We start from the raw sequence: 72,089 nt of genomic DNA on the forward strand, positions 1-72,089 counted from the left end.
ATTTTTAGACTTACAATTTTAAATAAGAATCATGTATCGTATTCAGAATTTAATTCCATGTTAAATTGCGTTTAAATAAGTATAATTTTCTTTACCTCATTCCATAAAGTGTTAATTGATAAAGGTGTAATAATAAATCGTTCTGATACCGGGCGGCGCGCCGCGTTGTGGTGTACGACGGGCGTATTAATCATGTCGCCTTCTTATTGTTCCATATTATTTCCACTATAACGTATTAATTTAATGTTGTATTATTCTTTGTAGTTAAAAATAGCAATGACAAAAGAAATATCCAATGCTTTTTACCAAGAACGTTATGTCAAAACAACTTCAAATATTAAACTTATTTCTTTCGTCTCTCGACATTATAAATATGACTAGTCAGTTTCCTTGTAAGTATCCTATGTGTTTTTTCAGACTTTATTCTACATCTCTACAAAATTTCAAGGAGATTCGTTAAGCTGTAAAGAAGTTATGTAGTATGAACCATTTATTATTACCTTCGCATTTATATTAGTCTGATACAAGATGTTATATCAGCGTCAATCGGATTTAAAAACTACTGCTCACTAAATTGCTAAAATGTCAGACCTTTTTATGTGTCGCCATGTTAATGATTTTGTTATCAATGTATAATTAACCATGGCTTATCGTCACAGCATAATAATGGTAACCTATTTGGAGAAAATTTTTATTCCATTCCTTTTACCAAAAACACGTACAATTCCTAGTTTGTTTACATATCTAACATTGGTTACTAGTGTTGCTAGTTAACATTGGGTCCAGCCTAACCACATGTGGTCACAACAAGAAAGCTTTTATGTGTTCACTTAACCGTTAGAAGATTTAGAAGGCTATTAAAGTAACACTTTTATTACAAAATAATAAATTTTTTTAGCATAACATGACTCGTGCCTACTTCATAATATGAGGTCAAAACAAAAGACAATCTAAACTTGATATGAAGATATTTTGACGAATTCATGTGGCCACTTGCTCGTTTGCCAACTTATACAAAACACGTGAATGCTTATCATTAAAATTATTAAAATGATCTAATTTATTAATAAACATTTCACTGAAACGTTAATAATCATAAATTAGTTAAGGAACAGTTCAAACGCGGGAAGCCAGAGGCAACTTTCCTGAGAAGTCAGTGAACGTTTCTATTATGAAAACGTATATAACAATGAATGCAAAAGAAGACGTGAACTGAAAATTGAAAAGTTACTAAAAGTCACTGCAGTCACCCGGTAGAAATATAGTTTAATAATAACGAACATTAGTATTGTAACAGTTAGGAAGGATTTTAGAAAGATCTTTGCAGCTTCATTTCATGAAAGAGTTTGTTAAGGCAATCACCACTCCACCATGATTTAAAGCCAACATAGTTATAATGCGACATATTTAAATTGAACAGATATTCTTCGTCTACTTATTGTCGAATGTAAAACTTAAAAAAAGTGACATATAATTTATAACCAAAATTTAACAAAGAGAAAGAAAGTTAAGGTGAGAATTATATTCAAATTTTTGGGACTTCAAACAAATCTTTGGGATCTTTTTACCAAACTTTCGAAAGTCCCCATTATGACGCTTAAAACGCGAAGTCTCCGAACTAGAAGTTGAAAACTTGTAGTAACTTAAGCGCTTCTTTGCGATCTGCTTTGAGAAATACAACTCCATATTCCTTTGTGAACATTTGCACAGAGATGAGGGTGACAACTTATTCCGTCACACTTGTATTTTTATTTAGAGTAACCGCACAAAAATTTATGTATATTTTTCTTCTTGGATTTTAATAACACATAGCTTTGTTAGCCACATTTTTAATGTTTATGTGATATGGAATGGAAATGTATCTTCCAGAACAAAATGGAGAATGTTTTTGCGTTGCGTTTCAGATTGAATTTATAATTATTGATATTATATAGACGGGTAAAATGCGATGTTTGTAATTTATGGTGCATGGATATAAAGAAACGCGGACGAAGATACAGGCAACAGTTAGTCACCATCTTTCAATCGCAAGTAAATAACAAAAGATTAATGTAGCATAAAAGTGCAGACTATCCTTATTATGATATAATTGGTTTACTGGGTCGTACGATGTCCGTAACGAGTTAACTGAACCGATAATCCATTTTTTGCAATTTGTACCTTGTTGCAATTGTTTTAAAGAACATTTATAAGTAATTGAAGCTAATAGGTTGCGTTAAGTGAATATCCAGCGAGAAAGTCGATGTGGGGTTGGTCTTCGTACTTTATAGCGGTCATTTACATTGTCTATATAATAGTGTATAACATAAATAGTTTATAACACTACTTTGTAATGATTTCATAAACAATTTCAAGTTAATTCTGCTATGAAGGTCATAATAACGTTCTATCAAAGTGTTTATAACATGATGTTTCGTTTTAATGAAAGTAACATTTTTAAAGGATTACGTGTGGTAGCAAAAAGTTTTTATTCAGATTCAACATACTCGTATGTGTCCTTGTAATTATTAACGTTAGAAAGATCACAAAAAGTTTAGGTTTTGTTTATAAATAACAAGACTATATGCATGATAATACTCCAACATCTTTTTTAAAATCTATCAAAAAGAAATAGAAATAGAAATAAATTTTCAATGTATTTATTTTTATCTCACACGAGAGAATGGTGAGGGACATTAGATCTTTATCGCCAACCCACTTGTCAAGCGTCAAGTATTGACCCATTTAAAGCAGTAAGCGATATTGTAACGTTGTCATTAAATCTTTTTGCTCTGGATAATACAAGAACAATCTCAGAAATAGAACTCCGTATTGTTGTGATCTAGGACAACGTGATCAATGAAATTACTGGTACTTCAACAGTGGTAGACTTTAACATCTTCGCACGAATTGGCCCGGCTCGCTCGGTGAAATACCACGACCACACAGAATACAGGCGTGAAGTGGAAGTAATTCCGCGTTTCGTCTGATGAGTGTGCGTCCCGGGGGCCTAATTTAGTCCTCTTTCACTTCCCACCCTTTTTCTTATAAGGAAAGGATGGGAAGTGGAAGTGGACTTTCCGGATGAGGGGATGCATGGAAATGTTTTCTTTCTGTGCATCCTCTCCTCCGTCGATTGCAACTGCGTGTGTCCATGGGCAGCGGTCACTTTGCTATTTCAGCGATTTCAGGTAGCCGCTCGCTCGTTTGCCACCTTATGATAAAAAAAAAATAGCGTAAAATAAATAAATAAGACAGATTTCAAACAGGATCTGTAACTTTTGAGGAAAGTATTTTAAGAATAGTGATTGTATTAGTTGTTAAATTTGTTTAAGTCAATAACCAGTTGCACCGATAGAGATGAGAATTATGATTGATTTTAGTATTATAACTCAACATCAAGGCATTCCTATAATATTTTTAAGGTTGGAGGCAGAGTTAGTTCGCTTATATTATTATTTGTGTCTATGCTAGATAAAAACAAATGCTAAATCACGTTAGACTGGATCTTTATTTTATTGTTTTCACGGATATTTCAATTTAAATTTATTTATTATATAAACAGAGCTTCAAAGTTAAATTGTTTAAAAAGCAGCAGGTATCGAAGTTTCCACCTCGCAGCGGTTCATCGGGAAAATTGAAATCAAATTTGCTTTCTACCCCCGAAGCCATTTAAACTTCTACTTAATTAACTTTGCTATTGACATGATAAAATTGATCCGCAAATAGTCGATCGGAAATTATTTAATGGGTGGAATCGGAATTTTTATAAATGCTAACGGAGTTAACGGCTGATCTTGTTTGGTCGCTGGCGTGATTTTTTTTATCAAAGGATTCAAGAAATTTTATCCGAACTTAATGTGTTTAAAATTGATTAATATCATTTGTATAAATATGGACAAAAAAAGTAAAGAATTTTTTGTCCTTCAAATCGACATATAACGTGCTATGCACCTTTGTGTAAGCCTTTAGAAGTACTACAATCAATAAAATTAGAACCTGTATGTAATTTAAAAAAATATTTGTGCTTGTTATAACGAAACATTTTTACTGCTATCTGTCTGTCTGTCCAAAAGACAGCTTTTGTTCCGAAGGGATTTTGGCGGGACTTTTACTGAAAGTAAGCTTATGTGTACGGATCTATCTTAGACTATTTATTTTTCTTTTTATTTTGCGTCAATGAAGCCGCGGGCAACAGCTACAATAAAATTGATACAATATATATTTAACAATTTTGTTCGTTATCTTAGTAGAAGTGTAGAAGTACGAGTATACATTCAACACTTAATGTTACTTTAGTGTGAGAATATTAATTAATAATTAATAGGGTCGTTGATACGTTAGATGTGTTACAATTCAACAACAGCCTTGACCTATGTTGAGTGGCGCGCCTTAACTACGTGGATAACCTTCTTGAATATTGCATCTCCTACATTATGTATACATAACACCTCTATCGATGCAAACAAGGTTAGATAGTAATCAAATTATTCAGTGGACGAAAGCAATTACTTTAACGAACTTACATATTTTCATAACACTTCATCATACACTGAAAGCCAAGGCTGATATTAAATGAAGTTAATATTTATATACACTTTTGACTTCTAATAATACACACATACAGGATGTTAAAAAAATTATAAGGGTTTTTTTAACATCCTATGTAATAAGTTTTTTTTTGCTATAACAAATAAGTATATTACACAAAGGCATTAAAAATATTAAAAGAAATGAAATTTTTAAATGTTTCCCAAAAAGTAATTCCGGCTTTTGGTGAAAATGAAAACATTCCAACTATTGGCGAGTGATTTACTGTTATTTATTAAGTATAATATGTTATGCATACAAAAATGTAAGAAAATCGTTTTAATTTATTTATTTCCAGAGGCATTTCCGTTGTCGAAAGCTTTTTTTAAAAATTTAGGTTACATTTTACAGGCGCGAGGGTCGCCGTTGTTATTGACAACGCGTTACGTACTGGCGCACTGGAATATAAAATGTCGATTACTTTTTATTGCTACATAGTAGTCCATTCTGTGTTTTTTTCCAAATATCAAATGTTTCAGTACTGTCAAAAATATTTTTTTCAATATAAATGAATCTGTTATAAATAAGCAGAGAGAAAAAGATATTAAGCACGAAATAATGCCTAATCTTCCGTGGCACAACTTTAATGATGATTATTTCGATATAATTAGTTACACTCTAATAAATATCTAAAAACTCGAGTTCGTAACTAAGTTTAAGTTAGGCTTATTATTCCGCTGAAGTAAGCAATATTATTCAAGCGAATTTTAATATTTCACGAGCGTTTCGCCGAAACATCAGCGAGTCGCGAAATATTGGGCGTCGCCCGCGGCCGCCCTCCGAGCTCGATAAAACTTATTTAATAATAAGAAATGCTCTGCCCTTAGCGATGTACGCCTCCTTCTCTTGCCGCGTGATCTGACTTCTCATTAAGAATTAATAGAAAAAGTAATTAATATCGTCATATGGCATATACGAAGAAATTGATTACTTTTAATATCGATTTTATCAAGGTTAACTTATTAAATACAAAGACAGGGTTTTAAATATTTAAACCTGTGCCTTTTGATTAAAAAAAAATATTATATGACAGTAGTGTATTAAGCATAAAAATATTATTGATACCATATTTTTGATCAAATAAATAATACTATTTGGGATAGACGTATTATTTAAAATTGCATAGATTCACTTTCATTACGTATATTCAAAAGTTTTTTCTTTTTCAGATCAACTATAATTTTAAAAGTCAACCAATAAGTTTTTAAGTCAGTTAAGGATGATAAAGACAAAGTTATTCATCTTTTTCTTCCCTCGTTATTCTTCCAAAGGATCCTAAAATAAAATATCGGAGCATAGCTCAACATCGCACATTGTCTGAATTTTAATCGACATACTTTGACAAGAGAACGAATGGAAAACAAAGCTGGGAACATGCGGGCATGAATTCTAAATGACTGGCATAAGATAAATATGTTTTTTACGGATGTTTCGGCAGTGAAAACTCCCGGGTGTGTAATATCAACAAGTGTAGCATTATGATCTAAATACGCTGGGAATAATATAGCTGGATGTTTTCATAGCATATATCTAGATTTATAAAAAGAATAAACTTCTAGTCATTATAAAAATTAATAAAAAAAATAGGACCCACATGCACGCAAAACCTTTCGATCAAAAAAAAAATTTAATCGGAGCACCAGGGGCGGAGTTACGCGTTAACACAAAAATACAGACGAATTGATATCCTCCTTTTTTTCAAGCCGGCTAAAAATAAATTAATATAATTTCAACAAACTTGTTTATTGGACATGACTGGAATAGTCATTTCGCGTTGGCAATTTGCACGAGTTGGCTGTAAAATACTTTAGTTATGTTTTAGTGCTCATCAATATGCGGACCAGCGGGGCGAAGGCGACACTCTGTCTGCCAGGCGCTCATTTCAACTTATATCTATTACTATGAGCCTTAAGTGCATACTTGAGGGTAAAGAAAGAATTATAGTAGCGTAAACTAGATCTCTTTTGTTTTATCGCATATAACTGAAGTCAGCAAAATTAACAATGTGCAATGTCCCAGTCAGGAGGGTTTTAGGGCTCACCACCACCACACCGCGTATACATACAATCGTACCACACAACCGCCTCGATCACACACATGACGTTGGCGCTTGAAATAAACAAGACCATAGCCAATATACTACAGTAAGCATGTTAATTGAATATTCTGTGGTAAGTTCAACCAATTAAGTATAATATTTTCATTATCACGTCTCCATAAAGGGTAAGCTTTGTGGGTAAAGTAGGCACACGAGTACTTTATGTGATAAGGCACGCACGAACGCCAGAATTTCGTCATACCCTCCCTTTGTGACGTGCGGCTTTGTGCGCCTCACAGAAATAAATTCAATGCGATTTAGCAATTTATGTTTTTATCACTCAGATTATACGCACAAATCATTTTTTCCTCTTTGATCCTCTTAACATTTATCATACCTAAATCACACCCCTAAATAGAAAATCATTTGAGTGCACGAATGAATTCTTGTCAATTTTATACAACTACCCAGAACTGTTCGTCAATTTAATGTAGTCGTATTTTTTTTCGCAAAATGTAAGATCAAATTATCTAGTTTTATGTGCGTATATATTGGTACAAATATCAAAGGCCATGACAACATTTAATATAGGGAATCCGCTTAAATGTACCTCCCATGGCTTAAAACAGGATTACAATGGATTACTTTTTAAATGTACCTACAACATATACCCCAATTCTGACAATGTAAGTTGCTACAAAAGTAACTGTTGAGTCTGCTGTGATTGGTTACATGTCGTCAAAATTAATTCACGAGATGTCTGATTTGAGACAAGATAATTAGATATGTATTATACAAAGGTGAAATAAGAATGTTGAAATATTAAAATACGATAACTAAGAAGCGTCCAAATAAAATTGAACATGATAGGCGAACTTTTTTCCACGATTTTTCACAAGAATGGAGAAATATTATGCTCCCCACAACACTATTAGAGTAATGTTTAGAATAAATCGGGCAGGATAAACGAGCTTATGTTTCGATAATGGCAACATTATTCTCGTAGACGGCTATCCCGTAGCTTCTAGTTAAGAGCCCGATCGTAGCTGACATCAAAGAATGTAATCCCGCTGAGCCGGGATTAACATCAATTTCTTTTGACGTCCAGACTTATTAGGAAGCTATTTGACAACGTCGTCCTTTGAGTAACAAATACATCTACCTGCAGGCATATATCAAAGATGAGCTTGGATGTTTATCCAATTTTATATTATGTAACAAGCAACTAGCCCCGATATAATTTTTTTTCATTAATTAATCATTTCATCAATTTCAAATAATATTTTGAATTATGGCTTTTATATTTTTTAACATTGACCTTTATTTTTTTCATTAAGATTAAATAATTATTCAATACCCCATAATAAAATAGAGAGATTAGGACGTTTACGTTTAAAAATTCACAGGTTTGGGTGTTAAAAACGCATAAAAATCTATTCGAATATTTTCCTTGTAGTTTTTTTTTTATTATTTAACTAATAGCAAGTAGGGACAGTGAGTGTAATGGCCTGTATTTATAACCTTGTTTACTGCAACACGAAATAGGCCGGTCACACATTAAAATTTACATACGACGACGCAAAACGCAGGGTAATAACTGGCGGAGCAATAAATTCACTTGTCAGATAGCGCAAATTTACCATACGATATGCATACTTTCTGGTTCATTTTATTTTAAGAAAATAAAAGTAATAAAATAATTTTATTTCATTAAAACTAATGTAGTGATAGGCTAAGGATTTTGTTCATAGAATTCAAGATATTATGGTCGTAGTATAACGAACTTGCCTCGTATAAAAAACTTGGTTAAGATTGACGGAGTTCAACAAATAAAACGACAAGACGTGACTTAGATGGTATTTCAGAAGAAAATCTACTTATAACGTACGTATACATCATTGACTGGAAAGTAAATAACAATTATTATCAAAATATAAAATCTTTAAAGTAATACAGATCCAGCATATCAACGTCAACAGATCAAATTACTGATATATCGGAAGCATACTAAAATGAAAATCACACACACATAGGCACTAAGAACGATATTTCTGGTAAATTGATTTCATTCGACGAGATTCGCTTCCAGCATCGCAAATTGCGAAACGGCCGCAAATGCCGGCCGGCGACCGCACTGCTAGTAAATCAACCGCTCTTACACATTTCATACGACGCATTTCCATGTTATATATTTTATACTTACTTCGACGAAATGAAAAACAAGTCAATAGAACAGATTCCTATTTGCATATTTTCATAATTTTCTGCAAAATTATCAATTTTTAATCTTACTTATTATATTCATGAATATTTCTTACCACTGATGCAGTTAACAGAATGTACAAAATGAACTACATTTTTTTTATATAATAAGGCGGCAAACGAGCGAGCGGCCACCTGAAATCGCTGACGTAGCGAAGTGACCGTTGCCCATAGACATACGTAATTGCATATGCGTTGCCTTACCTTTAATCGACGGAGGAGAGGATGCACAGAAAGAAAATATTTTCCCTTTCCACGCATCTTCTCATCCGGAAATTCCACTTCCACTTCCCATCCTTTCCTTATAAGAAAGAGGAAGGGAAAGAGGACTATATAGGGCCTCCGGGACGCACACTCATCAGACGAAGCGCGGAATTGCTTCCACTTCACGCCTGTGTGGTGGTGGTATTTCACCGGGCGAACCTGGCCAATTCGTGCGAAGATGTACATAAACGAACATAGTCGATTCACGAAACTAGAATTGGTAAATAATAAATACAAATCTGCTGACACACGAGGGGGAAGTAAAAATGTTTACTGTTCACTCATGTTTTTCACGCTCGTTCGAGTATACTCTTACATTTTGATCGTGTTATAGAAATGTCCATCGAATTTATTCAAAGAGTTGTTATCATATGTTTATTTGAATATTGTTATTAATGGATTCTTGGTTTATTTTTAAGAAAGGCTTCTATGGGTTACAAGATTTCAAGTTGTAAAAGTACAATGGGTGCTCATCTAAAACATCTATGAGAGTCACTCATTTCGAGAGCTCCTCGGGTTGAGTCTGGTCGAACCGTTAGTTTAGACGGTTCAACAGATCGAGAGGCGCCTGAAATCTTGAAGGGTTGTTTATTATAGATACACGTTCATAAACACAAAAATATTTATATTATAAAGCCAAAAATTCACATTTTCTATTTCAAAATATCATGTTAAAATAATACTATGTCTCGCTGTATGACGGTTTACAAACCACGTTGTTAAAGACCATTTCGAACAAGGATTTAAGAAGGTGAAATAAACGAAAAGTTTAAGCTTATTATTGTACATAATATAATTACAGGATAGCCTTATTTTTACTTTCATATAGCATTTCTAATTTTAATATTGTCCAAATTTATTGTCTAGACACAAGCACGTTTATTTAAATTGAGCAAGCTTAAATTTCTTGCAAGGTTATATGAAGCTTATCTAAGATTTCGTGACTCCTAAATACCTTTTCGTATCAGTCTATCTATGCGATAAACTAATTCCTAGAAGTGAATTCACTTTAAAGCGCTGAACTCAATTTCCTTTGAAGTGACGACGGCGGATAATTTCATAGAGACCGAAATTTTACCAGGAACTAAAAACAAGTGGTATGTACATCGTTATACCCAATAACATTTTATGGATTAGTCTTTTATAACAGACTAGCTGTTGCCGCAACTCCGTCCGCGCGGATTTAAAAAAAGCTTAACAAGCCTATGTGTTCCTCCAGATTTTGTCCTATATGTGCCGAATTTCATCAAAATCAGTTGAGCGGTTCCGGAGATACCTTCAAACATGGATTCATCTAAATATTGGCATTTATAATATTAGTAAGATTTGACACAACACTCGAATTTCGGTGGACCATATGCAACCTACGGTATATTCTATATTGCCTCCTCATTGCATCTATCATTTTAATTAATCTAGCTCACGATCCTTTTCTTACTTTAGTCTACAGTGCATTAATAATATCTTAAACTTGTCATCTATATTAGTATTTGTTTCATCAAATTTATTTGAAAGAACTAAAATTTTATACGTATCAATCGATTTACAAATCTAGAATCAGCTATTGCACAGAATGCAATCAGGATTGCGTGTAACTCTAGACGATGGTGTCCAGTGTCGACCAAGCTCCGTTCTCATAGGCATTGACACTAGTACAAATAGGCTAAAGTAACCAATCACGTGTAAAGTATATTATATGTAAGAATTTGTAAATTAACTCCGTCTATAGCTTATTTAAATAGAACACTGATGAATCTGAAGATAACAAAGACCTGAAATTCAGTATTTTTATAGCAAATTTCTCTTTGCTTGTTTTGATTAGGTTTTTTTTTTAAATAATGAAATTAAACGTTTATAATTCATACATTGATCATTGTATGAACACCACCTACTAAAAGTAAAATATTTTGGGTACCAGAAAAATCTTATTGTATTATGTTACTAATATTATAAATGCGAATTCATAAATTTATAAAAATTAAAAATAAGACTGATGAATGGGTGGACATTTGTTTGAAGATATCACTAGAACGGCTGCATGGATCCTGCTGAAATTTGGTATAGATATAGAACATAGCCTGGAAGAACACATATGCTACTAATTAAGTTATTTTTTTAACTGTACGCGGCGATACCTAGTCTATGGATATATCTAAACAGCTGTTGCCCGCGACTCCGTTCGCGCGGAATTAAAAAAAAACATAATTAATAGCCTACGTGTACCTTCAAATTATGTTCTATATATGTATGCCAAATTACATCGAAATCCATTAAGCCATGATATGACATGTTTTCTACGGCTGTTTCCGCAGTGGAAACTGACCGTAACATACCATTAACATGTTACAATGTAAACACAATAAATCTTACGTGTTATGATCTACAACGGTTTGAGACGATAACGTATAGGCGCTCGGCAATATGACATCACAGGACCGTTGGCCCAATATAAATGCTAATTCCAGATAACACAGTAACAGTTTTCGCTATGTAACAAATTTCCAGATTACATCCTGCTCCTTCATTTGCATGTTTTGGTAGAAATGTTCAACTACTTTTGAATGTTAATTCTGTTACGTTAGAATTAATAAAATTAATATCTCTTAACCGCCTTAAAGTACGTAGGATAATTTAAACTAATTTATCTGTATTTTGAATGAAATTATATAATTCTTTTTGGCGAGTTCGTGGATAATGATTATTAGCTATCTAAAGAATAACTAACTTCTTTCTGATATACTGTCACTTTTACTAACATTCATAGTATTACGCGCTGTTGCCTACGACTCCGTCTGCGCGGGAGAAAAATAGATAGCCGATTCTCAAACCTACTGAACCTTTATATATATAATTCTTCTGTGAGTGTGTATGTCACTGAACTTCTCTCAAACGACTGGACCGATTTTGATGAAATTTTTTGTGTGTGTTCAAGGGGATCTGGGAATGGTTTAGATTCACAATTTTCATCAAATCTTAACTTCATATTAATTTATTCAAATTAAAGACGTATAGACAGGACAACGTCTGTCGGGTCCGCTAGTATGCATATAAAATTTCATTAAAATCAGTCAAGCAGTTTTGATGGTGTATGGTAACTAACATTGTGGCACGAAAATTTTATATATAAGACAACTATAACGTTATAGACGTTGTTGAATGTATTATTTGCTGATTGAATGTTGAACTAAGCTTTGACGCGCATGCGCCCGAAGCGTACAAAGTGGGGTAGTGCAAATCAAACATTTACTCTTAAATTAAATAAAATAAAAATTAGATCCAGTATAAAATCTTATTCAAGTTCAATAATTAACAAGGGTTTTGAAAAAATTATGAATAAATAAATCTTAATTGGAATAATTTTAAACACAATAATTTTCATCAAAAGCCATCACAGACATTGTCATAAAACTATTTATTTCAGAGTTTAAAACCTTAAATATGTATTATCTTAAATAATAATTTAAACATAATGGAAGTAAAGCTGCTGCTGAGCTTACATGAAATGAAATGACGTCAATGGCAGACTAACCCCTTGTCCTCTTTGCCTACGGTCACGTGGCCTTTACGCGCTTTGAACTTATATCGACCTACAGATATCGCTTTATATAGATTTCGTTATACAACTTCCGTTTCCCGAGAGCAATCTCGGGTTATAGCATTGAGTTTTAATGGACTAATTACAATCTATTGATACACTTCCTTTGAACTTATAACGATATTTTGATTAGTTTTATACTATAAAATTAATATAACAAGATGTAACTTTTATAGCATCAAGGTATTAAAAAAAATTATTTATAGTGGTCACAAATACTCTTTCGCGTTTTACTTTGACAATACAAAACAATTTAACAACTGCAAAATCGTTGAATGACTGTTTATTATTATATTATAGCTTTTTAAACGCTCTATTAATATATAATAGAGGTGGCTTGAACTAAGAATTAATTCTGTTAGTATTTTTGTATATAGCGTAGCTAAAATTGTATAAGATCAATCAATATGATCTGATCATCGCCGGTTTTTAGTCTTTTTACATCATGATGGATTGGATACGTAATAATAAATTATTGGTATTAATAAGAATGTTTCGACTTTTCGTCTTTATGGCTTTTAGATTAAGTACACATATCCGGTAGGTATTTTTCTATAAATATCACAACACATTTTTTTTCCTAAAAATAAACTATTCACAAATAGACGAATCAATCATGCATAATGAATCTAGTAAAATGGATCAATATTTTGCGATGACAATTTTTTTTAATTTCACGAGAGAATAACAAGGGTTAATTATTATTAATATTAAAATAGGGAATGAATATGGTGACAAGTGATTAAGAATAACATACGTAGTACAATTAACAAAGTGAAATATTTATGAATATGTCAATATAGGGGTTAGGTTTAAAAAAACTGTCAACTTACCTGAATTCGATGGCAAAAAAGCATGGCGTCGCATCTCCCGCCAATTGGAAGCGATCACCGGAATCACAGAAGGCATAGGCTCGGAGAGGCGGCCACGATCGATATAACCGCACATGACACAGGCTCGCGGACGCTGCACGCAGCACGGCGCGTACCTACGCTCCAACACCACATATTATTCTCAAGTTATTATTTTACAAGCAAGTCCGCTCATGAGAAAAGCAACCTGAGACGACCGCAACGTTCGAAACCTTAATACTTCCCTTCGCTTCATATATTAGGTGACAACCGATCGAATACCTTCGCGCGATTTATTAGCACAATTTCCAACTGGTGTGCTCGATTTTACTGTTGCAAAGTGCACATACGTTAAGAAACGTAAGGAAATTAGATTGAAACTTTTTCGAGCTCACGAAACTTTGTAACGCGTCAATCGAGGACCGATATAAAAATAATGTGAACAATGTGGGGATAGGAACAGGAGTCGCGTAATAATAAGAGACCTCGCGTGGGGATGGGCACGGAGGGTGCATTGTGCACCGGCGAATTTCGGAAGGGCCCGTCCCGAAAGCCCTTGTCGATTCCCCTAAACTTGCGCAAGATGTGAACCAGTTTTGATTTCTTTGAAATACCGTTGAATTTAGCATTCACAAAAGGGGAACGGCAAACAACGGCAGTAATGTACCGTTTCGAAATGGTGATGATATAAACAGAGAAAACAACCCAGATGAGTAACTTACAAGTTAAATTTTACTGGATTTTTAATTTTTGCTATATTTTAAAACATTGTACATACATACCTTAAACTGTCTATGTTTTATATTTATATTTTTCACGAAAAAGGCACTTTATTTGCGTCTTTATAACAGTATTCTTCAATTCTGTACTGAAATCGATTATCTAAAGGTCGTTGAACCGAAATACAAGAGACACTTCCTTATTCGTGCGTAACGCAGGATTGAAATTTGACAAGATTAGTAGGTAGTTGCAATAAATAAAAAACAATTAGTCGTTTTAAGCTATTATAGTATTGAGAAAAGTTTCCGCAGACTAGGGATTTAAATTTAAATATCTTTGTTTCTAACTTGTTGTGATTCAAGAAGCTATTTCTGATTTACGATGAGCGCATGATGTTGCAGGATTGTTACCTTTGACACTTATAAAGTAATAATATATATGAAATAATAATAAAACATCTTAATATATTTTACTAAACTACCATTCCCGTTAGTACCATTATCAGTATTGCAAAACATTAGTCGGTGTCCAAACAAAATGTTGCAAAAAAATTTATAGCGTTTCGGAGATGACTTAATTTTTCATATTTATAAATTTTAGATAAATGTCTTTCTCGCGACATCTAAGTACACCCAAAATTAGTACGCCGTTCTCTTCACTTTAGTAGTTATTAACGATTTTTCAAGCACTCAAATAGATTATATTAGCTCATGAGAACAAGTTCTCTTAGTTCAAATCCAATATTTGTATATCAAAAACATACATGTTAAAAACTAAATATTTCAATGCATAGTACTGCCCCTTGGAACAATATCAGTGAGATTATTCAAATGAGTACGTAACTCAAACATTACTTTATCTCGCTCCCTCTCACTAGCGTTCGAATTGGTTCTGTCTCTTTCAACCACATCAGTACTGGTACTAATTGAAATTATATTGACTATGAAATTAATGAATTTATACTTCCATTTACAACCATAATTATCTCCTATCTCAGTTATTTGAAATAGAGTAATTGAAGCCAAAACGATGTTTTTTGCTGACTGTCCATAAATTTGTAAGAACAAGTTCCTTGTGTGATTTAAAATGGATATGTCTCATGTGAGAAACTTGTGTCGTAAATGTATTTTTTTAATAAATATAATAAACTATTTAGTAACGTAAAACATAAATAAATTTCTTAACATATTAAACTTAGCTAAAGATTTTTTTGTACAACCAGTCCTATACAACTTGTATTTCCTACTAATATTATTACTCATAATTTTACTATGATATCTTACGAAATTACCACTAATTACCCTTTATTGATTTATACATAGGCTCAAGTAAATTTTAAGCAATAAAACTCTAAAATATGTTCTTAAAAGCTAACGTGAATGCTCAAATAAATGACCGAAAATGAATAAGACATTTGCTTAGATGACAAAATGTTAACTGCAATAGTTGAATTAGTCAGCATAGTGAATACATTAAAAATTCAGTTCAGTTTTCATGAGCTTTCATAAGCATATCAATTTACTTAAATAGTGTAGTTCGCCATTGATATCAACAGATGGCTCCGTGTGCGCACTGCTATGTCAATTTCTCTTTGGTTAGCCGTTGCGCTACTGTATCGATTTTACGTACACACCCCAGTATTTACATAAGCAAAAATTATACAAGTGAAAATAATTCTTAAAATTATCTTTATATACATAAATACAATGATGTGAATGGCTTACGTTATGGAAAAATCAAATAGCAGTTCAATAGTTTTTATTTGCTGAGAAAAATCGTTCGGAACGGCGTGGAAGCAAAATAAAACCGTAGTCGCGCAGCGCTGGCAACTCACAGATGTCTATGAATTTGACCCCGAAGCTCGTGTCCGGAGCAGAAGGAGAGTGTGGTGTAGGGCTAGGCCCTTAGTTTTTGATCTTCGTCTGTTAATATAGTGTAAAATGGGCACATAAGAGGTAATTTCTTTTTATTTAACATAAGTGTTTTAAAATTATTGTATTTTTGTGTTCGTCGCGGTGAATGCTTGAATTAAAAATATCGCGAACAGACTACGAGCGACTTCATCTAAGAATATCGTCAAATGTCGCGCACTGATTATCTTAAACTAACATAATTTAATAGCAGTGTTATTTTTAAATTATTAATGTGACATCTATGATTATGAAATCGGAATTATATTTTTTGGAATGGTAATTATAACGTGAATGGAAGGATTTAGTCGAGGTTTCATAAAATGTGAGACAATGGTGTATCGATTATTTTGCGCTAACGAAATGTCATCCCGGTGCCGTAGTGTTAATATTAGAAGTCTATGTTGGTGATCGCGTTTGCTATTGTCTAGGCATCTACGTGTTATAAATTGAGCTTGCTTACATCGAAATTAGGATCTGTGACCGAAATACAATAAATTAATATTTTCTGTCTCTTAAGGTGTAGTAGCTCTTGATGTAAAATGTAACACAAATGTAGAAAAGTTAAACTATTATTTAATTTAAACTTCTTTTTTCGTACTAAATACTTTTTCAAGTTTTTTTTTTTGTAAAATATGTTCACAGTAATTGTCGGGATATGTTATCGGTACTTTTGGAATTAGTAACAAAAATTACACATTAAGTAACACACTTGGCAAATAATTAAATTAGAGATATTTAGCATTTTCATTTAGCGTATCCGTATCTGAAATCTTAACCTTAAACTAGTCGTATTAAAAAAAATTGTTCTTTTTTCATTTATTTATGTTTAAACCTACATATTTTGAGTACTTTCATATAAGCTTCAAAGCTTTGAAACTAAAATAAGGTAGGCAGAGATTGATATTTTTAAATAAAGAAAACATAATTATTGGATATTTTGCAATGCGTATTTTTAGCACAACATAGGACAATATATTAGTTAATATTACTCTTTAAAAAAATCATGTTAGGCTATCTCAACAATTAATTAACAAATAATTGCTTAATATAAATTTAATATTCGGCTAATAAATAATATTTAGTATGTTTGGTTAAAATTAAATTATTGGAGCTAAATAAAAATCATTTGGCTCTAAATGGAATTACTTTCTCGGCACATTTTATAGATATACGTACCGACTACTGTAATAATAACAATTGACTATCATACATATATTTTCCTTGTATTATCATTAGTTTAAGTACAAAAAGTATGCGGGAAACGATAAGGAAAATGTATTCCACATGCAAGTCAAGTTATATTTATTTCGCATATTTCCACAAAAAATTAATAGAAAAATGGAAAATACGAGAATACCATAATTTCCACTCTCATAGCCGGCTTTTTTCATATAGTATTTCCACTCTCATCGCTAGTTTTTTTGAATGATTTTTTTTAAATGATACCGTAAGATACTAACCCGTATATTAAGCAACTACACACAGTTAAATCGTACACATTCTTAAATCGTACTATCATGCGATGTCGTCCGCACGGATTAAAAAAAGCATACTAAAAGTATCCTAATAAGTGTTCTTCTAGACAATGTTTCACAAGTGTACCAAATGACATTAAGATCCACTAAGCCCTAGGCAGATATCTTGTAACAATCATCCATCCACCTATCCAAATTTATAATAGCGCTAGATTTCGTTCGCGCAGGATTAAAAAAACTCAATTAGTAGCCTATATTCCAAATTTCAGCGAGACTCATGATGCCGTTCTGAATATATCTTCTAACAAACATTCATACATCCAAACATCCGCATTAATAATATATGTAAGGATTGTATCGAGTAGAACCAAAAACGAAAGCATAAGTTTTTTGTCATTCCTAACTTTTTTTGTTCATACGTAACACATATAAAGAAGGCGTATCTATTAGTAATAATCGTTTTCAAATGTTTATAACTATTATATTATTGTTTCAGAGTGTTACAAACATACGTTCGAGTTCAAAGTCAAAGCGCCGTAAGTTAAAATTGTTGAAAAGTGAAATATTAGCATAGAGAAAAATGGCTAATCCGAATCGCGAAAGTGTTAGCACCCGTTTCTCGGACAATTACGACCTTAAAGAGGAACTAGGGAAAGGAGCCTTTTCAATAGTGAGACGTGCTGTTCAAAAATCTACTGGCTATGAATTTGCAGCGAAGATTATCAATACTAAAAAACTCTCAGCTAGAGATTTTCAGAAACTGGAACGAGAGGCTAGAATTTGTCGAAAATTGCAGCATCCTAATATTGTTAGACTTCATGACTCCATCCAAGAGGAGCATTTTCACTATCTCGTCTTTGATTTAGTAACTGGTGGAGAATTATTTGAAGATATTGTAGCGCGAGAGTTTTACTCTGAAGCTGATGCTTCTCATTGCATTCAGCAGATTTTGGAGTCAGTGCATCACTGCCACCACAACGGCGTGGTCCACAGGGATTTGAAACCCGAAAATTTATTGCTTGCAAGCAAGGCTAAAGGAGCAGCTGTAAAACTTGCTGATTTCGGTTTAGCAATTGAAGTACAAGGTGACCAACAAGCATGGTTTGGTTTTGCCGGAACTCCTGGTTATTTATCTCCAGAAGTGCTAAAGAAGGAACCTTACGGGAAACCTGTAGATATCTGGGCTTGTGGTGTTATTCTGTATATTTTGCTTGTTGGCTATCCCCCATTTTGGGATGAGGATCAACACCGATTATATGGGCAGATTAAAGCGGGAGCTTATGATTACCCCTCCCCCGAATGGGACACCGTAACACCTGAGGCGAAAAGCCTTATAAATCAGATGTTAACTGTAAACCCAAGTAAGAGAATCACAGCTTCCGAAGCTCTTAAGCATCCGTGGATCTGCCACCGCGAACGCGTTGCTTCAGTTATGCACAGGCAAGAAACTGTGGACTGCTTGAAGAAGTTCAATGCTCGCCGCAAACTGAAAGGAGCGATTTTAACCACCATGCTTGCGACACGCAACTTCTCTGGAAAATCAATGGTAAACAAGAAGGGAGATGGATCTCAAGTCAAAGAATCGACTGACAGCAGTACTACTTTGGAGGATGAGGATTTAGACAAAGATAAGAAGGGAGTAGACAGAGCGTGTACAGTCATTTCAAAAGACCACGAAGAAGAAGCGCTTACAAAAGCTGATTCATTTGGAAAAGCCCGTGGCGACAGTAATGCTTCTCTTCGCCGTGCCGAAGTGATTAAGGTCACTGAAGTCCTTATAGATGCTGTAAACAACGGAGACTACGATACATATTCAAAACTTTGTGATCCTAATGTGACTGCATTTGATCCTGATGCACTGGGCAATTTGGTGGAGGGTGTAGAATTCCATAAATTCTTTATCGATAATACTCCAGCACACGTTAAGACCAATACTACAATCCTAAACCCCAGGGTGCACTTGCTCGGTGATGACGTAGCGGTGATTGCGTACGTGTGTTTAACGCAGAGCGTCGATGCAGAAGGGCGACGTGAAACTCACCAATCGCAGGAAACTCGCATATGGCACAAACGCCACAACAAGTGGATAGCTGTCCACTTCCATCGCTCCTAACTAGTCCCCTCCCATGTCAAGTTGCCACAAATTCAAAGTTCTAAAAAGCAAGCCCTGTGTAATGGTGTGGCTATCAAAACGATTGTCACCTTTCATGGTGATGAATGAGTGCGCACATCACACTCCTATGGCAACAGTACAAGATTATATTTGAAACTTAATATTCAATTCCGCTATGAAAATTACACGAATTTTATTAGAATTCTTTTGTAATCTCAAGGAATTAAGTTAATATTTAGATAAATATTTATGTCAATGTAAACAATTCAAAAGCTATATCTAATAATGTAATAGTTATCGAACTAAAAAGGCAGTAATGTGGCTAAAATGTGATACCGTTGAATTGTTCAGTGCTTGATGCTAGTTGATAGCTCGTAGAATGTAAAATAACTCTGATCTCCGCCACAATCGAATAATACCATCGAAAATCTCATTATAATTGACATCAAAGAAATCTCAGGAAATAAACAGATCTGATAAAAGTGAATCTATGTCATAGGTGAATATGTGAAATGCAGAAATTTTAAACATTTCGAGTTTTTAGCACATTTCTCAATAAGTCTCTCTACATTTTTAACTATGAATGTTTTGTCGTGCTTAAAAAGGTGTTCTATTTGTTATTGAATACCTAGATAATAAGACTTAAGAATTATTGCTGCAGTTATTGGCACTACATGTTGCAATACTAAGACAAATTTAGTAGTGTATTAAAATATTTTAAAACTATAGAATATATTAGTTCTCAATAACTATCTAGTTTTAGCTAGTGCGGATTTGTTATAATGTTTTAAGTGAATTATATCAATTTTGTCAATTTTTAGATTTAAATCCTGTTATTTCAGCTTGAATAAATACAGGTCCTATATATGATAGTAATAAACACCTCATATCTTTATAATATCATTGATTTTGCAATAATATTTACTTAAGAATAACATTTGTGTGGCAGTTTGTACTTATATATTTTATTGTGATGAAGCTATGTGTCCTAATTACATGAATTTAATGTAAAATGCATTAATTTTGCTGATTTGCTTATAGAAAAGCTATAAGCCAATATCCTTACTGATAAATTATTGTTTATTAGAATTGTAATTAGATATAAAAAGAAATTTATTGTTTTTTTACAAGTTTTATAAAAAAAATACTTTAGTATAGTTAGCAAAACTTAATTTTAGTAAACCTGAAATGTTGTAAATTGTGACCAAATGTTACACACAAGTGGTCATAGTGAATTATAATATGCAGTATAAACCAGAGTACATATTTGTGCCATTAACTTTTGAAATTAGTGCCAATAACTGTAAAAAAAAAACTAAAATTTATTCTAGTCTTTATTGTTACGCATACATATATCTAGTATTAATCAATGTTTTAAAAAATTAATTTTTATTATACATGCATTCTGTATGTACATAGATATATTAATTTGCACATTATTTGTTTGAGTGTTTTCAATTTTGGTTTTGCTTTTAAAAATAATTTATATTTATTTTACTAATGTTATAACAAGCCGTAATCATACTTTCTATGTATTTTAAAACTAGATTTAATTATTACTTGATAGCATCATTTTATGAACACCGGATATAATGCTTCGTGTCCATTATTGGTAAAATATTACATCTTAAAGCCAGCATAGTACTTTTATATTAGTACTTTTGGAAAGTATTAACAATATTATCAAACAACCAACTTATCACAACTTTATAGTACATATTTGCGTTAACTAATGATGGTAATTATCAGACAATTATATGATTAATAATTAAGGTTAAAAATGTTTACAGAGTTTTAAGTATGATTTTTTGTTGTTATAGGTTGTTAACAATCAGTATTTTATTTGTTATTTCAGATTAATATATGTAAAGATTTTATCAACTACCCTAAATGTTCTTTAATATTTGTGTCGGAAATATTTTTAGAAATATAAACTCTTCAATTCAAATAAAATATTGTATTAGATGCACAAATATTATAAGTTTCTTTTTAATATTTGACAATGATTTTATAATTATTTTCATAAAAATTATGTATTTTGTCTTCCCGCATTGATGTTTCAAATGTACACAATGATTTAAGGGATTTATTACGTACCAATTTCGAGTATCTAAATTTTACAATTTTTGAAATTTTAGAATGCAGCTCTCCTCATATATTATAGCACATTTTCCTGTTTGCATGCACTTTACCTCGCTGGCTTTTAAATTTAGGGGAGCTTTTTTTAAAAATAACATTTAAATGTTTGTCTATTGGCTGAATTTTATTAATAAATACAATAATTGTTCCATACCAAAATAAGTTTTTATTAAAAAAATATATGCTGAATCCGATATCCTCCAAAAAATAAGACATATTTGAACAGAGTTGCCATTGAAATTTGAATAGAATACAATTCATTACTGCTGATTTTATTAAGATATTATTATATGATAAAAATTCACTTATACTTCAATTTCTAGTATTTTCTAATAAGAAAACCCAAAACAAAATTAATGTTGAAGGGTCAATAGTCAACCAATAAGAAAATTTTTCAAAAACTTATCATATACCACCAGATGATGTACTTTTTAAATTAGATACAGCCAGTTACCTAAATGGACGAAAATAAAGGATTATTTATGGCAGCGGTCTAGAAAATCCGATTGGCAACAAGTAAAATGTGTACTTACTTAAGTTCCTTCAATAAATCATTGAAAGACACTTTTGAATATATAAAATGCACTTTATTAAACTGTGCTTCAAATGTTTCAGTATATTTAGAAAAATACTTATATAGTTAGGGTGCAGTGCAATATGGTATTCAGATATTTAATGAATTATAAAGGTACGGGTGCATCAGCCCATGGCGGACGCAACACACGCATGGCCCTTAACAGATTTATTTTGTACTATGGACGCAGAGTACTTAAAATCTTAAGTACTCTGCGTCCATCATTCCAACGCATCACATCAAAACAAAGCAAATCTGTTTTGTCCATACATGCTGTGCGTCCGACGCGGGCCAGTGAATATGTACCCTTAAGATCTGTTTCTATTATTTATGTCATAGAAATATTTTCAATTTAAATATAATAAAAACTCAGCTAGGATTTGTCTTGTGTGAATTTTGAAGCATAATATGTGTTATGCTGTGTGATTTTTTTTTCAATTGAACTAAAATATTGGATGTACTTAAAATAAGATGAATTATTTAATGAAAATGTATTACTAATTTTCATTTTTTCGTAAGTAATTATTATCTAGAATATGTCATACTTTACTGCACCTCATTAAATATAAATTTTCTCTTATAATGAAAGCTATTTATAGCAAAATTTTTAAATGTGAAGATATAGGTGTATTAAAGATTTATCAATATATTTGTCTGCAATATAATTTCTCAAACCTCTGCATTGCCGATTATCATGTAACTCTAAAATAAAGTTCTTTTGATCTTATTCTTATTATTGTTGTTTATTTATCTCTCACATATAGAGTTAACAGGAAACAACTAATGTCTATTCCAAATAATCAAAAGCAAATTTTCAATTTTTCAAGGTTGGTATAATTGATAAATTATCCTTACTTTTTTTTCTAAAAAAACATTATGATTATGTACTTGTCAACCACTACCTATACTACCAGCAAAATGCTAGTAAATTAAATGACAAAGTTCCTTCTTCTATTATTGTTTTTGTAGGTGAACTGTAATTATGTTTTTGACAAAGTTGTAAAATGTTATGGATAAATAATAAGCACCAACTTTGTAAAAATAAATTCTATTTACACTCTCAATAACTCTTTACTACAATCAATAAAAAACAAATAAATATATAGTCAATTACATTAAATTACATCTTTTATATTACAATATTAAACAAATATACAATATTATTTAAAACTAAATTCTACTTACTAAATTAAGCATCGATTTTACTATATTAAAAAACACATACCTATATGTCAAAATAAATTCAATGATTTAATCTTTGTATGTACACCTTTACATCCATCTTGTGAGACATTAAAATTTTTCATAATCATGTTAATATCTACATTTTTAACCAGTCTTTGCTCTAATTCATCTTTGATACATTGCTTTAAAATATCTTCACTTAATGGCAAATATTTAATAAAATATTTTGTAGCACTAACACTATTAAAATCTTGTTGTAAATTTATCAAAAAGGAATCATTTGATGTGTCACAGTTGTAAACCAACATTATTGTAACATTGCTTTTTAAATTCTCAGTTTTTTCAATAATATCATTCACAATAGATGTTATATGCTTGTCTCCAGCATTCAAATCATCTACAATAATAATCCATTTCTCACAAAAAACTAAGCCTATCTTTATCTCGGTTGTAAACTTGTCTACAAAACTTGGCATAGTGTAGTGATATACATTTGAAAAATTTAATAATTTATTAAGTACTATTGATATTGATAATGTTTTTCCAACACCAGTCCCTCCATATAAAATTAAGATCTTGCTGCTAGTATTATCATCTAATGCCTGGATAAAAGTTTGTATAGCATTCGACTGACCGTGAACTTTGGAAGACAACGCATCCTTTAACAATTTCGTGTTAATCTCACGACAACATTCAAATTTAATCACATTATAGTATAAAATTGACGTGATTACACTTCCAATGATAAAAGCTAGTAAATATAGATTAGATTTGAATAATATCCTTTTTTCTTTTTGAGCAGGCATATCTATATGGAATTTTTTTATTCCTTGAGTATCTGGTGTCGTACTAGCAGTTTCAGTCTTTTCTTCTTCTTCTTTTATTTCATTATAAGATATATCCATAGCGGCGTAGGAATTTGCACTTGAATCAATATCCATAGGTTCGTAGTCTAAATTATTCATTATGTACAAATATAAGCAACGAATCAAATAAAAATTCACTGTATTACTTTCTGAAGTTTAAAAAAATTGTTTTGCAACGAATCGTCTTGTTTTGACATATTTTGACAAATCATCAATTGTGCCAACTTATAAAAATCATACTTCAACTTTGGACAAAAATTCAACAGCGGACAGAACTAGATATATATCAGGACACAAAACTTTGTCTCCCATTTAAATACCGAAAAAAAGATTTTTATTTTGTATATGTGTTAAAATCTATCAGAAATATAATTTTCGTAATTTTCGGTTGCATTTTGAAGTAACAGTGCCAAATCTAAAAATAATGGTAACTTTTTAAATAACTACCAAAATCAATTTGTAAGCTGTGGGAAGTTGTGAGTAAAAATTGTGATAAATTGATTATTGGTTTGTGGATGGTTAGGACGACGTTATTTTCGAAATGAATACGAAGAATGATGGCTCGAATCAGGATTGTAAATTTACCCCACCAACTAAACCTAAAAAAGTGAGAAATCCGTTTGATAAAGCCCTAATAGAGAGGTTACACAAACCGATTTGTAGGTGAGTATTGATATATTTCATAATTCTTATCTTCACTAACAGTATTCATTGTTAAAATTCACGTTTTTCAGTCCTGGTATGTGTAAGATTTACAAAAAGAAAAATACTGGGTGCTTTAAATGGGACATAGACCAAGCATCTACTTTAGTACCTGCTGATATAGTTGCATGTAGTAGTCAATTTGAACCATCACCCGATCCTATGTTAGAAAAGATTGCTGAAGAAGCATCAGACAGGTATGAAATTCTATATATTATTATAATGAAAACATTTCATCTTTAGAAATTCTACTCATGTCATCGTCTATTTGTCCCATAGTAATGCCATGGCAACTTTATAACTGGCTATTATCACCATTATAAAACCCAGAGGTTGAATAAAGTTGAAAGAGGGGAGGATAAGTTGGTTAGATTAATGATCACCTCAGGATTTGACAATAACTAAGTGCTAAAAATATTTATCACTAAAAACGCATTTTAAAATAAATCCACGGAGTGCAATCTGCAATATATTTCCAGCTTATTGAGGTTCTTTCTAACCTGTTCTTTTCACTTTTTGAGGTTGTTCCTTCAAACTGGATAATGACTCATGCTTATACAGATTTCTCACTTATCCAGATTCAACTGTATATCTTTTTCCCCTACCTAATCACACAACCTGTTTATCTACAACCTGTATATAAAATACTGTACTACATATAGAAAAACAAGGTGTGACAATAAAATCAGTGAATATAAAATGTTTTAGATTTTTTTCACAAGAATTGGTGGTCCCTAGTCCACTAGAGACATCAAAAAAAGTCAAGCCACTATTGAAAAAAACACCTAACACAAGTGTTCTAGGAAATAGTTTAACTGCATATGTGACTAAAAAAGATGGTAAGTCTCATCAAAATTATATTTAAATTTAATATTTTTTTACACAATTAAGTATTTATGGTGCAATTACTTTAGTTTCAGTACAAACAGTTCTGAGTTTTCCGAAAAATCTACCTCATGAAGTCGAAGAAATTTTGCAAAATTTTTGTACATTTACACAGGTGATAAATGTTAACATATTTGAATGATTTTTGTTCTGTATAATATCATCCGCTCACTATGAGTCCCCACTGAGGGACTCAGTGCCTACTCTAAGTTATGGATTACTGGGCCATATTCAATGACGCTGACTTAGTGCCAGTTGGTTTTCCCGCATGTGAAGGTTGTATAACAATGTTTTCCATCTCTGTAAGAAATTGATAAAACACAATGGTACATGGCTGAATTTGAACCCAGGACCTGCATATTACAAATCAAGAGCTTCAACCCTTGAGCCACTGACACTCTATGTATATTATAATTATTATTTCAGGACCAGAATGTATCTGGTGATTATGTTATTACTGCAAATGATTCATTTCGAAGACAGTTGTTCTTTGAAGAGCATAGTGATACAGAACATTATGATTCAGAGGTGACTGACGATGAAGTACATCAAGAGACTCGTCCACCATCCAGCTTTGAAACTCATTCACCAATTGTTATCAGTCCTGATTTGGTAAAATAATTTATAAATATTTACTACATTTTGCCAGCACACAGATTGTGTTCTACATCTATGTCAAATTTTAGCAAGATCCATTAAGCCACTCCTTAAATATTTTCTAAAAAATATCCACTCATCCATCTAAATTTTCTCATTTATAATGTTAGTATTATATTGTAATATTTCCTTAGATGAAAATAATAAATAAAAACTTCTTTGTAAGCAAGTCAATAATAATCTATGATCAGCTATAAGCTACTAATATATATAATAGCTATAAACTTCATGTTTTAGAGCCACGATTTAGTGACAAAAGGCTTAAAACGGACATTTGGGACACCATTAAGCAAAAGTAATGTAAGGACCAATAAGGCTTGTTTTCGCAACAAGGCGTTAGATGTTGTTGACTTTGGAGAGCCATGCTTCAGTCCGATAGAATTCAGAACACCAAAACGAATGGATCAGGGATCAGCTACGTCATCTTCTCTTGCTTCAGCCTCCATTTCACCAGTAACTAAACCATCTAGTGATGAAGAGGTGAGACAAAAACTTAATTAGTAGTCTATGTGTTATTGGGGCTTAATTCTACATCTATGACAAATTTCAGCGAGATATATGCAGTTATTCCGGGGATAATTTCAAACAAACAAACATTCACAATTATAATATTAGTAAGATCTAATGATTCTTGCAATAAGTCAAGTGACACTTGCAGAATATTGATTTAAATATCGTAAGCTTTTGAAGATCCATTTCTGTATGAATGATTTTTTATCTGTTTCTTAAAACTGAAAGAAATTAGGTTACCACTTATTAGACTTGGCACCAAATAGTAGGGGCGTTTGCGTCGAATCTACGCAAAGGTAATAATTGACCAAGTATTAAAAACGAATTTTGGATACGCCACTCCATTACCCCACACGTGTTTTAGATGATATTTTTTTATAATATTTTATTACTTACGTCATTATTTACTTCCAGAAAAATGCATTCACGTCGCCTGAATCTGACACAATGGCAACTTGCCTGGACTGCATTATACCAGAACCAGAAAGACAAAAGCAGTATCCGTGTTTCTGTAAAATATCAACAAATAAATTGAGTTTGAAACGAAGTGCTTCCTTAAAAGACTCACCAACTAAAGCGAGAAGGGGCTCCAATTTATCAATGGAGAAACGCAGTCTCAGTATGTCGAGTTTGAATCGTAGTCGTTCTGTGCAGAAGCTTGATTTTAGTATGGACATGAGTATTGATGGATCAATTCATAATTGTTCACAAGGTATGGCAATATTTTTTCTTTAATTTTTTTTTTTTGCTACTAAAAAATAAACCTTACAAGAAGCTTTTGTTACTTTCAAAATGCCAATAAAACTTATAAAGTTAATTATCAAATATTACTGTAAATGTGTGTTTATTATCCGAAATAGAGAAACTTTATGAAAATCAAGACTTGTAAAATTTGAGATTTATATAACTTCAAAAGCATCTAAATCAAATATACTATGTGCATGTGTAATTTTCTCAACAAAACGGTTTTGTGATAAAAACGAAAAAATAATTTTCAGAAGAATCGGAGAGTGGACAAACTCAATGTGCCCAAGAAGCTTGGTCAATAGTTGAAGATTCGAGTATTAAAAATCTAGTTAAATTAGAACTATTCAAGGAACAATCATGTGATATACAATCTTCCACTAAACTAGATAGTGCTAAATTACATATACTAGAAGAAACACCTATAAAAGGCAAAAGTAAACATAGTGTTCTATCGCATGAAATTAGTAAAATTCGTAGCTGTGTTACAACAAGCCCTTCACACATGTCTTTAGATAATAGCTTAGATTGTTCAGACAATTCACTTAGTCTAGAAGATAAAAAAATTGACTTTAACAATGTCGATCTTAAGTTTTTGACTGATTTACCTCAGTTTACTTATAATACTCAAAATACTAATGTTGGTGAAAGTTCTTGTAGTTTTAAAAGAATTGATAGTGGTTTTAATGAAAATACATTCTATGCGAATGCTTCTAGTTATTATGAAAGTGCCATAAAACCATCGGAATTAACTGTCACTGAAACATCAAAGAATATAAATAATTCCGCTTTGAAAGAAATATCCAATGTAACATGGATGAGAGTTGACAGCGGTTTCAAAGATGAAACATCAACAGATAGTACACAATTTTATAATTCCACTGATAATTCTAATTTAAAATTTACCGGATTCCGTTTCACCGAAGCTAAGTTAGATGATAAAGAGAATGTTGACAATTTTGTACATGTTATTAACAAAAATGCTCTGTCTATGTCAGATATTTTTACAGAAGATATGAAATTAAATTGCAACTCCTCATCAACTCCATCGAAGAATAAATCAAGGAGAGTTAATTCCTAGATAGTTTGATTTTTTTATTTGTTTAATTTTTAAGTAATTAATGTAGTTAAAGCAATTAATACTCATGTTAAGGTCTTTACAGATAAAATTTCGACATTTAAAAATTATAATTACGTCACAATAAAATTCTCTTAAATTGACGAAATTGACGTAAGTCATTCATGTAAGTCATTACTCATTTTTTTTTATTTCGTTTTTTTTTTGGTAACAATATTTAATTTATTTTTCCATTGTCATTGTAACAAGTTAATTTTTTTTTTTGATAAAGTACACTGAAAACTACCATAGACTTATAAAGAAATAGAAGTAACCGGATCTATTTATATAAAGACATCATAGTAAAGACCTAATTTAGTATTTAATTTTTTGTCTATGACGCATGAATTTTTTTTAATTCTTTTTATTATTTTAAAGACTCTTCCCTGTCTTATATACTTAGGCAAATGACCATTTTATAGGCATTAATAATTTTTAGATAAATATTTTTGACTGGTTCATTATTGTGAACTATTTTAAAAACTCCTGTTTATAAGCTACGTCTATTATAAACTATGCATTTTTTATCTTTGAGGCGAATAAAATTTTTATAAAGATTAAGACTGAATTATGTTAAACTGCATTTAATAGAATAAAACTTCGAGAATTTGACTTCTTATATGATTTTGAAATTTTAATTAAAAATAAATTAAGTATTCTTAAAATGTGTCGATTTTGTATTGACGGGCATTCTTTAAGCATAATTTTACTCAATGTATTTTACTTTCGTAATAAAGTTAAAGTAACATTAAAAAGTTTTTTTTTTCAATAAAATCTAAAGCCATCTTTATCAATTTGTCATGAATGCTGCAATTTATTTTAATTTTAATAAGGGAGAGTTTTGTTCGATTCATACGTACGACCTCCATAAACGAGAAAATCGGTATACAGAGAAATCTCTATAAGCAAGTAAAATATCCCTGTCCTTTGAACTTTCGCTCATTCAAGTTCGACTATAAATAATGTCTATCGCGCATCATAAAAACTTTAAATATTTTTGTCACTGACGTAAATTAAATATTTTTATTTATATAAAAAGACGTAAATATTTACAAATCAACAAGACGCGTATTTCAATCGGGCATAACTATCTTGGTTAATTTATTGTTTAGTCAATTAGCGAAATGAGCTGTTAAATGCAAGTGTATCTTGTAGCTCGGGTACTTGTGTACTCGTCGACTAGACTGTTCGTGCGTCAATCAGTTTTTAATAAACATCCAAATGATAACGTCCTAACCTCTCTTATCTACGCATCCCGGAACGTCTGCGAACCAAAAGCAATGCGGATCTATTGAATAATCTATATATTTATATAAATATACTTCTCGTTTTGTCTGTTTGTAAATATTGAGATTATATTGGTCCTTGTTGAAAAAAATTTTTGAGGGTACAATTTTTGGAACACAAAATACAAAAAAAAAAGAATTGATTGACTTCAGATACAAATCCAATAAAAGCATGGAATTAAACCAGGTGCTCGCTATTTTTGATTTCATGATAATTCAAAAAATGTATTCTGTATGTATGTTTTATACATACATATATATTTTTATATGTGTACGTGTATATATTTCCTCATATATAAAACAACAAGTACCGACATTTATCAGTACACTGCCATTCGATCTGTTAGCAACCAGCTGTGTCATAGTACGTTGATCGTATTTCATTAGTTCATTTCATAGAATTCCTCGATAATATAGTGACGTATTTGAGTTGCGGATTCATCGGTCTCAAAGTTCCTTTACCACCGCATCAAGTGAGACGTTTAAGAAAAAAAGAAAAAAGTGATTTAGTGACCATGTATAATAGAACAAGTGCAACTTTAATGCTGCAAACAATTATGGTATTAATGGATAAACAGAATTCAACAGACGTGACGCTTTTCCCTACAAATTTTTTCGGTTAGTTTTTTTACTATCAACATTATTATTTCTACAACTTGTAAATAATACAGTGTTTACTATATATCAATCGTATAGTATGTAAACAATTTATATAAATCAATGATGACGGTAAGTACATTTATTTTTTTAAAAGCGCTTTTTTGGAAACTTATTTAAATGTTGTGTTGTTACTACTGAGTTATTTAGTATTACCTTTCAGTAGGTTTTTTTTAACCAGCCAGCATTTTACTGTGAATAATTATTTTTATTAACAGTTATTTCTTTCCTAAGAGGATGCTGAGGTGGAAAGGTGTTATGGCGTCTACGGATGCTTCTCAAAGGCTTATCCATGGACAGAAAACCGGCCTGATAATTACTTTCCAGCTCCACCAGACTCATTGGGTGTTAGGTAAGTTCAAAGACAACATTTTTTTTGTTGGATAATTTAAATATGTCTGTATTAAAAAACTCTAGACCGTAAGCCGGAAATCCTGGCAGAGATTAGTTAGTTTGTCCACAACTTATATTAATTCTTATAATATCTTATTATTCAATTATTATTATTTTATTGTAATAGGCTAAAAAAATCATTTAGCGCTATATACTATGACCATAACGCTAATTGGGTTACGTGATTTTACCAATAGGAAGAAAAACAGTAAACTTAAGTAGGTGGCGCCAGCGCCAAGAGTCTGTTGCCATCTGTCAAAGTTTTTATACGTCATTCTCGTGTTTTTTTTTAAATTAATGGCGAAGTTGTAATGCATCTACAGACACCACTCACATACTATAGAAAATATATTTTTTATTTCATTTATTCATTTTGTACAAACATATGTCTATACGTATTATTAAAATAATCAAAAACTATGCATAACAATCATAATTTATTCATTATATCTTAGTTGCTATTAATAAAGCGCTTTATCTTAAGATTATTTACTCCTATTCCCTAGTTTTGGTTATAAATTTTATAGCTCTTGGTGTAATTTAAATAGGTCCGTAACTTATACCCCGCTTGCAAAGTCAATATCGCTCACGAGGGCCATCAAACTTCTCAACTTGAATACTCTAAGCGGTGTTACTATGCGGGTTAGTGGTTAACCGGCGAGAGATAGTATAAAGTTTATGGCTTCACGAATGTAACCGACTAATAAATTTGTGTTGAATTTCTGCGTAAACATAATCGCGTTATTGAAATTTGTTTACGTTCTTTTCTTCATTAAATAAAAAAAATACACAGACTAAATATAAAAGAGAAATTGCTAAAAGCATCAGTAGCTTAATGGTAACGGTACAGACTTCCGATCATGTGGTCATAGATTTGAATCCTACTATTTAGCTATATAGTAAACTATATCCTTAGTTGATTAAATAAAAATGAATGAATTGTATTAGTTACAATACATTGTCTTGTATCTATACAATTATTATAAATATTTGATCGTTTGTTTGTTTGTCTTGTATGGACTCCGTGACTACTGAATTTCAAACAGTGATAAGTTTTTTCACTGTTTGAAATCTACACTATCCCCATGTGAAGAAGTCACGGACAACTGCTAGTGTTTTAATTACGTATAGAACCGTAAGAAAAAAACCCACTTTAAATAAAAATGACATACTTTGATTGCTACATATTGATTCTGTTAAATAGCACATATTATCAAAAGTGGGTGTGGTGCAACAAACAAATGCATCATTGTTTGCCAATATTTAATATGATAAACGTATCATAATGTTTTCTTACTACGATTTAACGAGGCTCAAAGTTTAATTAGCAAGATCCGCTTCTTGTTTATATCGTATAATTTATATGTCACACAGTTATCAGGGTAAATTCCAACTGTTATATTATTTACATTTGTCACTAAAAGATTATGAGATTTTTTGTGTTAGTGAAAAAAAGTTTTTTAAACTCGATAATTACCTATATGTCACAAATAATATGTCTTAATGACGTCATATATATTTGTACGTATGTATCATCCGAAAAGTCCACTTCCCATTCTTTCCTTATGAGAAAAAGGGAAGGAAGGGAAAGAGGCCTAAATAAAGCCTCCGGGACGCACACTCATCGGACGAAACGCGGAATTGCTTCCACTTCACGCCTGTCTTCTGTGTGGTCGTGGTATTTCACCGGGCGAGCCGGGACATTTCGTGCGAAGATGTTAAAGCGGGCTCTACCACTGTTGTAACTACCACTGTTGTTGTTGTTTGTATAAAAGTAAACAATGTTACACGTTAGTTGTTTCTAGAATATATAAATCAAATTACTTTGTACATACCATTTAACGATATATCATAGTAAATGTCATATAATTAAGGTCTAATAGATAATAGCGGGGGCTCGTCCGTGACATCGGTCCATTGTTGGCCAAGACAAAACATATTTACGATAGGCTGCATGGTGACGTATTTATCAATATTTAGATAAACAAGTTATTTTTGTTGCAATATATTCCTTTAATTAACAACGCGGCAAAGGGTCTGTTGACCTTTGGCCAAGTGGGCCGGCCCGATGCGTGGGTAGACTGATAATGACATTTCGTAAGTTCAGTATCATGAAAAAAAATTAGGAACGCAATACAGCAAAAATTATGTTATAAAAATATTTATTTTATCTCGATTATTCGGTACGAAGTTGGGAAACTTAGCTAGTAATAAAAAATATTATTCTTGATAGTTAAGTGATTTTTTTTGTTCAATCCACAATTTTTTTTTTCAGATATGCAGTATTTACTAGACGGAATAGAAAGATACCATTACTATTACAAGCGCATGATAACGAGAAAATTCAAAATGCGAACATTGATCCTAGAGGGCCGTTTTATTTGATCTCCCATGGATTCATTGATGGTGGACATAAAATATGGGTACGTTCAATTAGGACTAACTCTCCCACTCACTCAGACTCAGCCCGCGCAGAATTTGAAAAAAATAGTAGCCTATGTGTTTTTCCCATCTATTTTCTACATCCATGCCAAGACGTACGTAACGTTTCTAACAAATATCAATCGAAACATTCGCAGTTATAATATTATTATAGTAAGATAACACAAAAATAAGGCGTATTCATTTTGACGAAATAGAATGACGTCATATACACCATTAACAAAATAAGCGAATCGAACTTTGCTGGACATATTAAAGTCTTAAAAAATAACTACAGAAAATGCTACTAATTGCCCCATTCATAATGATCAAACTATATATATACTAAGGAAGACGAATCTGATTGTAAATCCTTTGAACATCTTTCCACAGGTACAAAATATGGCAAATGCTCTCTTGAACTTAGAAGGCAATGAAGCTGCCACAGTTATGATCGTGGATTGGCGGAAAGGATCCCAGCCTCCGTACGGACAGGCCGTCGCTAACATACGATTGGTTGGAGCTATGACCGCACATCTTGTCCATACTTTATATGTAAGTATAGTACGTAGTATATCATCATTAATCTGTCCTTATCCTATTTAGGCATCACGTTTTCTTCATCCATGTCTTCGTAGTCTCAGTCACTCTTTGTCTCATCACCCTTTTTGTCTTGTCACACAATCCATCCATCTCTTTCCAAGAACATACCCCTACCAGGGTATCCCGCCGTGTTCATAATTACAGTTCTCCTTACCAGTTCCGATTCTTTCTCTCTTCTTTTTTATATCATAAGGGGGCAAACGAGCGAGCAGCCACATGAAATCGCTGAAATATCGAAGCGACGGTTGCTTATAGACATGTACGCAATTGCAGATGCGTGGCCTACCATAAATCGACGGAGCTGGTAATGCATCGTACCATTTTCCCATTCTTAAAATGCTACAGCTAAAGTGGGTACTGTTATACCTATTATAGGAATAATACGTTTGACTAACGTTAACTATTTTGTTGTTTCCAGAAAGTGCTAGGTTTGACGAATCTAGACAATTTTCATTTCATCGGACATTCCCTGGGCGCTCATTTAGCTGGATACTGCGGTCACACTTTACAAAGGGTTAGTATAATTAACTTTTATCATTTATCGTAAGTTTCCAAGACCAAAATTCCCGTTTAAAACATATTGTTATCTTCGTTTTAACAATGATTATGGTTATAGACATTTTGGTCTCGGAAACTAAATGTTAGCAATGTGCCACCCTTAATATCCGTATTTCTTAGTAAATGCATATTATAACTTGCAGCAATTTAACTTGAAGCTGGGTAGGATAACGGGTTTAGATCCCGCGGCGCCTTACTTCAGTAATACGGTGACACTGGTGCGTCTCGACCGGTCAGATGCAAAATACGTCGACATAATACACAGCAACGCTATGCCATTGTATTTCTCAGGTACAGTTAAATAATTTAATTCCCTTCAGCTTTGTATATGATTCTAGGAAATATTCTTTTTCTCTCTTGACTCTCATAAACAGATCCGACGACTACTTACGACTTACTAGCAGTTGCCCGCGATATACCTCGCGGTATTAAAAGGAATCTTGTAAAAAAATATAGCCTATTAACCGAGGATAGTGTGATTTTCCAACAGTGAAATAATTTTTCAAATCGGTTCAGTAGTTTTGAAGCCTATTCAATGCAAAGAATACAATCTGTCTCTTTACAATATCTTGCTTAATAGATCTTCTTATATATGTCTAGGTTTCGGTATATCAGAGGCTATAGGTGACGTGGACTTCTATCCCAACGGCGGGTCAACACAGCCTGGCTGCAAGAGCGAGGGCGCGCAGAGTCCCGCCGGCGCAGACATGTACACGCAGCTCAGCAGGCTCGTCAGCTGCAACCACGAGAGGAGCTATGATCTCTTTACTGAAAGCATTACCTCCTCTTGTCCTTTCATGGCCGTCCAGTGTCAGTCTTATGAGGTATAGCTTTGTTATTACCGTCTATTCTGTATAGATTCTAATACCTCCTTAAAAAGTTAATTGCGTCATAGATTTTTTTTATATCATAAGGTGGCAAACGACCAAGCGGCCACCTGAAATCGCTGAAATAGCGAAGTGACCGTTGCCCATAGACATACGCAACTGCATATGCGTTGCCTACCTTTAATCGACGGAGGAGAGGATGCACAGAAAGAAAATATATTCCCTTTCCATGCATCCTCTCATCCGGAAAGTCCACTTCCACTTCCCATCCTTTCCTTACAAGAAAAAGGGTGGGAAGGGAAAGAGGACTAAATTAGGCCTCCGGAACGCACACTCAATCTGATGAAATGAAGTTTAAAACAACATAACCAAGGTTAACTATAAGTCAGTTTTTTTTACTTGAATATCAATAATTAACAGTTTTATATTAAAATTTTACAGGCGTTCCTAGCTGGTAACTGCACCACATGTGACAGTAAACATTATTGCATCCCAATGGGCTACTATTCATATACCTTCTACAAGAGACTGCAAACACGAGGACTGCTTGACTCAAACTCGCATATCACCCTCTACTCTATGACGGGTGGCTCCAGACCATATTGCAGTAAGTATACTCTATATTTTAATAAAAAAAAATATTTTCACACAAAATAATGTACAAAATAATGTTCCTTCTAAAATAAAATTATACTTGTAATAAAGAGGAATCTCTAACAATGCGGGTAATCTCGAAAAATCCTTTTTTATATTTTTTTACTTAAAAATTTATTTTCACTCCAAATAATATACAAAGAAAAATATTGCTTTGTTACCGTAGTTTTATTAATGGAAAGAAAGCCTTACAATGAAGAGGAATTTCTTATAATGTGGGTAGTCTTATAAATCCACTTTTGTAACGAATTCTTTTTCGAAATGTCTATCTATCACTGGAGTTTGTAATAAATATCTAGCTTCTTGATGTTTTATTTTTTTACTTAATTTTTATATTAAAGTGTATTCGTGTAATAATCAATACATTTTTTTTTATTTATCAGAAGTGCACTACAAGATAACATTGAAGGTTTCAAACTCAACGGAGAGCAGAGTGCATGGACCGGACGTTGGCAGGATAACTGTTGTACTTGTGGACAAGAATAACAGCAAGAGTGATCACAAATTTATTGATGATGAACAGTAAGTTCTTTATATAGTAAATTTTGTAGTCGAGAAAGTGGTTACCTGATTTCACTAAATATTAATGTTTCTAGCCAATACACATGAGGTATTAAGAAAGAAACCATTTGATTGATTCTACACTTTATCTATATCGATTTAAAATTGGTATTGGTTGCATTAGAATGGCCATAAAATACATTTCTACTTTTTTGTAGCCAAATTTTCATCATCTCTTAGATGCTTGTAAAAAAAACTAAAACTATTTTTTTATTTTAGGAAATACTACAAACCTGGTGATATAGAGACTAAGATGGTGCCGTTCAAGGATACAGGTTACCCGCCGATGTCGGTCATTGTCGAATGGAAATACGAAACTAATTTGTTCAACCCTATGACATGGAGGTTATTGCAATCGCCCAGTATTTATATTGAATATATGAAAATATCTTCTATTGAATATAATACTGAGTAAGTAGAATTGACCAATTTGTAAGCTCTATTTGTTTGATTTTTTTTCTTAATTTTAATTATAACAGTGGTAGAGCCCGCTTTAACATCTTCGCACGAATTGGCCCGGCTCGCCCGGTGAAATACCACAACCACACATAAGACAGGCGTCAAGTGGAAGCAATTCCGCGTTTTGTCTGATGAGTGTGCGTTCCGGAGGCCTAACTTAGTCCTCTTTCCCTTACCACCCTTTTTCTTATAAGGAAAGAATCGGAAGAGGGAGTGGACTTTCTGGATGAGAGAATGGATGGAAAGGGAAAATATTATCTTTCTGTGCATCTTCTCCTTCGTCAATTAAAGGTAGGCAACGCATATGCAATTGCGTATGTCTGTGGGCAACGGTCACTTCGCTATATCAGCGATTTCAGGTGGCCGCTCGCTCGTTGTTTCCCACCTTATGATATAAAAAAAAATCCCTATAGGTGGACGTCAGGGTTGTCTCTTTAAAAAAAAACTTTTTTAATTCACTCCTGTGCCCTTGATCTGAAATAGTCATGTTATTATATGAGTAATAATTGATATGAAGATCTATGCAATATCTTTTTTTTTTACTTTCAGCATAACCGTGTGCCCGAAAATGAAGAAGCCTGTCGTCGCGAACTTACAAACTGTAATGAAGACAAAATATTGCGGGTTTTCGAAGTAGCAACAGAAAATTCGTTAGTACATCGCCTCTTTCAATGGGGAGAAATTCTGAAAGCTGTAAGCAGGTGGTGCCAGCACTAAGAATTGGCTGTCATCTGTCAAAGTTTTTAAACGTCTCTATAGCGGTTTAAAAAAAAAACAAATGTATTCCTTTTTGATTGTCTCGTAATTTTACAAATACCGAAACGAATATATCCACAGCCGGAAAAGCCATTTATTCTTGATTGAAATTTAACGGAAGTCGTAGCTATGACTAGATTCCATAGAGTACTTTTATATAAAGTGTTTTTGTGTATCTGTGATATATTTAGTGCTACTAAATGATGCTGACCAAAAGACAGTTTTCTCCCCATTCTCCGACATGATGTTATCGTCGAAATATGCATTAATTGTCGAAAAAAAGTATTCAAATAGTATTTATTTATTCAATTTTAGAGATCAAAATTGTAATTGTAAAAATAATTAATCTGATTTAGTGTTAGTAGTATATTGTAATTAAAATAGCTTTAAGTTAAAAGTTTTGTTATATAGTTTGTTTAGTAGTTGTTTCTATTCGAATAAAGTTATTTTGATGCCTGATTTATTTTATTATTCATATTGACACAGATCACGTTGACATGAGATCGTGGTTAGAACCCAATTTGTAGAACAAGAAAAAAAAACTGCTAAATCTTTAAATTCTTGAAGGTAGTTTATAGCATATTCTATTCCAAAGTTTTAGTTTGAACCATCGTAATAAATCCAGGCCGTCTAAACTGACATAAATGCGATTTATTTTACTGACCTATACCATTTGAAGTAGAACTGAATAATTATGCATGATTATGAAAGTTCATCGGGTTCGGGGGAAGGGACAGGATCTTTTATAAAAAAATAAATTAATTGAATATGTTTGATTATCTATTTCTGAGAAACATAATAACAAGACTCATGTAGAATCTGTGAGAAATGTTTATATAACACACAGATAACACATAACCACTGACCTCTATAAATGACATCTATACACTTAACAACACAGTGAGTCATTGAGTTGCGTTATCTGTGTATTTATTCTAATGTCACGTTTGAGTTTGACAATGTTACGTTACGGCATGGGTGTACCTAGTTTAAATGATCATGTTATTATGTGATTTCATAATTCAATTCACGTAATAACTTCAGTTATATCACAGACCGTTCCATAAAGGAGTAACTTAGTGTGTCAGTGCAATCAAAATGGGTGATAACCGGAAAAAGAAGAAGTTTTACTTTAGAAAGAGGAGAAACAAATACTTTTTGGAGCCCGGCTTCAGAGGTTTTTTCTGCACATGTAACTTCAGAGAGAAAGACTGCGTTAAAGAAATGTATAACTTGCTGAATGAGTACGCCGGAAAGATATACCCCGACCTGGAAGGTGACCAGGTGCCACCGTCTGCTGCCAATGAGGAGAACTCCTTAAGCGAATCTGAAGAAGAAACTGACATAGGGGACTTGTTGAAGCGTGAAGTGGACTCAATGAAGAAAAGTTCTCAGAAGTCTCTCAAGCACAAGCGATTTCAAGTTGTCGAAACAGGGGCTTCTAATTGTATTTTTATTAAGACTAATTTACCTAGTCCAGAAGTGTTAACCACAGCAATTATACAAGATTTGTCAGCAACAAAGGTGCAGAAAACACGTCATGTGCTACGCCTGCTACCCATAATGGCTACATGCAAAGCTAATTTACCCGACATAATGGAGGCAGCTGGAAAACTGTTTGATAAATACTTCTTGAAAGATTCATCAACATTTGCAGTAATCTTCAACAAACGGTTTAACAGCAGTGTGTGCAGGGATTTGATCATCAAAGAGCTGGCAGAATTAATAGTGCTTAAAAATGGCAACAACAAAGCAGATTTGAAGAATCCAAGCCTATGTATCATAGTGGAAATAATAAAAGGCATTTGCCTTTTGAGTGTTGTAGACAATTATTTTTTGTATAAGAAATATAATTTACACGAGTTGGGTAAAGATGAATCAAATAATGATTCAGAGGCGACGCAAGCAAAGAAATTTAAGAGTGACGATGAAAATGTCAAATAAACTTTTTATTAACTTTTTTCTATGTCTGTATACCCTATCTTGTAGATGTATGTTAATGTAAACTATTGCCCCAAAACCAATTATAGCACCAAATTTTCTCTTTAACTTTGTGGTCCACTTTAAAATATACATGTGAGAATAAAATTCATACTGAGTTTTATTCAAATATTCCATTCTGCAATATCTTTAAATCTACCACACCCTAAAATCCTTTATATTAACCAAACAAAGAAACATACAAGTTACATAATGTTGAGTCTTACATAATAGGAGGCTTTCAAAATATCAATATACCTCCCAAGCAACCTCTGGAAGAATAAGTTTCGATGGGTCACGATAGATGGCGCTATCTTATAGTTTCTTTTTATTTATGGTCAAAATTTAAATTTTAAACGCAAAGTACGAAAAACGAAACGTAAAGTTTTCGCGTGAGTGTGTTCGTATGTGTATGTGATTTCAATTTAAATTATAAAGTGCCAGTAGTCCGTCAAAATATAAACTTAGTTAACGCAACTAATTTGCGGATACCTTTCGTAACTAATTTTTTCGAGTTATAGTGTCTTTATAATTTATACCTTTGGAAACAAAAGAACAATAATTAATATTGCACTGTGATCTTATGTGCTTTTGAATGAACAATTAATATACCCATCAGATACAGTAAAGTTACAAGAACGGTAAGCCTCCAATTTGAGTGACTGGTGAGGGGCGAAAGGGGTCGTGGGCTGCATGCGGGCTTGGGGGTGGCTTTGTTGATTAGCTGCCTTTGTTTTAATACCCTAGACAGTTCCACTGAAAGCCCCCCTAACGTAAATTGTTATACCTTGTAATTCGACAAACAGTTTCCTTACATACAGAAACACATTGGATAAATACTATGATAGGTATGTATGTAATTTATAATAATTCCTTTATTGTTTTCGAAGATTTGAAAGATACAATCGAAAATTTATTTTATCTCTAAATAAGCAAAACAAATTGTAGCTTCGCAATTATTTGAAAAGAAGTATATCATCTGAGCACAGTATAAATAGTTATGAAAATCTTTAAACGTTAAAAATAATTGTACTTCTAGGTTATATTAAGTGCAAAGGAAAAATACAGCTCGAGGAAATTACTTCGCGCATAAATAACTACAACAGGAAACAAATAGGACACATAGTAAAGTTTCACTTAGCGTAAGCTCCCGCGCGTTAAAATAAAACTCGTTGGAATATGTTAAATGTGGCACAAACTTTTATATATCTCTTTACTGAAACACAAACTGTTAGAGAAGTATTTGAAAAGTATAGCTAAATGTTAAAATTTAATTACTTTTATTTGCTTTTAACTGATTGGTGTATTAAAGTAGCGTTAAGGAAATATTTCACTATTCCAACTCGTTTATTATTAGGAATATTATGCCTGATTGCCCATCATTTTTGTAATTATATGTGACAAAATAGAGATAATATGTTTTAAACGGGCATTTTTCTCAGAAACCCACGCTTAGTATGTATGCCATCACGGACGTTTTCGAAAAGTTATTACGTTTGTGTACGTGGTCGGATAGTTTTCATATGGCGCCATTTTAAATGACAGGAGACACCTGCTATTGGTTCAGGGCTGTCAATTATTACGAATGTTATCTGATTTTTAATACAGTGGTTTCATTCAGCAGTAATCATAATTTTTATATTATTGCTTGCTATTTGAGTTTAAACCAACAATTGAAAAAATTAAAAAAATGTCAGCTATTTTTGTATGATTTCGAATTTTATATTTTTTGACAATATTAATATTACATCTATATTAATAAATATTATGTACGAAGTTGTACTGATTGCGATGTATACTGACATTGCTAATATTTTGTCATTAAAATTATTGAAAAAGTCCAATTCATTTTACACTAATATCTTTAAGTAACAACTGACTGGTGCAATGCGGTAAACGGAAAGCTTGACAACGTGTTAAAAACTTTAAACTTTTAATTTATGTTCAACGTAGTTGTACTAAACTACTTTAAAATAAAAAATAAAAAACTCGTTAGGGTGGTAGGGTTGGTAGACAAATTATCCACTTTTTGCCAATGTTTTATTTACATATTGATAATACGGTGAACTTTTAAAAATGTTTTTTCTTAATTTAAATTAAACTTGTAAGACAATATTAAGCAATCCGCTGCACTTTTGCCGCCTTATCCTATTAAAAAATATGCCTGTCGTTATCATTTTACAATCCCAAAGAAACAAGTATTTACTATTTATTCTTATCATAATTACTTATTACAAGTATCGTTAGTTTGCCAGCCCTGTAAGGCAACACTTCAAATTTGTTATCGCAAACGAAGCGGCTTCCATGACATATGACGTTGACATAATCCGTGCGGAAACCACCTTGTGTGTTCTGGCAAATATTTAACTCATTGTGCATTTAATAAAATAAATTATAAATTGTTAATTTGTCCAGATTAGAAGATCCACGTTTATACTATGTTGTAATAATCATCAAACAATATACTGAAAGTGTTTTAGTGTTGTTTTATTCGATAGAAAAGCTATAAATTTGAAGTTTTAAAAAGACCAGTGGAGTTTTTAGCCAGCATTTCTCAGGAGAATTTTGTGCATTAGAGCAGTGAAGTAGTTTCGGCTATTTGCATTTCAAAAGCAATTTAAAACAGCCATTCCGAGTCAATTTTTTTATAGATTTAAATTTTGTAAAAAATGTGTTTGTTAAGGATGTGTGCTTATAAACATAGTATATACAAATTACCAACTCTCAATTTAGTATCTGGTACTATCTTCAGGATCTACAATGTAAGTCAGTTTTGATTTTAAAAGAAAATTAACAGATACTGCTTTTCAAGTATAAATATATTATAAATAATTAAATAAAAAAACGTATATTATCACTGTGAATTAAGACACAACACTGTTAATTTCCATTAAAAATGTGCAAATAACACGTATTTTACTGACAGTACTGAATGTCGTATCATTAAAAAAGATTTCAACAACTATTCCGGTATAAATAGAAACAGCACGAACGTGAATGTTGATGAAAAATGTGAAAATGCAAATTGCGGCGGTGGATTTGCATGCGTTAGTCAATTGACCGTGTACCCTGAATTTTTGTGACTTTGTCAGTTCTCAAATATTCGGAAAAAAAATTCCATTGGGAACAAGCGTCCAAAAGCCATAAAAGAATTTAAAAAAATGAATATGACATTGCATGGCTTCACTTTTGAGTTGGTGAATGTGTTTTTTAATCAGACCTTTTTTATTTCAAATATATTAAATATTTAATCTTAATATTTGTATTCATAGCTCATAAATTATTCAGTTTTTTTTATGTGAATTAATCAGCTTTATTTCTTTTCAAAGCCGTCTCACTGCACGGAAAGTGAAATGTCAATGTTAAAAGCTTTTCATTCCTGCGACATCGACTCGAAAGTTAAAACTTATGTACTCTTGTGAATTGAAAAATATATTGCTCGAAAGGCCATATATTAGCCAAGTTTGTTGCAATATCCGCCAAGTTATTTAATAAGTTATTACAGTAATCCGTGCTGGCTAATTAAGGCCCCAGGCATTTATTTGTTGAAGCCCTTCACTGTGCTCATTATAAAAAAGTATTAAAAATTGTAATGTGGCGTATGATATAAACTACTATTATTACGATAGTCGTATCGTTGAATAGACGTGTGTCGAATAGCTTCTACCAATATTTTAAGCTTTCACTAAACAGTATGGTCAAGGGCCCCATACAAAAGGCAGTTATTTTAGAAATCCCGAGCATAGTGAGAAGGTTCCTGTCTCTGCAGCCCTGACCTCTGGTTGCTTGAGTTATGGGATTCCGGAGCCGGTGGTGCACTATTTCTTTAATAAAATACTAGCTGTCGCTCGCGACTCCGTCCGCGTGGATATATAATATAATAAAACTTTATTAGTGTAGCCCACCCACCCATCCATCCACATCACAGCAATCTAACCATTCGCGTTTATAATATTAGTAAGTTAAATAAAAGGCAGCATCAAGGCACAAATTCGAAAAAAAAAATTATATCCTATGTCCGTCTCCTGGCTCTAAGCTACCTCCTCACAAATTTTCAGCCATATCGGTAAAGCCGTTCTTGAGTTATAAATAGTGTAACTAACACGACTTTCTTTTATATGTATAGATTTTATTATTATCATTTTTAAATGCATTATATTTAAAATTAGAAAATAAATTAATATATAGCGAGTTATACACCAACGCGTACCTTAAATTGAATCACAGTGTAAGTGTAATAGTGCCAAAGTTTTCGTATTTTAGTGCTAACATATGACTAGATACATTTTGTATGGACTGCAAGAATGATTCTTACCAAAGTTTAGTACGAATATTATAACTTTGCCGTTCTAGAGGCGAGCTCTGTGAATCTTCGTAGCGTAGGTACATAAACTTTTCATTCTGATAGAGAAGTTATATTGTAAAATGTTTGATATTTTATTTGAAATTTAAGCTTGGAAATATAACATTAAAATAAAAATATCATGCGGAAAATATTGATGCGTCATAGCTCTTGATAACTAAACATAATAGTCAGTCCATACAAAAATTAATTCATATTTTTATATTCACGAATAAAAATCGATCACCGGTAAGTTCGCTAATATTTTTTTTTTATTTTTAAATAAATATAACACTTTATTAAGTGCGACTCCGCTTAATGAAATTTAATATCCGGGTCATGTTAAAAACGCGTAGGTAAAAGTTACCGTAACATAAAATTTCCTTAATCGCTTTCTGTCCGACACGGGGAGCTGAAACCGCGCGTATTTTTATTAATTTTTTTTCGCATAATAAATTAATATCTATATTAATTCCTGCATTAAAAATAAAATAGCTACTTTTGGTATAATATAACATTTAAATTTGTGAATTCCTAACAGTGCATCTCGTTGCTAGTATCGTGTTGCGCGTGCTTCATACGCACAACTTTGAGTCGTTGAAGCGTATCTTGTATATCAGTCTTTCCCAAAATGAGCGATAACGCCCTCTTGTGGGCGCTGCAGATTTCAAGTTGCGGGTCATCGTAAAAGTTTCGTTTAGAATTCTCCGTTAGTATACATATATAGGTCACAATAATTCATTAATTTAATTTGAAGTTTTGTGGTTTTTAAATATGTGAAAATATGGGGGCGCTAAAAAAATATTTATTCTCAAAGTGGGCAGTAGACAAAATAAGTTTGGGAACCATTGTTGTATATGGTCAGTACATACATAGAAACTACTTATCAACCGTATAGATTTACTACGCCATCTTGGAATTGACTTTATCGCGATGATATTGGCGACGAAAGAACAAAATGACGCGTACCTGTATATCGCTCGGATCTCTATGCTTAGCGTGTACGAAAATCCTAAGTAACTTGTCCATGATATAGGTTTTAACTCGGAACATCTGATATTCGCATTGATTATTTCGTAAAGTACTATTGGAATATCTCTTTAATATTCGGCCCATAAACATAACAATATTTTATCGACAATTCGCTACAAGGATGCTAATGTTTCAGTTTAGTACGCAAAAAAAAACATTTTCATTTATGTTGTTTACGAAACAAACAAGAAATAAAAATGTATACAAACATAAAGAAAAGTTACGGTCAGCTTCATCAAATGTTAATAAAAATGCAATAAAACGTTTAATAGAGCTTTATCAAAGATTCCTTTATACGGTCAGCTTATGTTTTTAGATATTGGTGACATAAAAGATAGTTAAGTGACTTAATTGACATAAAATTTATAACAGGGATAGAATTAACAATTACTAGTATTAGTATATCCAGGAAAACGTTACTAACATAATATTATTATGCTCACGATTCGTGATTTATTAAAGTCTCTAAGGTAATCAGATCTTGCAGGTAAGACTTAACATTTTGACGTAATTTTGACCTTGACATTGCAATGCGTTTTCTAGGTTTCTGCTAGTAATTAATAAAATTATCAATCTCTGGAATTGGAGTATGCTAAATGCAATTGCAAGTGCGGAGCGTATTAACAAAGACACGTGTAAGTAAATAAGTCGAACAAACACTCGCGTTCGAATGGATTACGAATCCAGGACACACACGGACTTACAAATGTATTTTGAATACACGGAATATGCAAAACATACCCGCAACGTGAATATGGAAAGCGGGTCTGTTGATTTCATTTGACCTATATATGCTACGTTAATTAGCAATGCTCTCCGAATTTTTTCCATCTTTGTTGACAATCAGACGGAAAAACTGATCTTGTCGTACGACTCTTTAAAGTGAACAGAGTATGTAATTGCTAGAGGTAACTCAAAATATTTCAAGACTACATCATCATTAAAGTACCAAAATGAGTAGAGAGTAGATAAACAAAAGAAAACCTTAAATAACGAACTCATTGTGAATCTATAACAATGCCTTAAATGATAAAATAAAATACGAATAATTTCCATTTATGTGAAGAAATTTAATAAAAATACAACAGTTTTGCCTCCGAGTATGGAACAAAAAGAGATTAAAGAAATTTATGTTATGATTTAATCTGTTCGTGGTTGCTAAAGTATTTTATACTTTGTCTTACTTTGTTCCGATTACAATTTTTGCATATAATAAGACTAAATAGATTTACGATACTTTGTTTGTTTACATAACTGTTACAACTACCAATTGCAAAAGTATCGACAAGCAGTGCAAGCATCTACAGTGGTAGAGCCCGCTTTAACATCTTCGCACGAATCGGCCCGGCTCACCCGGTGAAATACCACGACCACACAGAAGACAGGTGTGAAGTGGAAGCAATTCTGCGTTTCGTCTGGTGAGTGTGCGTCCCGGAGGCCTAATTTAGTCGTCTTTACCTTCCCATCCTTTTCTTTATAAGGAAAGGACGGGAAGTGGAAGTGGACTTTGCGGATGAGAGGATGCTTGGAAATGGAAGATATTTTGTTTCTATGCATTCTCTCCTCCGTCGATTAAAGGTAGGCAACGCATATGCGATTGCGTATGTCTATGGGCAACGGTCGCTTCGCTATTTCAGCAATTTCAGGTGGCCGCTCGCTCGTTTGCCACCTTTTGATATAAAAAAAAGCAAAAGAGATCTTTAATTAGTTCAATGTTCTATAAGATAAATACAATATTCTTAGTAAATATTTCCGAGAAGTACCGGTCCTTTAATTTTCGTAATTTAAATCGTAGGATGTCCTACTCTAAAAATTAGATCGTCTGAAACAAATTTATAACTATTATTAGACATTGATAAAAATTATGTTTGAATGGAATAAAGAAAATTGATATGAAGAACGGCGTTCAAATAATTCTTTATATATTTGGCTCAGAGCCGACAATATTAAATAAATGTTTTATTCATAGCGTATTTTGTATCATTTCCGCGAGAAATGTAGTTTTTGATTTACTCGAAAGGGAAAACGTTATTGCGACAAGAGTGAATAGTAAATTTCTATTTTATTCGTAGTACTTACGCTGTTGAGTCTTATGATAAATAACATATACAAAAGCAATCAAACACGCGACACACAAACGTTTTTGTTCTTCCGTTTGATCGAAAGAAAACAAAGAATCCGATCGCTCAATTCACTGCATGTTTAATCTTTTAATTATAAGCATAATTAAGTCATTTTCCGTTTACCAAATATGACATCTTATATATGAAATTCTCGTATCACAATTTTCGTTCCCATACTCCTCCGAAACGGCTTAACCGAATTCTCATGAAATTTTGTAAGCATATTAAGTAGGTCTGAGAATCGACCAACATCTATTTTTAATCCCGCCCGGACGGAGTCGTGGGCGACAGCTAGTAGAAATATAAAAAAATGAACGTAACAAAATAACATTAACAATACATAACTTTCGACTACATTACAATATCGTTGGGATTATTAATCTTTAGGTAGATCATGTAGGTAAATAGAAGAGACAGGGGCATTAGACAAGGGAGGGTAATCAACAAAAGCTCTCTCCAGAGCGCTTGCCGCTGAAATTCGTAACTAAGCACTTTACAATATCGTGCGAGCTCCCTGCGGCGACCGCGTCCGAGATGACTTATGGAAATTTTGATTGATTGCGAACTACACTGCGCCGTATGTACTCTGTAACGCTATTGTTTGTGGTTCGACGATATTGAACTGATATTATTGCAATATCGTTAACAAAAGTTCGACAATGATATCACAGATTTAACGATGATAGTGCTTTGTTATATTGTAATCACTTTAAAAATAGTATACTTATGAAATAAGAAATTGAACAGTCGTTTAGTCAATTAATCAATGACTACTTTGGCCTAATCATTCCTCCCTCGACTTCATCCGCGAGGAATTATAAAAGTAGTAGTCTATGTGTTCTTCTAGAATATGTTCTACATCCATTCCAAATTTCAGCGAGAGAAGTAGCGAGAGAATTATTTGTAAGAAGTAGGATAATATTAGCAACACTGGAATTTTTATTTACACTGCAAAGTTAATAAAAGTTCATATTATTTACCGTAACGAAAGCTTCCTATAGTTTATTAAATGATTTTTAACTTGTGTATAACTTTTTTTAAATGTTATAATACAAAATAAAGCGATATTTTAATAAAATTAAAACTATACAAGCTTAAATATATTTACTCACATCGTATTGTTCGCAACCAACGAATATAATAACATTAACCAAATAAAATAAACAATGTCCAGTGGAAAATGTTTAAACACCTGAAACAACAATAACATTTCCGAAGGCTGTTGTTATGTAAAGTCATTTACCGGGATTGTTGAACGTTAAAATTTTATCATAATCGTTTGCGTACTACATACATTGCATAAAAACAGATATGTTTTGCTGAATGCTTTTACAATGAACACGTTGGTTACAGATAAACCGTAACTGTAACACCAAAAAATACATTTAGACAGTGTTTAGTTAAAAACGTGTTTTAACACTTTGAACGCCGGCGATTAATACGGCGTTGAATTACATATGTAGTTATAAAAAAGTATGTTTTACCATTATATCCCAAAACAGCTTCTGATTTAAGCATTTTGTTACTTATTTTTAAAGATCGCATTACGCAAGTTCAAGTATAATCATATTTCAATTATGTTGATTTCTGTAATGTCTATTTTTTTGCAATAAAAGACAAAATAAAGATGTTTAAATTGAAACACTGTTTCAACCAAGTAAAGTCCTAATATAAGTATAACACTTTTAGAACGTTAAAATATAAATAACATAAAATTATTTCCAAACAATATATTTATATCTTACTTTAATTATATTTTTTGGTAGTCAAGTAATATGGTTAACCTAATCAAAAGCTGATTCATAATAAAAAATATGGCAAGTCGTTAGTTTTTTCATAAAAAAGACCGAAGTATCACTATTTCTTCACCGTTGATTTTACATAAGCAACATTCACTACATTCATTACTCAGAATTTCATGTTAATCGTAGTAGCATTTATAACTCGTTTGTTGATGATAGGTATCATACAATCTGCAAAAAAGTTATGTACCCAACAATTGCTCGGCTCGTAAAATTCCGAACGAGCATTTATCGTGCGGACGCATACTTCAATGGGATGTATTTGGACAAGTTGCTCTCACCTAGTGTTAAATTTAAATTCTTTTCAAACGTTAACTCTGAATACATAAGTAACGTTAAGATAGGTTCAATAGAGTACAGAGAACAGTAATCCGATTGTAACATCTTAATATTATTTGAATTGTTTTTTAAGTCTGTTTGAAAAGTTTTGAAAGAATTATTGTATGGGTTTTTAAAATAGCCAAGTAAATATTGAAACTCAAAAATTAAATCATTAATGGTATATATAATAACATTTTAGAAAAAAAAGATATAAAGCTATTTTATTAATATAGAAATCGTAAAAGCTTGCGTTTTTAGTTATAGTTAATATGTAGTTATGATTTCTCGATTAGCTTAAGTTTAATAGGTAATTTTGGTTAAGTAAATAATGTTATTATAGATTACCACATTATTTCAAACTAATGATAGCAATTAAATACATTTTGAAAGCAATTAACAGAATTTTAAGTTGCAATAAAATTTTATATCTACGGCTACAGATTGTTAAGCGTAGCACTACGTAGCAAACGCTACAGTACGTAGAGATAAGCCTACGAGCGGCTACGGGCGGTTCGCTACGAGGCAGACGTATCCGTGCGGCTTTTATCGGAAAGTCATTTACGATCCATGCAAATGTATAACTTAATTTAAAAATGTAATTATTTCATTTTTTACCTGAGTGCTAAGACGGTTTATATAAGCTAGTGTTTTTATAATATTACCAAAATCGTTTTATATGTTAACAGACGAGAAATGAAGGAGTCAACAACTTGTAAATAACTTCCATTTAACGTTTATCCATTCCAGTGAAAGTGGTGATTTCACGTATCGAAGACGCGCGGCGTATTTTCCGTTGAATGGAGACCGTATAATTTATTTGCTTTGTAATTACCTTCGTTGGCCCAAGGACGTATATTCATTAGTTCCATTAGTGCTGCTGTGTCGCTGTAAATACTCTACCTGTAGGGAACGAAAGCAATTAACAAACAATTTATTACTTTACTATCAATAACATTAATATCTATTGCATTTTTATCGATAAAAAGTCTTTCTATGGACGAAGTTTACTCAAGTCAAGTATTATGTTTGCACGATGATGATGTGTTTTTGATTAATTTGATATAGTTGTGTGTGAGTGATGAAGTTGCAAATAAGAGGATGTGGCATACTTAACAGTACAACAATCAATTATCAAATATCATGCCAATCGTATATGAATACCATTGTACTTTGTTTGTTTTTAAATAGAATGAAAGTGATGGCAATATTGCAATGCAGGTGTTACGACAGTTCAGTTTCACCGTAATAAGACATTTTAGCTTAAGAATCTTAATCTAGTTGAATATAAAATTTTCTACCTTGCTGGTTCCATGTATGTTTAAGTAATTCATGGGATACAAAGCAAAATTTATGGCTCTTGTAGCCAATACTATTCTTGACATTACAGAAGTGTGGTAAGTCCCCAAGGCCTGAAGAGAACGTGGCTTTGCCGGTAATTGGGTCTCGAGTATCTCACAGTGAGCGTAATACATGTTGACATTTCCTGTTCTACAGTGATTTTGTACATATGTTCGTTTATATACAAATATTTATCTAGGAATATAGTGGGTTTAAATAACGATATTCTATTTTTAAGTCAACTACTTCATACTTGGAAAGTTTTTGATCAAAATAAAAAAAAAACACGTAAAATTTCACCATAAACAAACTGCACGTTTTACGTTAAAATTTGTAAATTTCAAAATATTTATCATCAGCTCACTATACGTCCCCACTGAGGGGCTCAGAGCCTACCCTTAAACCAAGGGTGACTAGGCCATAGTCAACGACGCTGGCCCTGTTCGGGTTGGTTGACTTCACACATATCTTTGATTTTCTTCTCAGATATATGCAGGTTGCATTACGATGTTTTCCTTCACCGTAAAAAAATATTAATGGCAAATTAATTTCCATTTGTATCTCAAAATAATAAAAATATTAAAAAACAGTAATGGCTAATTATGAAGGTTAGCACTACTTAGCTTGTCTAATTTAGGTTATCAGTTGAAATGGGATATAATAATTCCCATAGTGCATCTGGTGTAAATAAGTTTATATAATTAGGTACAACAAAAACAAATAGTAATTAGCTTTCGGCGAATAAATACAATATAGATTTGGTTTTGTGTGCATGTTCTAAATCATAATCCCCTCGAGTTTTGTTATTAAACGAATGGGTGCGTGTGATAACTCCCAAAGCAATTAAGTTCACGTGTCCTGCTACCCACATATAAGTAATTAGTAAAATTTATACGTGTAAAATTACATGTGTTTAATTCTATAAATTTTCTTACAGGGTCGAGCAATTAAAATTACAAGAGCTGAATAATGTTGGTGTTTTGGAGTATTTATCTTCTGGGCGCGCAGCAATTCAATCCTAGGTAAGTACGGTAAAACTTTTTCTAAACAACTTGCACCTATTATAGATTTATCAATATAAAATAAATTAAGATTAATAACTACTAATTAGGAAAGGATGGGAAGTGGAAGTGGACTTTCCGGATGAGAGGATGCATGGACAAAAGGGCAACGCATATGCAATTGCGTATGTCTATGGGCAACGTACAGTTCGCTATTTTAGCAATTTCAGGTGGCCGCTCGCTCGTTTGCCCCCTTATGATATAAAAAAACTATGTTTAAACTCCAGTCATTTTAGAGTATTTAACGTATACGAATTAGGTAGAAATATTTGATAAGTCGTTGGTTTCTGAAACCACGATATCTGTATATAACATAACATCCCTTTCATTATCTTTGAAAAAATAGAGATAACAATATTTTAAACGAGGATTTCAGTATCAGAAACCAACGATTTATATTTTGTAAAAGAGTCGCGATATTTCATCATTATTGAATGACCTGGAGCGTGCCAATATTACAATAATAATTAAAAATTCCTTTTTGTGTTCAAAGTAAATTTTAAAAATAATTACTGAATATGAAAATCATAACTTTAAGTGTGTGTATGTAAAAGGTTTACATGTTTTTGTGCGATGTTTCTGTAGTGGAAACTCACACGACTTTGCCAGACTAGGTACTAACGTCCTTGCTCATGAATTGAAATAAAATAAAGAGCCATTTCGTTCTTATGTAAAAAGTTTTTAATATAAATTTAACTTGAGTATCGCGCTCACCACTATGTGATCAAATCCAACGACATTTCTTTGTTTTTCTATTTTGAAGTTGTTATTTTTAACAATGTTCATATACTTAAATATTAATCGCGTGCTCTATTTATAGAGTTCATATACTAAACGGTTTTCAATAATTATTAACACTCACGTAGCTAACTAGGAACGGTGCTCTAAAGTGCCATGACCTTGGTAACTGGGGATATAAAATGTATTTTTTATTATTCTCCATCTACTCGTTTAATAATTTTCCAATCCTATACATTGCTTTTACACTTTTAAAAGACTGGCTGAATTTAAGTGAATTTTAACGGTGGTCAAAACATTTGATAATTTGTTCGTCATTTATTTTAATCTTAATTATAAATGGGAATATTTAGATGGATGGGCGGATGTTTGTTTGAAGTTATCTCACAAATGTAGAACACAGTCTGGAAGAACACATAGGCTAGCGTGTCGCGGGTGACAGCTACTCTTTTATATTTTCTCGTTATAAATATTTTGACGAATAATTAAATAATACTAGCATTTTTATACACCACAACTTTAAAAGCGCTAACGAATGATAATAATCTGTAAGGTGTTCTCCGAAGCGTGAGACTTTAATAGTGTGTTAATACGCCGCAGCCTCGTCGCTTGTTTTACATTGTCGGTATTCTCTTTGATGTCCATCTGACCCACTCTTTTGTTACAGAAACTTTTTATGACTAATTAAATTGTAGAATAATTCAAATAGGATAACAATTTAGTGTCTCATTAAATAACACGAGATACCACGCCCTAGTTACTGTCGCATGATAGATTTTCAAGGAAGGAAAAAGACATCTTCGGATGTACTGTATGGCTCCCACTAAGAAGGGATACAAGATGGAAGCGCTATTACGCTATTTCAATGTTGCTTTTTGACACAAACACTTATTAATTTTTTTATAATGAAACATACTTAAATTTATTGTTATATATCGGTCTATGAAAAAATTATAATGTAAAATGTGCTGTTTAGTAATTAATGCTTTAACGACTTGTAAACTCCATAATTCTATAGAGTAAATAAAATTATTTATGCAATGAGGTAATCATTAAAATGTGCAGTTCGTATAAAACACGAGTGACCACTGAAATTTGTTTGAAAGCTAAAACTAGCGTTATTTTTTCGCTCGAGCCCAATCGAGAATCCTGTGGTCGCTGCTCTCGACGGCATTAAATGGAGTGGTTAGGTAAGCCTTATAAAAGAATTTTTAATTTAAAATAAACCTGTATTTAATAAATGTTAGGTAATTTATTTATAAAATAGTTAAAATGACCTTTTTTCAACAACACTGTATTTTAATATTTATAATTGCTTTTACTAATTATTCTGTTTAACGAAAAAACGCTTGCAAATGTATAATGTTCATAGACTCTTTTTTATGAAAAGAAGATTAGAAATGGATTTATAGAATTACGTATGAATTGTGTCTCTAACAATTGGACAAAATCTTGTTTAAATGTTTTAAATTCAAGAATAAAATAATATAAACGTAATTACAACTTGTCAAAAACAACAATAGTCTATCGCGGCGTGTAACAGTTGCGAGCTAAACTTTTCTTTTTTTGCAATGTTTCATAAATTTTCGTCCAGTAATTAATTTTAGTCTTAACTTTCTAAACTCTATATAAACATATTATATTCTTGTTCAAATATACAATTGCGTAAAACAAAATCAAATTTTTCTATGTAATCCAATCTGTATAAAGAAAAAATAGTCAGATACGGTTTTTATTTTTAAAAATTATTTTACAATATCAAGTATTTTTATTACAAACGTCCATTGCCACTTACTTTAAAGCGATTATCTTCTTTTTTTACTTTTTTCTTCTTAATCAATAACCATAAAAGTGGCTTGGCACGTAAATATAGAAAATTTAGTACCGTATAAAAGTTGGAGTAAAGTTCTAGAATTGTTCTCATCACAATGAATAAAAAAAACTATTGTAGATATATTTTTAGTGCATACTATGTTTCAAAAGCTTTATGTATTCTTGATCAAAAAGCATTTTAAGTTTTTCTTTTAAAGAATTTTATTTGCCGAATATTGAAATGAAACGTTCTTCAATCACTATTAGAAATTAAGAAAAAGAACGTATCAGACTTTTTTGTTAAGGGATTTAAAACTGATGAAGAACTTTAATGGAATAATAAAATTTAATAAACTTTTAGATTTAGTATTTTATTTTTATTTTTAACTTACATGAAATATATTATAATTAGGTTATGTTAAATGTTATTGTTTTACTGTATGTTTTCATACATATATATTACACACGTCGCGGAAGCTTTACGGTTCATGTATATCATTCCAAATACGTATAATTAATTAACTTCACAGAAATTTAATACAATAATTCGACCTCATTAAATTTGCTCGAAACTAATTCAGTTTAGAGAACGTTTGAGGTTTTTGGTAAAATAATATTTGAATATCATTGTTTGTTGTAAACAATTATTTTAATTCATAAATAAATGTTTTTATTTTATATAATAGCGTGAAAAAGTCAGTGAAAAAGTTACAACAAGATCCACTTGGGCCAGTCGATCTGTCAGTTTTATCTGTCCTAATGTTTGTCATTAAATCTTAAAAATTAAAAATCTACTTTCCAGTTACCTATTGAGCTGAGGTTATGTATATGTGCGTAAATGTCATTCTTTTCCCTTAACTAAGATGTCATATTTAAGACGACTTGCAGTTTTAATGAAGCGGACCACAGGCAGAACCCAACTTTAGCTACTGTTGAGACAGTTTCTAGCAGCTGTCGAAACAATATCAAGATATCTGGAGCGCTTGCTTGAAATGGGTCAGAAAGTCACTATTTCAACGTTATTAAGAAACTTACAATTTAATTTAATTACTTGCAGTTATAATTATATTTTATATTTTTACTTGCTTTTCCAACCTATTTTTAAAACAAATATCTAGCGTATAACAATACGCTAGGATAGACAGATTTATTACACTCTTTTAGGTCAAATGGAGTACCGGAATTTTTCGGAGTAATGCATAAGTGCTGAAAAATGTAAACAAATTTAAAGATAAAACAATTTTTACATACAATTTTTATAATAATAACAACGACATAACTCACGCCCGCAACCCTGAGGGGTAGGTAGAAACCACGGACTATTTGTCGCAGCCCTGACACACCTCTCTCGTTTCTTCTTCATTCATACATCTACGCATACATGCACTACGATTTCGAGTGTTCTTAACACCGCCCTTTTTATAATAAACTAGCGCTCGCCCGCGACTTCGTACGCGAGGAATTAAAAAAAATCATAATTAGTAACCTCTTTGTTCTTACAGACTAAGTTTTATATGTATGCCAAATATCATCAAAATCCGTTTGGGCGATACGGAGATACGTTCAATCCAATTCCATATAAATATTCGCATTTATAATATTAGTAAGATACAGAGGAATAACAGATTAATAGTTTAAAGGATTTGGGTGCATTCTGAGTGAAGATTTATTGCTGAAAATCATCTAAAAAAAGCCTAAAAGAAAATATATAGCAGAGCATTTTACATATAAATCCAATATCATCTGACAAGAGTATCGCAGCTGAGGTAACCGAATCCTTTGTTAGAATTTTCAAGCGTCTCATACAGTTTAGCGACTTAGCTCGACTGCAGTCAGACTTTAGAGGTACAGTCACTTAAAGTTAGCTATAACTGTGAAATGACAAGTATTAAAACATTTGTCTGTGGTTTTTCATAGAGAATGAAATAGATGACTTATTTTTTTACAAGGCCACATTATGTTCAGTAATAGAAACCCAAAAATATATCTAATAATGTAATGTGTTCAGTTCAATACATTTTATACAATAGAGGAGAGAAGAAACTGTAAATGTATTTTAAATTAAAATTAAAATTAAAATCACGATAAAAAAAACTTAATATCAGTAGACCAAACCATCTTTTAAATGCTGAAAAAAAAATAGTTTCTGTTTTTTTTACAATATATTATTATGTAACAGTCAAAAAGACACCAACGTTTCCACAATATCCCTTTTCGAACTTCTTTAGTTCAACTTCGTTCGAAATTTATATTCAGTGTCGCTACGAATTCTACGGCCCCTTTTCCATTTCAGAACTAATAACTTGAAGGTGAGATGTGTCTTTGGTTTTGTTTATCGACATCGAATGTCTTTTGTTTTAATTCATGTTGAAAAGATAAAGATATTAAAATACTAGCTGTCGCCCGCGAATCCGCTTGCGGGGAGTAAAAATAAAATAGTAGCCTATGTGTTCTTCATGATAATGTTCTACATCTGTGCCAAATTTCGGGGGATCCATGTAGCCCCTCTGGAGATACCTTCAATCAAACATTTATCCATCGATCCATCCATCACAACATTCGTATTTATAATATTAGTATGAAGTACGATTATAGTATGATTAGTATGGCATACGAAATAAATTGACGAGTCTGTAACACTGGGGTTTATTACAGCTACAAAACATTTTGTATTATAATATATTTTTTTATTTGCCTAAGGGTAGTGTTCACTTTGCTATATTATTGAAAGTGACTGCTAAGTCTTAAAAATTAAACTTCATTCCAAACGAAACGAACCCTGAGGGTTAAATATGATTTAGACAGAAGGTTTAACTAATTAAAGACTTAAGTAACGTTACGTTAAATACATACAAGTTGTATGATGTAGGTTTAGTTGTCAGAATCCTTGTCGCCTGTGGAATTGTTATCTCGGACACCTGGGGAACTATACGTTCTCGTTTAATGCGGTAACTTATCACCAAAATAAATGAATATTATAATATATCTTCTATGTATCCTTTACGTAGTCGTGTAGTAAAAATATATATCTTTGCATTTTATTACGTTATAATATTATTTTTAATTAGAATTTTTTGGCGCGAATGACGTGCTTTCGTTACCAAGTCTAGTGTCAGAATGAATAGTGAGGGGACACAATCGTCGATATTTTAGTAAGGCTAGTGTTGGGTCAATACACCGGCAAATTTTCGGATTTTCTTCTTAACATAATTAATTTCAAAATTACGTGAGCTGCAAAAAAGAGCTACTATTTGAGAGTTGGTGGTACAGGTTAACACTAGTTAGCGTATTTCTTTTTCATATTTAGAGATAATTTTGAAAATAAAAAATACGTATGTTACTTATACAGACTTCCAGATTTACAATTTACAGATGTCCTGTATTTTATGCGAATAATTGATTTTGAATACCCCCAGAGTATAATATAAATAGTGCTTGCCACAAACATTGAATACATATGTTGTTCTGAATTGTAGGCGCTTTTCTCACTAGCTAATCATTCCCATCTGTGTTTATTTGTTTTTCGTATTTACTAGCAAACGGTAAACGGGTCTGCAAGCTTTACTGTGATCTGTACTCATAGTAAGGCTAAGATAATAAAATCCTACTTCTCACTTATATTATAATACAAACTAGCTGTCGCCCGCGACTCCGTCCGCGTGGATATGTAAAAAAACTTAATATATAGATAAGTTAAATAAAAAGCAGCTCTGCAAGGCATAAATTCGAAAAAAAAGAATGAATAGTATCCTATGTCCGTCTCCTGGCTCTAAGCTGAGGTTTCACGAATTTTCAACCATATCGGTATAGCCGTTCTCGAGTTATAAATAGTGTAACTAACACAACTTTCTTTTTTATATTTACATTTATAATAGATAAAGACTTAAATGCGTTGATAGTTCAGTCTTGTCTTGTCTCTTAAACATAAAAACAATAGACAAACATTCAATAACCGTGGATTTCCGAGTCCAAAATCTCCGTTTAAGAAATATTGTTATCTCTGTGTTGTCAAAATAAGGACAGGGATGACGATATGTAATACAAATATTTTGGTGTCAAAAACCCACGGTAAATATTCCCGTTATAAAACGTACAAAGATAAATCTCGTTACGGTATATCGTTTTAGCAGTAGATATATTTTTATTGGGGTGTTCAGTGCCAAATTAAGTGCAATTCATGTCAACCGGCTTGGAATCGATGTGGAATGTTGATTAATAAATCACTTCGGTACTGCAATGAATTTTGAACGTCCGAGAATCAATACTAGTGGTGTCACTCATGATGTTATTACTTGACAGGGAAACAGATTCATCAGATGTTGAACATATCTAGTTCTCGCGGATTACATTTGACGTAGACTATACATCTTTGCTCTGTTTCTTAGAAGATTCACATTCCCGTAGTATTCGTTTCAAATTCAAATATGCGCGTCAAAGAACTTGATTTATTCTAAATTGCTAGAAAAACTTAGATTTCAACATAAAATTTACCAAAGATATACATTTTACTAATATTATAAATCATCATCATCACCATCATCAGCTCACTATACGTCTCAACCGAGGGGCTCGGAGCCTACCCTAAGTTAAGGGTGATTAGGCATATTATAAATGCCCTAATCGCACCTATATAATATTATAAAAATAAATTTATAGATGGATGGATTTTTGTTGTAAGGTATCTTCGGAACGGTTAAACGAATTTTGATAAAATCGACACAGATGTAGAACATACTCTGGAAGAACAGATTCCGCGCAAACGAAGTAGCGAGCGACAGTTAGTTTTAAAATATTTACATCGTGTCTAAAGGTTGTCACTAACCTCAAAACTCATTTAGAATGCTTCCATTAGGTGTCATACGGATACCAACGAACTAGCAATTTATCTTGTCAGTTGCAGTACCAACCATGCCAACAAATTCAACTGATGTGTGGTGAACCCTTTATCTATTGTTATAAAATCCACGGCTATCTAATATGAATTTTTAAGGCAGTTTTACTTATCCGATTTTTGTACTTTTTATACAACTTATCGTTGAATTTTGGGACACGCTTTATAAGTTTTATATTAAAAAAAGCAAACATAAGTTTCATAACGAGTAAATTATACGAGGCTCATACCATTATAATAAGTCCAAGTGCTTCTTAAAATAATTGACAATCGATGTTCAATATTCTATAAGTGTATAGAAACAAATTCTTCGTTTCTTAATTTTTCCTAGTATTTTTCAAATATTAATTACATTTGATTTTCCTTTCACAGTAATTAAACAGTCAAAAGCAATAATTTCTTTACAAACTTTTCTAATTGAGTTTCGTTACTCAACTCGCAGGTGTGTCGCATTATAATTAGGCGATAATAAAAAAAGTATTTAATCGGTGAAATTTTGACTTACAGCTCAATAAAAGATGAAAAGTAAATTGATAGAATTTATAATACTTAATTTCTTTAATTCGTAAAATGTATTAGATTACAATATTTCACTACAAACGAATTACGATATCGATAGGTACTAAAATAAACTGTTAACAAAATTGGCCTGTCTCGAAGGCTTTATAAACGGCATTTTAAAAAGTTTTAATTGAGTAACTCTATTGTTCGACGTTGTCGGTCCTCTGTATTATTAAATTTATTAGCTTTTGACAGTTTGTTTATAAATTGAATTCTAAAATTTTAGCATCGCATATACTAAAATCGCATATACGTAAAAATGTCCCTCGTATAAAAGCAATTGATTTATAACATGCTTAACCCTTAATTCGACGAAATTTTTTGTAGCAAAAGACTGTTTTTTTTTAGTAAAGTCATACTTGCGTAATTTTCCCTAAACTAGTTCAGTAGATTTTTTTTATTACTTGTTCGTCACACTGGACACCATCGAATTAAGGGCTAAACAGATCGTAATATTTTAGACTGGACATAATGATTCATTTCATCATTTTCTCATTATTAAAAACAACTTGACCTAATGACTTTCTAAAACATTCCCTTTGTAAGTGGAATTTGATATAAACCCTCAGTCGATTATGTTTTTTTTTCCCCAAGCAGGGTATTTCTTCTGCACAATCTCTTAAGGAAAGAGTAAATTGCTTTTCGTGGTTTTGCTTTTGAAAAAATCCTTTATCGACATTAAGTGGTTTTTTCTTTGATGGTGGGTTTTTTCATAACAAAGTTGTTTCGTTAGTTGTTTTCAATTTCATTGAAAAAATAATTTTCAAAATATATGTTAATTCAAAAAGCGATTTGTCTTAGAAGTCAAGTAATCATTTATTTTAACTTTAATTAATTTCTATACGTAATTTAAAATTTGCTATGTCGTTACAATGTCTTTTAGTAAATTTTCATACAAGCCTGCCTTTTCTCTATGACCAGTTTATGATGATACGATAATTGACAGACAGTACGTACTTTTATCATTATCACTGAGGGGCTTGGAGCAACTGTAAGTCAGGGGTGACTAGGCCATAGTCAAACACGCTGCCCAGTGCGGGTTGCTTGACTTCACACATATCTTTGAATTTCTTCGCAGATATGTGCAAGTTGTATCTCGATGTTGTCCTTTACCGTACTAACCTAAGATTCATATACGTTATGTACATAGTAAAACAACAATTTCTTTTTCGGTTTCGATTGAAAACAGATCCCGCCGTATACCATTGGTATTTGAACCCAGGAACTGCAGATTACAAATCGCATATATATTCTCTTCATGTTGTCAATTTTTTCCAATCCTTTATCATTATGCTGTTGCTTTAATAAATCGAAATATATGACCCATAATAATATTAATTAATTTTTTATTTCGACATAATTGGTTAAATTGGCCAATTACTATTCATTAAGGATAATTAATTGTGTAAAGCCGGAAGCTCGGCAGCACTGAGAGAGTAAACTAATTTAACCGAAATCATCACAATCAACGTTACAATATTTTGTTTGCATACGAACGGGATTCAAAGTACCCTGGTATTGTTTACATCGGCATTATTGTTGTGGCTATGTCTGACGAAATTGTTATTCCTTATGATTAAAAACAATTACAAGACACAAGACTGCAATGCGTTCTCTTTGCGTTAATAGTTTTTGGTAAATGCCAAAACTGTCTGATCTTTTAAATATTACAAAAACATGATTCTATATTTAAAATATAATTACCTACTTTCCGCATAAACTGAAATATTACTTAACCGATTAAAATTTAAAGAAAGCATTACTGTGACTAACATATATTAAACTAGCGGTCGCAATCGACTCCGTCTGCGCGAAAAAAATATAATCAGTAGCCTATGTTTTCTTCCAGACTATGTTGTATAATATATATTCGCCTTTCATCACTACCGGTTCAGCCGTTCTGGAGATACTTTCAAATTAAAATCAATCTAAACATTTGCATTTATAATATTAGTAAAATTAAAGCTGAAATACGCTAAAAAAGCATTAAGTTATTATATTTTATACTAATGTATTTTTTACTTTACTTAATTTTAAGATTATATACAATCCTTACTGCATGTTTATAATTTTATAACAAACATCAAACTTCGTGGTCTGGTTGAAATTTCCATTGAATATGGTAGTCAATTATGAACCGTACATAGAAATCCTTTCTCGACTGAGTGGTTATCGTACATGTTCGCAGCGGCAGAGAGATCTTTTGTTAAGTTACAGCCGTCTCATACAATTTACGATCTGCGCTTAACAACTGTTCTATAGAACTTAGAAAATAGATACTGAATTACTGTCTAGGAATATACTAAATATTAACATTTATATCACAAGATTTTTATTCTCCTTATCTATCTCTTGCTGTATGTTTTCATTGTTAATGATTGGAAAGATTTTATTGAATTATAATTATATATATTTATTTATAAGCCTTTTATTGACATGACAATTTTACATATTTATAAATTTTAAGAAATAAAGTATGGAATGTCGCGGCCCTTCTACGGTACAGGCCTATTCCATTTATAATTATATTAATCAAATGAAAATATTACTAATATTATAAATGCGAATGTTCGGATGGATGTTTGTTTGATTTTGGCATAGATGTAGAACATAGTCTGGAACACATAAGCTACTAATTAAGTTTTCTTGTAATCGGCGCAGACGGAGTTGCGGGCGATAGGTAGTAAAAGATATTTAAAGACGTATAAATAACAGCATTAATAAACAAGCTGCAAAAATTACTTTAAAATACCAACTAATAAATAACCGGCATGAAGTACTTTACTTAGAAAATAGTTAAATATTGAAAGTAGTATTTTTGCCCTTTGACAATATCAACGAGTTCCTGTGATAATTTTACGGTGACACTAATACGAGTAGAAGCCGAATTCGCAGCTGTTGCTCTTTAATTAAAATTTCGATATCGTCATCGTGGCCTTTGTATAAATTATCTAAAGTTTATTTCTAAAACGATAATGGAATATCTAATCAAATACGGTCAACCAAACAACTTTATTTTATGTAATACAGATTTTTATTAATATAAATTTAAAATGTATATCTTACGTAAAACTAAAAAATAATAATTTGCTAGCTAGCTGTCGCCGACGACTCCGTCCACGCTAAATAAAAAAGAACTTTATATGTAGCCTATGCATTATAGACTACTAGTTGACGCCGGCGACTCTGTCCGCGCGGTATTAAAAAATAGCTAGTAGCCGATACTCAGACCTACTCAATATGCTCACAAATTGATGACACGAGAATTTTATGTAAAAGATGTTCTACATCTATGCCAAATTTCATCAAGATCCGTTGAGCCGTACCGGAGATACATTGTAACAAACATCTATTCATCCATCCAAACTTTCGAGGTAAGATTAACAGATTAAAAGTGCCATCTATTATCACAAAATAAAAACAAATGCATGTCTCAAAACCTTCTTGAGTAAATCTTCTTGAGTCGTCTCCTATATTTTAACAAAAGACGTCTCTCGACGCAAATCCTGTAGTATGCAGGGCACGCCAATCAACGTATTAAGTCGCTCCTTATATTGAACCGAGTATTGTGTAGCTTCTGAATCTGTCAGACAATCTGATATCGAAATGCTTCTTGGAAATTTGCTGCTCTTTTCCAAACTATTTCTCTGAAATAAACAAACGCAGTTGCTTATGTGTTGTATATGTGTCTTTTGTTTTAATTATATAAATCTAATAATATTATAAAGAGGAAAGATTTGTGTGTTAGTATGTTTGTAATAAACAACCTGAAAAATAACGAACTATTTCTAAAATTCTTTCACAATTCGAATGCTTCTTCGTCCCTGAGTACCACAAACCATATTTATTATCATTTTTTAAAAAAACGTAAAAAACGTTTTTGACTAAAAAATGTCCATTTCTGCGAAGCCGCAACGGATCTGAACAATATGAAGTCAATTTACATATAATACCGTTTGAAAGGTTTTTGAGCGGTAAAAAAATACGATACTTTTTTATTTAAATACTAGCTGACGCCCGTGACTTCGTCTTCGCGGATTTAAAAAAAACTTTATTAGTCAATAAAGTTCAAATTGACTCTACATTTTATTTAGAAAACGTTTATATAGGATAGCAAAAGAAAAGGGCTGATTTAAGGGATTTCCCGGCAATTATTCGAATTTTTCTTTAATCTTAATAATATTATAAATGCGAATGTTTGGATGGATGTTTATTTGGAAGTATCTCCCTGACGGCTGCATGGACCTCGCTGAATTTTGGCACAAATGTAGAACATAGTCTGCAACGCGTAGGCTACTAATTAAGTTTTTTTAATCGGCGCAGCCGGAGTCGCGGGGTATAGCTAGTAAAATATATTTAAAGACGTATAACAGCATTAATAAATAAGTTGCAAAAATTCCTTTAAACCTTCCCTAGACCTCCACGAACATTTCAAGACCAAGATAAGATAAATCCATTCAGCCGTTCTGGAGTTTTAGCGAGACTAACGAACAGCAATTGATTTTTATATTTATAAACAGTGTATAATCAAAACGTAAAATGGTTTCCTAAAGCAAATAATGTGTTGTGCTTCGCTATTTTAGTCGAGTTTTAATTAGTACTGTCAAAAATTGATTAAGCGATGTTTGATGTTCGTTAGTTGTTTGTGAAACATAATTAATTTGGTATAGTATTTTACGCCTAAAATTATGCGATTGAATATTACGATTAAAATTGTTATATGATGATGGCTGTATTAAGCTATTATTATAAATAAATAAACTGGCGGTCTCCCTACAATGTTAGTCCGAAATAAACGAAAGTAACCCAAGGTACTCCCATATACATCAATTCCTGGAAATTCTCGTCAAAATTGGGCTAGCCGTTATGGAGATAACCAGGAACAAACGCGGTCTTTGCTGACAGGGAGACGGACAGACGGAGAGGCAGAAATAAAAAACTAGGTTTTCGTTATAAGCAATGTAAATACATCGTGTCGGCGAAATAAGGTTTTTTTCGATATTATAAACAGACACTTCAATTATATTTATTGTAATAGATAAATTTTAATTTAATAATAGAGTAGTGAAGATGCATGAATCGGTTTAAAATCTAGATTCCATATTCTTAGTATAAAATTTTCGTGTTCCCTTCAGACGTATGCAATTTCTTTACTAAATAGGGAATGGTAACCTCTAGTTTAGCACTCCAATTATTTCCCTTAATAAAATGCTTTTGAAATGTACACACTATTACATCGTAATTGAATATTCCATGAACTTTAATTGCCGGCAGCGTCTTTTCTTCGTACTGTAATACGCGCTACAATTCGATAAAGAGAAAAGCTCCAAGTGTTTACATTGCACGAACACTCCGCCAAGTCTACTTAATGAAAAAGACGAAACCCGGACAACTCATTAATTTGTAAAATTAAAATGTTTTTTACATTGATAAAGATGCTATGAAGAAAAGTTTTATGTCAAAAAAAAAAACTGTATCTTACTAATATTATAAATACGAAAGTGTAGATGGATGGATGGACGCTTGTTAGAAGGTGGATGGATTTCTATAACGGCTCAATGGATCTTGATGCAATTTGGCATGGGTATAGAACATACTCCGGAAGAACACATGGGTAACTACTTAAGTCAACGTTAATTCCGCGCAGACGGAGTCGCGGACGACAGCTAGTTTTTATGAAAACGTTCACGGAAAGACTTGAAATTATAATCTCAAGAAGCTCTTGCTAAACAGTTGGATTAAGGACCCAATACAAAAGGCAGTTATCCTAGAAACCGCACGCATCGTGAGAAGGTTCCTGTCTCTGCAGCCCTGACCACTGGTTGTTTGAGTCATGGGATTCCGCAGCCGGTGGTGCTCTATTTTTAATATAATATATTTTGTATATTTTTTATTTAATATATGAAATGTAATATACTAAGAAATGAATAAGACAATATAATAATATAAAATAATAATAATACTCATATTTCTAACATCGCATTGTAGCATATGCTGTCAGCTGGTAGATTATAAATGGAATTGACATCTGTTTGATGACGGTTGGCGGGATAAGCGATCATGCCGTGTCACATTGGCACATTGTCACTTTACACGCCGCGACCCTTTTCTAACCGTCGCTTTCTACAGTCAAAAACTTTTACAAGAATATATATTCATCCCTCTCATTCTTTTTAGAAAACCTAAGATGACAAAATGTTTTTGTAAAGGTGTTTCGACGGTGTAAGCCCACAGTAACTTAACATTGTGAGATGTTTACAGATGTGGGTATTGTCATTACAGGAACGAATAATTTGAATGTCATTTCAAATTATGAATAATTCAAATCAATTCCAATCATGTACAATTTATAAAAAAAATATCCGCAAAAGCAAGAATGTTGATAATTTCAGGAAAAAACACCAAGGATACTTGCTCTGTTCTTGCGATTTTTTCACTTCAACCTAACACATTTTATGCGTATACTAGCTATCGCCCGCAATTCCGTCTGCGCAGAATTAAAAATCACTTGTGAACTATATTTTACATCTATGGCAAATTTCATGGCGATCCGTTGAGCCGTTCTGCAGATATCTTCATACATATTCTGCAGATAAACATCCATACATACAAACGTTTTCATTTATTATAATAGTAAGATGATTATTGTTTACGAAAATCTCTTTTAAACTAATATGTTTTTTATACATGAAGTCATCAAAGGAAGAAGTAAACAAAAAAAAGTACAACTTTCAAATTAAATATTGGAACTTTTACAAGACATTTTGAAATTGTAAAGTAAGTTCTCTCTTGAGATTAAAAACGTAAAGAAGATAGCAGCTGCCTAATTCAAAGTATTTACTTTGCCTAATTAAGGAGATTAACGACAGCAATTAGCCGCTTTGATAAAATGAATTCATTCAATCAGGTTTGCGTCAGGAGAAAAAAAAAATCTAGAATTTTTGATTCGCAACTGCACGAGAACAAACTCAAGCTATGTGTGGGATTTCTTTTACTAGCTTATTCTCCATTTTATATTTTTTCTTAAATTATTTAACACTAGCTGTCGGCCGCGGTTCCGTTCGGGCGAAATTAAAAAAAATTAAAAAGTATCCTATTTGTTCTTTCAGGCTATTCTACATATGTAGTAAATTTTATTAAGATCCGTTGAGAACTTCCGGAGATACCTTCAGACAATCATCCATCCGTCCATCTATTTAAACTTTCACATTTATAATATTAGTAAGATTACTTTAATGACTGACTAAAAATAAGTACTGAAGATAAAGGACGAATATTTAGGTATATTACAATTTAATGGTCAAATGACAAGCTTTTATATCGCTTAAAACTCTTTAGATTGATGGAAACTTAATTGTAATTTGCAAAATATAGGAACTCCATGTAATAAATTAGGGTGAAGACTTTAAGAAGATAAGTGCAAATTCATATTACCTTTTTATCTAAGTATAATTCCAGTATTACACCAGCCAGTAGATATGTAGCAACATAAAGGATTTGAATTACTTTGCGAGCACAAAAGAGTTGAGCGCTATGGCGCAGACAGGAAACCTAACCAAAATGAAACTAAGTTAAACCTATTGTCGTACACCACAAAATATTACTGAGCCGATCTACTGTACATAAGTAAATAAATAAATTAAGTACATAACTTGATGTTTCAAATAGTACTAGAGTCGTGTTATTTCAGAATTTGTTATCATTATCACTTTAATTTTTATAACTTACATTTTATGTGCATACTAGCTATCGCCTGCGACGCCGTCTGCACAGAATAAAAAAAAACTTAATAAGTAGCATATGTGTCCTTCTAGACTATGTCAAATTTCATCGAGATCCTTTGAGCCGTTCCGGAGTTAATATTGGTAGAGCCCGCTTTAACATCTTCGCACGAATTGGCCCGGTTCGCCCGGTGAAATACTACGACCGCACAGAAGACAGGCGTTAAGTGTAAGCAATTCCGCGTTTCGTCTGATGAGTGTGCGTCCCGGAGGCCTAATTTAGTCCTATTTCCCTTCCCACCTTTTTTTATAAGAAAAGGATGGGAAGTGGAAGTTGACTTTCCGGATGAGAGGATGCATAGAAAGGGAATATATTTTCTTTCTGTGCATCCTCTCCTCCGTCGATTAAAGGTCGGCAACGCATATGCAATTGCGTATGTCTATGAGCAACGGTCACTTCGCTATATCAGCGATTTCAGGTCGCCGCTCGCTCGTTTGCCACCTTATGATATAAAAAATAAGATATCGTCAAGCAAACATCTATCCAATCATTTAAACATTCGCATTTATAATATTAGTAAGATTAATGTGATGCTACACATCTACAAATGTAGGGATCTTATCTAGTACGAAGTTTAACGTGAGGCAATCGCAGGAATAGAATGTAGTTTAGTTGAATTAATGCAAATTCACCTGCATCGATAATGGTTTATCGATAGCGTCAGCGTCAGGAGTACATTTGAATCGTTAATGTACTATTGTGTACTTGTAGCAAGCGTAATACTGAACTTAGATAAAACATGTAATATAGTATTATCTTACTAATATTATAAATGCGAATGCTTGGATATATGCTTGAAGGTATCTCCAGAACGACTGCATCGATAACGTTGATATTTACCATAGATGTGGAACATAGTGTGGAAGAACACATAGGCTACTAATTAAGCTATTCATAATAACTCGCGGATGGAATCGCGGGCGATAGCTAGTTATGTCATGTAAATAATTGTTCTTTAACTGTAAAGAAATCGTTCATAATATTTTAACAAGCCTATTCGAACCATAAGGATACTTTACAAATTATTGATGAACAAAACAACTATTTTGCTTTATACTAGTATACCGCATATTAAATTGGTTATGGTTACTTATCCATCTGAATTTAGACAGACAGGATCCCATCTTACGGATGTTCTAAATGCGAAACTATATATGAATTTTTGTTATCACGTAACTCCAACACGGAAAAACGGATCCGAATGAAACCGAAACAGATATAAGTTATAACTTGGAATAACGCTTAGGCTACTTATTTAGCTATTTATTTTTTTATTTTAGGGGATGACTAAGTCTGTCTATATACTAGATTTCGCTTGTCACTCAGTCCGATCGGAATTAAAAATAAAACTAAATGTGCCTATGTGTTCTCCCAGACTAAGTTCTATATTTACGTCAAATTTCAGCGAGATCCATGCAGCTGTTCGATACCTTCAAACAAACATCCATCCAAACATTCGCATTCATAATATTAGTATGATATAGACATGTTATTTAATCATCTTATTGAATGTAATAATTTTTTCTTCGAAGCCGGGGAAAGGTATATTAAAATGTATTTGATATGATATCACGCAGCGCCGCTCTATTTATTTCCGTCACCGACAGCGACAACGTAATTTTCATCTGACAAAGAGATTTTTTTTAATAAGCGCTACATTTAATTTTTATTTTGATCAATATCAGACATAGGGATTTTCAATTTAATGATTTATTATAAGATATGATATACAATCGTATGTCATAAAAGTATACATTTTAGTTAAGATATAATTATTTAGTAAATATTGACATGTAAATAATCAGTCAGTAATGTCTTTTTTAAATTAAATATTATAAATTATATTAAATTAAAAACAATGCGTTCTTATACAAATTCGATAACAGTAACAGAATTAGCTCGTATTCATAAATCCATAAAATATTCGTATAAAAACAGGTCCCTTGCTACGTATAGCGGGCTTAGTGAAGGAAAGAAGGCATCCAATTATGGTAACGAGGCATAATATGCTTATCTTTATTACTAACAAAGGATCAGTATGTTTCTTGTTATAAATCGGATATAACTACGAACATACTCATTGACTCGTTTTACTTATATCAATACCCAAGGATTAATTCTTTGTAAACAAACATATCTGTTTTTACAAAGAGAATTAAGTAAGTAGGTAGAATGTTTTTGATTACCATAGTGCCAGAAAGATCTGTTGCAAAGACCAACTTCACACGCGAAATACCACGACGGCATAGAAGACAGACGTGAAGAGGCAGCAATAAAGGCGAATAAGTCCGAGAAATACCTTCTTATGCGCGTTGTTGTATGTTCGTTGTAGTTGCGAAGTTAGGTGTGCAATGTCATGCTAAACTATTTTTTTGAATTTCGCGGTTCCACATACGTGGTTTAGTGTAGGTAGCTCCAATCATTTTTTTTCTCCCCGCACAAGCGGGTAGTTTAAAATTCCTCACCGCCACGATCGGGCGGCCTGCGGGGGCATGTGCGGGGTAAGCGTTAGTCGATTAGTTGTGAGTCAGAATTCGACGGAAGTTGGTCAGAAAGATATCGAAGTGTCGATTTCATAGCGAACAGGGTTGCTTAACTTACGGTTCCGCGTTCGGTTCTACAGCGCGCTTACGGGAAGTGCATCGTGTGCATTAAGAGAATAGCATCGCTGACGAGTGAAGACTATTTGACTGTGACTTACTAGACTGATCAGCGATTGTATCTCTAGCTGATACAGGTACCTACAGGCGGTGAATGGGGCATCGAGTTGGTAAGTGCCATTTCATCTATTCGCAATATTACGTCTCCTCAGTAACACGTTGTCTACGGGTGGTTGTACCGCGGGGCTCATTGCTTCCGTCATCAGATCGATTGTCGGTAGTACTTTCGACTGAGGAGAATAGCTCTTTGCGATGACGCAGTGAATTTTTTTTTTGTTTTTTATAATAACGTTATATGAACAAACCGCAATGTAAAATTATTTTATTATGTTTCGGAATTTAGGCTACGTTTTCCATGTCATTGGATATGGTAATAAGTAAACAATGAACAAAGTGACCTACAAACTGAACAATAGCTTAACACGAAATCAATGTGATTAACAGAGATGAATATGACGTCAGAGGACAGCAATTATGTACGACGTCGGCCCACATTTTCCGCGTCATCTGTTAGGAAATGGAAAAACATAATTGGAGATAAATTTATTTGAATTATTATTTTTATAATGGTGTCGCGTTACATGCTGTTTTATCAATATATCTTACTGCATAATATAGTTTCACACATTTTAAGTAAAAATTAAGTTATAATTATCATTAAAAAAACCTTGCATTTAAATTCGAAATTTTGCAAAAGATACTTTAAAAAGTTTAAAAGAAATAAAAAAAAATATTCGTAAATAACAATGATACTTAATATGAAATATGAAACAGATTAATAAGACAAAATTAAACTTATATAAAAACGGATAAACACTCACGTATATTCGTGTTTAGCCGTTTTTATATAAGTTTATTATAATGTCTCACGAAAGTTTGAATAATTTAAGACAAAATAAAAAAAAACACTTGTATATAATTAATTGTAAAAACATAGACTCGGAAATAATTCTTCGTTTATTTCCTAGTATTGTATAATATTATCTGTGGTTTTTACAATTTCTATTTCTTAGTAGCAAGGATTCCTCTACTCCTTGCAATTAAATGGGTAAGGAATAATTTATTTGTTTTGTAATTACCTTTCCCAACTCAGAGGACATACACTGATTAGTTTCGCTAAGATTGCTTTGTCGCGGTATTCTTGTACAATACTAAAGACTTTGTAATAGTTGTCATTACTGAAACGCATACAAAAACATGTTGTCAAACATCTTATCATCTTTGTAAAAACAGATATACGTTAAACGTTTCTAAATCAAACAATGAAAATAGTGTCCACTCAATTTTGTGTA

The 72,089-nt window shown here is 32.3% G+C and overlaps 5 protein-coding genes across 6 annotated transcripts; 4 read left to right on the forward strand and 1 right to left on the reverse strand.

The window, feature by feature from the left end:
- The first annotated feature begins 16,127 nt into the window (after positions 1–16,127).
- Positions 16,128–21,265, forward strand: CaMKII (Calcium/calmodulin-dependent protein kinase II). Its single transcript, XM_013322568.1, has 2 exons — positions 16,128–16,254; positions 18,184–21,265. The coding sequence occupies exon 2, from the start codon at positions 18,268–18,270 to the stop codon at positions 19,798–19,800; it is 1,533 nt and encodes a 510-aa protein (XP_013178022.1). The 5' UTR covers positions 16,128–16,254; positions 18,184–18,267; the 3' UTR covers positions 19,801–21,265.
- Positions 21,266–23,970: 2,705 nt separating this feature from the next.
- LOC106125077 (uncharacterized) lies at positions 23,971–24,748 on the reverse strand (the record flags this gene model as incomplete). The annotated part of the gene is made up of 1 exon (XM_013322159.1): positions 23,971–24,748. A coding segment is annotated over exon 1 (693 nt), but the record flags the coding sequence as incomplete, so codon positions are not given.
- Positions 24,749–24,961: 213 nt separating this feature from the next.
- bora (aurora kinase A activator-like protein bora) lies at positions 24,962–29,859 on the forward strand. Of its 2 annotated transcripts, none has more exons than XM_013322831.1 (8): positions 24,962–25,227; positions 25,299–25,463; positions 25,975–26,105; positions 26,181–26,266; positions 26,578–26,763; positions 27,046–27,288; positions 27,733–28,030; positions 28,320–29,859. In XM_013322831.1, exons 1-8 carry the CDS (start codon positions 25,106–25,108, stop codon positions 29,141–29,143), a joined length of 2,055 nt encoding a protein of 684 aa, XP_013178285.1. In that variant the 5' UTR covers positions 24,962–25,105; the 3' UTR covers positions 29,144–29,859. The 2 variants fall into 2 exon arrangements, with proteins under 2 accessions (XP_013178285.1, XP_013178283.1); XM_013322829.1 differs by having other exon boundaries at positions 24,965–25,227; positions 28,317–29,858.
- Positions 29,860–30,768: 909 nt separating this feature from the next.
- Positions 30,769–38,405, forward strand: LOC106125438 (pancreatic lipase-related protein 2). Its single transcript, XM_013322639.1, has 11 exons — positions 30,769–31,083; positions 31,357–31,474; positions 33,791–33,938; positions 34,330–34,491; positions 34,958–35,053; positions 35,241–35,388; positions 35,698–35,921; positions 36,366–36,531; positions 36,962–37,100; positions 37,359–37,550; positions 38,148–38,405. Exons 1-11 carry the CDS (start codon positions 30,981–30,983, stop codon positions 38,233–38,235), a joined length of 1,584 nt encoding a protein of 527 aa, XP_013178093.1. The 5' UTR covers positions 30,769–30,980; the 3' UTR covers positions 38,236–38,405.
- Positions 38,406–39,249: 844 nt separating this feature from the next.
- LOC106125439 (THUMP domain-containing protein 1) lies at positions 39,250–40,446 on the forward strand. The gene has a single exon (XM_013322640.1). It carries the CDS (start codon positions 39,453–39,455, stop codon positions 40,296–40,298), a length of 846 nt encoding a protein of 281 aa, XP_013178094.1. The 5' UTR covers positions 39,250–39,452; the 3' UTR covers positions 40,299–40,446.
- The last annotated feature ends 31,643 nt before the right edge of the window (positions 40,447–72,089 follow it).

Source organism: Papilio xuthus, unplaced genomic scaffold (genome assembly GCF_000836235.2).
Source record: "Papilio xuthus unplaced genomic scaffold, Pxut_1.1 DF825928.1, whole genome shotgun sequence".
Taxonomy (NCBI): Eukaryota; Metazoa; Arthropoda; class Insecta; order Lepidoptera; family Papilionidae; genus Papilio; species Papilio xuthus.

Excerpts from the sequence above, each read along its gene's own strand:
- CaMKII (XM_013322568.1), top strand. The coding sequence starts at position 18,268 with ATGGCTAATCCGAATCGCGAAAGTGTTAGCACCCGTTTCTCGGACAAT.
- LOC106125439 (XM_013322640.1), top strand. The coding sequence starts at position 39,453 with ATGGGTGATAACCGGAAAAAGAAGAAGTTTTACTTTAGAAAGAGGAGA.
- bora (XM_013322829.1), top strand. The coding sequence starts at position 25,106 with ATGAATACGAAGAATGATGGCTCGAATCAGGATTGTAAATTTACCCCA. Across the intron at positions 26,106-26,180 it reads ATATGTGACTAAAAAAGATG|TTTCAGTACAAACAGTTCTG; the intron begins GTAAGTCTCATC and ends CAATTACTTTAG. Across the intron at positions 27,289-27,732 it reads AACCATCTAGTGATGAAGAG|AAAAATGCATTCACGTCGCC; the intron begins GTGAGACAAAAA and ends ATTTACTTCCAG.
- LOC106125438 (XM_013322639.1), top strand. The coding sequence starts at position 30,981 with ATGTATAATAGAACAAGTGCAACTTTAATGCTGCAAACAATTATGGTA. Across the intron at positions 35,922-36,365 it reads TCCAGTGTCAGTCTTATGAG|GCGTTCCTAGCTGGTAACTG; the intron begins GTATAGCTTTGT and ends AAAATTTTACAG. Across the intron at positions 37,551-38,147 it reads TCTATTGAATATAATACTGA|CATAACCGTGTGCCCGAAAA; the intron begins GTAAGTAGAATT and ends TTTTACTTTCAG.